This window comes from Synchiropus splendidus, chromosome 3, assembly GCF_027744825.2.
Source record: "Synchiropus splendidus isolate RoL2022-P1 chromosome 3, RoL_Sspl_1.0, whole genome shotgun sequence".
Lineage (NCBI taxonomy): Eukaryota > Metazoa > Chordata > Actinopteri > Syngnathiformes > Callionymidae > Synchiropus > Synchiropus splendidus.
The window spans coordinates 5,172,270-5,235,308 of NC_071336.1; the positions used below are offsets into that span (position 1 = coordinate 5,172,270).

Consider the following 63,039-nt stretch of genomic DNA (forward strand, 5'->3'; position numbering starts at 1 on the left):
TTCTGAAAAGTGACACCAGCTCCTGCAATGCTGTTGCAGTGAATCTCCTGGACAAATCATTGGAAAAAACGCAGTGATTAAGCATGAATGGGTTTCTGCAAAATCTGTAAAGCAGCGTGTCTAAACTTTCCACTATGCAGAGGTAGTATTCAGTCTAACATGACAACAGCTGCTTGTCTGACCAGTCAACTCAATCCATTCAGCCTTCATTGTGGGGTCGTAAGGAAAGCCAAAAACCCTTCTGAATCATTCAGTAATTCATAAATGAAAGCTGGAGTTTACTCTGGGTTGCTTGGGTCAGACTAACATGATTGGACCGCCAGACATCAGGATAACAGTAACTGCGCAGAGTGACTGTTCTTCAAATATGTGCAAAACCCTCTAATGGCACATCACAAATTGGTTTATCAACCCGAGGCTCTAGTACTTGCTGAAAAAAAACAGTCGAGACGTCCTGCAGAGGCAGTGCCGCCTTGCCTATTATTTGTTTTTAAAAGTGTGAACAATCTTGCCTGGCCATACTTATCAGAGCTGCTTCAGCCTCACTGCCCGATCTGATCCCTCAGATCAGCTGACCACTTGCCTCTGGCTGTCCCTAAACAAGGCTTAAAATGTGCTCTACAAATAAAAGTTTGATTTATTGATAATAGCACGTGTATTGCTTTGTCCTCCCATGAGAGCACAGGCAAGAAAGTGGCCTGCCGGGTAGCATTCTTCGAGGGCTTCGCCCATATTGGTATAATCGAGGTAGTGTAAAGTCTAGCACACTTTTCAAAGGCTGCTCTGAGCCCAACTTAGCCAGCCGTTCACTCCCCTCCGTCTTCCCTTACTTGAGCTGCAGGAAAAATAGAAGCCGTGTGTATCCACTGCGTGGCCATGGATTACTCCACCTTAATGTGTTAATTTTGGCAGCCTTTTAATAAAGGTGATGAGCCTTTCCAGGACACACAGATCATGACTGGCAACTTAGTTATGTACATCTTGTTTTCAGTCCCTTTTGCCTTCAAACCGCTTCATTTCTTTGTGACATGGACTCAGTGAGGAGGAGTTGGAAACATGCTGGTACATATTAAAATGATGGCATGACACAGTAGCTGCAGATTTATAAGCTGCTCGTGTGTAATGACAATCATTTTAGCACATTCAAAGCGTTTCTTAGATGTAATGTTGAGCACAGTGAGGTAAAAATTGAGTTGTCATTTTACATAGATCAGTTTTCATCCTCCAAAAATCAACTGCATCTGGCTTAAAATGTTGTGCTACCTCTTTCACGTTCTGAGAATGGATTTGAGTTGAGTCGGGTGTCACATTTCTATTATAGTTTCCAACAACAGATGACATCACACAGTTGATGTTGCTTCTCCACTTCACCAATAGTGACATGCAGGTGACAGAGAATGTGGTCTTTATTTTGTCGTGACCCCATGAATCACTGTTCCTATTTGTATACACTGTAATGTAAGAGGAAGTACAAACGCAATGTATAATTCATATTTCCTGTAAGCTGTTTTTGCAAATAATGTGTTTTAGATTTGCTTTTCCCTTCAATGAACATGATCTTAATTTCTCTTTGCCATGAACAGATGGGGTCTCAGGGTCGATCACATTGACAATACCCAGCCCTTGCAAGTCCCAGGGGCGTAATGACTACATTTTCCACTGATGCCTGCTTGGCTAAGCAGTTTTAATACACAAATCAATTTTGCATTACCCCCTCTGGCTGTGAGCGCTCATAGTGTGAGGGGCATGAAAAATTTATCGCACTTAGCATGTAGATTGTAGCCTGGTGAATCTTAAACCTGCACAGGCCCAGGAAAAGAGATCCCATGATGGGATGGCTGTTTGGCTTTCTCGAGTGTGTTTGTCAATGAACAGCCAGGTTAGGGTTAGGGAGGAAGACAAATTCAACATATGGATAGGAAGAGGAGAAGGCGAGAGGATTCCCCTGAAGAAAACGTCCACTTGTGGCTCTATGTCGGGCTGTTACACGGTACTTGTTTTTGCCACAGCGATTTCATGCCGCCATTTGCTGTTTCATACCAACTGGTGACTTGCAGAAAGAAATCGTAACCATCGTAATAAGCTTTCAGTATGAAATGAAGCTATCATGGGGGAGAATGAGGAAATTTCACACTTTGGAAATTTGATTTTGCAAGGCAGTGTGTCAATGTCCTTGAGTGGGGGCACACCGCAGGTCTTTTTTATTTCCTACTTTGGCGGCAAAGTATGTGCTGGATTACCAACTGAGCAGCCAAGAGATGTTGTGATCTATCAAGATTGTGAGTTTATTGGTTCATTTAATGATATGATATGAATTATTCTCAAATTTGATAACAAAATAGGAAAATATATGGCTCTTGTTGTTCTTGTTGTTATGGCTCTTGTTGTTCTTGTTGTTGTCTATGTTGTGTATGTGTTTCACAGTTTATGATGTCCCAATTTATGAATTTTCAAGGTTGTAATGGAACATAGAAAATGATGCATTTGTTGACATTATCCAAGAGGAAATATTGCATTGCATGCTCTTTATATTTTCAAGTCAATACGATATAGAAATACCAAATTTCAAAATACCAAAAGCAACGTGAAATTAAAAAAAAAAAAATAATAATAATAATAGTTTTCATCATCACTATAATTTTACTTTTATTCTATATTAAATTTAAGCATAAATATAATTACATATATATTCAAATACCTTTAAAGCAACCTCTATATCAGTAGCAGCTGTGACATGATCTATTGTGTTCTGTTTTTTTGTTTTTCCACTTCCTGTTTTCTGCTTTTATTTTTCAGAGGTTGGAGTGAACGGCTCAGCCGGAACATTTAAAATGGACAAGCGACCCTGAACGCATTAGCAAGTGATTGCATCTTCTGACTTTGTAACGGCCATTTATTCCTCCATGACATTGATCAGCTTCGATTCTGAACTGTGAACTCTCTTGGCGTTGCCAGAGCTTTTCATTTAGTATGTCAATGGTCTCCAACCTTTTTATCACCGCAGACTGGTCTTCAAGAGAAAACAAAACGCGAGCTACAAAAACTCTCACACAAAACACAAAGGCCAATAGAAAAGGGCAGAAAATAAAGAAGGAAGAAACCAGGGACGCAGCAGAAAAGGCACACACGATCATAAGATCAAAGATCAAAAAACGCTATAGAAGTCTCCAGGGGATCTTTACCGGTGGATGGGGAGCAACCATCTGGCAACAGAGACTGCAACCAACGTGTTGAAATCAGCTGAGCTGGATTAGCGGATGGGTTCCAGCTGCACTGCTGTTAAGGTGAATGGAACACATTAAAAGGAAACAACATACAAGAAAACAGGAAATAACGAAATGTAAGCACACGGAAACCGAACACAACAGCCGAATGACTCATTTTGCGAGCTTGTGGACTACATTTTGGCTCTCAAATGACTGAGGCTTAACCAAGAGAATCCTGTCATTTTTAAAAATAAAAGGCTTTTCAAAATAAAAGATCATTCAAACTCAGATAATACATAAAATGGAAATTATTAATTATTTCTTGTGCTGCCTGGTACCAATTGATCCACGGACCGTGACCCATTTCCTACCCGGGGGTTGAGGACCACTGGAGTAAGTGAGTAAGTTTCTTTTTGTTTAGTCCCGTTGATCTGCTCACCACCCTGCTGTATCAACTTCCTGTGTTAGACAAGTATCTCATTGATCAAATCAGATGAGCCTTTCATGCGCATTGCGTCCTCTCTGAGCATCATAATGTGGTCCTGTACAAATCAGGGGCACATGAGGACACTTTTTCAAGTAGTAAGTTGAAAGTGTGTGAGTAACTGTGTAAGAAGTCCAGCCACAGGATTTTAACTTGTGTGTTTTTTCCAATGTCCTGGATGGACTTTGTCCAATTGAACACCTCAGTACGTGTCTGTTGATGATTAGAAATATTTACGTTAGAAAGTGTGCATTTACTCTGCCCATCTATTTCCGGGGAGCTGAACTCTAGTTCTCCCCAGCCACACCCACTCCGCTGTGATTGATCAGGAGGAAGCCTTCAGCTTGCCTCTGTTCACAGATGCCGGCAGGAACACCTCCGGAACTTTGCTGCACAGGTACCCCTGCTTTCCACTGAAAGTAGCAGCGCCGCTCTTATGTTGACGTAGGTGTTAACCTCTTCCTCACAAGGCCCATTGTGACAGAGCCGTCTACTTCCTCTTCTTCCTCCGATTGCAATGTCGCAGTTGTCCTTCCAGACCTAACCAGACCATGTAAACTGGTGCTGTGGTTGGTGACTGTTTTCCTCGTTTCTTTTAGATGATGCTTGTCCCATGCTTCTTCGTGAGTAGTAGCATCCCGTTTACTGTATTTCTGTCTTCTTGCAACCGTTCTTTCACAATCTCAATCTGACATGTTTCACACTTCCCTTTCCACCCACACTCCTCTGTCTGTAAGAAACGTTTCTATTAGTAATATAAGCAATTCAAGCATTAATGATGATGTTCATGCAATAAGTACAGAATTATATATATATATATATATATATATATATATATATATATATATATATATATATATATATATATATATATATAAATCAAACAAAATGAATTAAGCCCCCCCCTTCATTCATCATGATCAAGGGTAGCTCTACTTGGATTGGGACCTGCATGTACTGTCCAGCCACATCTCTACCTTCAAATGCCTTGATGGTGAGTCGGATGATTAAACCCCTAATACGTGGAATAATGCAGAATCCACACAATACTAAGCACAGAATTTTTGTCTGTATTTCCACTTTGTAGATAGGGCCTGACCATCCTCCCATCAATCGTGGGCTAAATTAGCCGTTTCCTCGATACTGTTAATTTTGTCGCCGATTTTTCAATTTAGTCTTCGTCTTTTGCCACAGTTAATTCTTAGGGTAAGTCAATGTTGGCCAAAAAGACAGAACTGGACAACAAATAACGTTTGGGATCGTTTATCTATTAGATCCGAATAGGATTTTTTACATAATTACAAAAACATAAAGAAAATGAACCACACCAAAACAAACCGGTAGTGGTATTAAAGAGGACAATTCTACAAACGAAAACAACACAACACCACATTATACACGGAACAAATAAAATATGAACATATGGACCGCTAACCTACTTCTCTTTTGTTTGAACCGCTCTTAATCACACACGTGCCTGCTCCCGTTCACTCTGTTAAATGAAGACACACGACATAAACATGACGACACCAAACATTACAGGTAACATAGTTGAACACGCACGTAAACACTCAATTACACATAGCAAACATGAACAAAACAAAAACACCTTATCCAAATACCATATCCCCCATATACATGTGCATCACGCATCTGCACCCCGAAACTACTTCTAACTAAAAATGACCATCAATATTTAGTGAAACGCCTAAAATACAACAGAGTTCACACATATTAAACACTTACGTTTTCTTCTAATGCTGCAGGCTGCTCAGACTGACGTAATGACACGCACATAACACAGTGACATCTATAACTTTGTTAAAGTAACACTGACATGGGACGGTAACATTCAAATAACAACATAACATTTTCCAACTGGTTACATCAAGTTTAGCCATTCACATATCATTTTTTTGTCATGTTTTGTATTTAGTTAGTGTGCATGTGCCGACGGGCGTACTGCCTGTTACACTCGCCTTTGCTCGTTTTGTCATTGTTAGTCTCTCTGCACTATCAATCTTCACAACTTGTTCGTAGAGTTGTGCCCTGTCCGACGTGCTGGTGGAGAGAGTTCTTCTGTTTTTGTTCGCCATGAACGTCACACTTTAAGTAGACCCATGGCTGCGTTGTTTACACTCGGGTCTGCTGTTTGAACTGTGGTCAAACCTGATGTTCCGGAGGAGATCTGGACATGACATTGTGGAGGACTACAAATATATAGGGATAATCAAACTCAACTGGAAAAAGAACACCGATGCCCTCTAATGTTGACGTAGGTGTTAACCTCTTCCTCACAAGGCCTATTGTGACAGAGTCGTCTACTTCCTCTTCTTCCTCTGATTGCAATGTCGCAGTTGTCCTTCCAGACCTAACCAGACCATGTAAACTGGTCTGGAAGGGCCAAGGCTGCTGAGGTCCTTCAATATCTGCAGGACCTGCTCAGAATGCTCTATGAGTCTGTGGTTGCCAGTGCTATCCTCTATGCTGTGGTATGTTGGGGCAGCACGCTGAGAGCTGCGGACGCCAAAAGACTGAACAAACTGATCTGCAGGTTCGAAGATGTTGTGGGAGTGAGGCTGGACTCTCTGACTGAGGTGTCAGAGAGGAGAATGCTTCACAAAGTGAAGGACATCCTGGACTGTGTTACTGATCGCACCACAGAGTGCCACAGGAAATCTTTCCTACCTGTAGCCATCAAACTGTACAACTCCTCCCTCTGAGTGCCTCTTAGTCCCTTTTTTTTTGCGCTTAGTTGTTTATATTATGTTTTTATTTTAACATGTGAATACATGTAAAAAATCAAGTTCACCTACAACAGTCATGTTGAACTCAGTGCAATACACTTTTGCACATGGTGAATGTTCTGCAAGACATTTGACACTTCCCCTTGTTGCCAGTCTGTCAGCAGCCGTTAGACCATTGGACCTAATTCCCATGCTGTCATGCCTGTGACATTACAGAATTTGTGATTAATTAATCTCAAAGCACTTTTCATGTCTTGAAAATAGTTGCATAAGAATTTCAATGTCATAAGAATTTCAAGTACATTCAGAAGAGTGGGAATCCTGGCCATTGTGTAGCGAAAAACTTCCCTGAACAAAAGCATCAGTTTGCTTTTGTTCAGGGATTCCTCCATGTTTGTTGTTGTTGCTATCATCCTAGCTGCCATGTGTCTTGTGCATCAGTGTCATCAGTGGACCAGTGGACTCCTGCACTTACAAAGGTTCCCTGTTGTCTGGAGCGCAAACAGTTTAAATTAAATAAAAACAAAAAAAATGCTGAAATATTTTAACATGTTTTTTGTCATTAATCATAATTCATAGGTCCCACCACTAGTTTAAATGTATATTTCTCTGAAAAGAACCCACAACAGTCACGCAAGCAAGATGTCATTTTACATGTGATTCTGACAGTTGAAGTGAAACGCTCATTGTCACATTGTTATTATGCTTCCCTGTGTATTAGAATGGTCATGTTTAATCTCCTTCATATGACGATGGTGTCAACATGTCAATTTGGCTTATTGTTGAAGGTTTTTGCATTCATTCCCACCAGAGATCCGCTTCTTCTTTGTGGCTGTAATGTGTCTGTAGTTGCACACCAGCCATCTTTGGCGTGCTGAATAATTATTCTCACATTATGGACTCTCGGGAGACTGGGGTACTTATCTCTAAAAGGTGAAAAAAATGGATGCACCCCAAAAAAATGGTGCAGCTTTTGAATAACGACACCAGAATTAACATTTTGTGTTGATAATAATGGGCATACTAAGCAGAGCTCTGCACAAGTGTTCTAAGTGTCCTAGACTGTAGCAAAGAGTGAATGAAGCACTCTGTGAAGCTTTGATGCATATGAAAACAAATGCAGGGAACGCCTTAAAGCTTCACTGAGATTCATTTCACCATCCCCAGATTTTTCCTGTATACAATCATTGCCTTGATAATGACTAAGTAAAACCAACATACATTTTGAACAAACAATTGAAATCACTTTTGCTTAACACATCATAGTATTCATTTTGCAGTTTCAAATGTTACAGTTTTAAAGCAACAATGTCACAAGGAAGAGCTGAGAATATTAATTCATACACTACTCTACGCCGTACAAACATCCAGCGTGATGAACCCAAGATTTCAAATTTGGATTCATCAGTCCATCTTTCCAGTCTTCAGTAGTCCAATGGCAGTGTTTCTTGGCCCAGGCAACACTCTTTGTCTTATTCTGTCGTCTTAGCAATGGTTTTCTTCCTGCAACTCGTCCAGTCAAATCTTCGCTTCATCCCGCAGGATGTTTGTACAGCGGAGAGTAGGTGAAAGGATGCTTCCACAGTGTGTGGCTGTGAATGTCCAACATTGAGGAGGAAGTGTGATGGTCTGGGGTTGTTTTGCTGGATCCAGGGTTGGTGACTTGTTCAGAGTGGGAGGCACCCTGAACCAAAACGGCTGCCACAGCATCCTGCAGCGCCATGCAATACCTCATGCTCTGGTATGAGTCTAGTTGGCCAGGGGTTCATCTTACAGCAAGATAATGACCCAAAACATAAGTCCAAGCTATGCCAGAACTGTCTTGCGAAAAAAGAACAAGCTGGTAAATTTGAAAACATGGAGTGGCACAGTCTCCAGACTTAAACCCCATTGAGTTGGTTTGGGATGAAATGAACAGAAGAGTGAAATCAAAGCAACCCACAAGTCCCACACATTTATGGGAACTTCTGCAACGGACATGGGAAGAACTTTCTGAAGAATATTTGATTTCTACAGTAGAAAGAATGCCTCGTGTGTGTTCAGCTGTTATATCTGCCAAAGGTGGCTACTTTGATGAGTCAACAGTTTCTAATACATTTTGGTCTATAATTGATTCCATCATTTCTTTTTTGACTCCAATTGCTTATTTGTACTATGCTTTCACGTCTGAGTGCAATGAGACATTAAACGGCATAATTTTCAGTAAAAACCCTGGAAAAATTGGGGTGTTCTAAAACTTTTGACCGGTAATGTAGGTTTATGTTAGATGCCTCCCATTTTAGGCTCCTGGCTCCAAAATCACTGGTTGCTTTACTGATGTAGCAGGGAGATGGTTGCCATGACAATAGCAATGGCACTCCAATGGCATGGATGGAAGATGGCGGGTGTGTTGCACTTCATATGCAGGTGCAAGGCGAAGACAGGTGATACAGATGAGTGAATCAATTCCCAGTGATATCTGAAGCAGAGAGCATGCTGGGAGCAGATAAAGGAATTAACTGAGGTAGAGCTAAATACCATGCACCAGGTACAGGGAGCTAAGTGATGTGACTTAGGCTTGCTACCTATTGAAGAATGCAAGGTTTTAGAATGATTATGAGGAAAGAAAGGATTTCTTTTAATTGCACAAAATCCTTAGTCACAACGACGGTACATAAGTGACTCTAAAGGAGTGATGTTGTTTTCCACTTAGTTGGGTGCAGCGCACCAGCAGCTTTACTATTGGATGGCATTTCAATTGTCAGATCCAATTGTGCTGACTGCTGTACGGCTCAGCTATCTGATACTTTACTGCGGGTCAAAGACTTCCTCGGAGCATCTGCCAGATCTATACTAATATATTTATCTCTTACTTCAACCAGTGTGAGCATGGACTAAAATGTCCCATAAAACAAAATACTCTTCAGCCTGTCTGAACTGTTCTCCACCTTGGTCAGAGGTCAGGCCTGACTGAAAGTGACAACCACGTCAGCGAAAAACCAGAAACCTAGAAAGTAGTTTCGCAAAGAGATCAGACACTTGAATTGTTTCGGATCAGATATTGGTCTTTTGACAGGGTTCCCACAGCTTAAGGCCAGGTCAATTCTGGACCAACTCAACAATAAACAAAAAAAAAAAAAACACCATATCAATTTTATAGGGTTATGTTTATTGAGCCAATTGTCACTGAATTGTCATTGAATTTACACCTCACAAGGTGGTCCAAAGCAAACATCTCGATCAGTAGTTGCTCTGTACATTCTGAGCGACCACTTCCAGTGTTTTCTGGTGATTCGCAGGTGGGGATCATAGCAGTGAGCAGCTTGGACTTGAGGACCACTGGGATGATGGTGATCAGTGTGAACATTCCTGAAACAGGATCCTTGCATAACTACCAAGGCAGTGAGTGAGCAGCAAGGTATGATGAAGGCCTGTGCTAATATCCTCACAAATTGTATTGTTGCTCTGTCAGCAAACAGTGTGGCATGTTATGGGGGGTCTCTGATGTTGTTCTGATTCTGTCAAAGGATTTCTGACCTCAGATGTAAGTGTGACCCGGCTATCGTCAGTCTGCTCCAGGAGTGGTTATACGGTTGAGGAACAACTGTATAGGAGGCATTAACAAATTAACCTGCGGTTAACCAGTGACTAGGAGAGGCTGGATGGCAGCCAAGAAACATTGGTGACAGACAGTGGAGAGACAGAGACAGCTGACCTCCAGCAAAGGCTAGCTATGGGAGCATAAGGCTGGCATCCTTTTGGACAGTACTTGCTAGCAATAGCACAACAATGCTGGGGCACCTGGAGACCACAACACACATTACACACAGAGGCTCCGCAGAAGGGTGGAGGATGATACAATCCATCAATCCTTGAATCGTGTATCACAAGGGCAGTTTCATTGGCTGGAAATAGCAAAAATAAACATGATACATTCTCATGTCTACACCACATTGATTATCACCCATTGCCTAGGTCCATCACAACGTCATGTCTCTATAAAGCCACGGCCATCACCACGAAAAAAATGCTACATTTAAAAAAAGTTGCAGATGAGCTATACACACAGTGACACGTATCCAGTGTCTTCAAATGTTCAATCGTTTTGTTTTTTTTTGTTTTTTTTTTTAAGTATACATGGGGCTAGTTTAAAAAAGCATCAGCAGATGTGATTTTGAATTCCGAATATTTTCATCAGTAATTGTCGTTGAATTGCACATAATTCCTTGCGGTACTGTATAGTTAGTGTAATGATACACTTGTAAACCGGTGATCATTTCGCACCATCAGACAATAGAATCGTTGTACTCCGAAAGCAGCATCAAAAGTTTCGTCTGACTCTAAACCCATGCACTGTTTCCAGAGGTGTTTCCGGTACACCAAAGTGACAGTCATTTACCTAATGGCACCATAACCACAGCCACTTAAATACAATCACCTTAGTCTGCCCCACTGACATCACCAGTCTAGGATGGAAGCTGTAATGTCTGGCTGTTTTTTCCTGGAATTTATGTATCTTCTTTGTATGCAGACCATGAATCACCTTTCAATGAAATGATCCTCGTAACATTTTCAAAAGCATTTAAGTGAGTGACGGGTATAATTTTACACTTGAGCTGCATTTCTCTCTGTGCGACTGTATGAAAGGGGGAAAAAATTGCAAAGGAGAAAGAGAGAGATGTGAACGGCCCATCTATGAAAGCGCTATTAAATTGTCAGTTATGATGGATGTTCTGCCTGGTCTGCATTAACTGGTACATTAGGAGTCATTAATTCTTCAGGATGTGCACTGGAGATCAGAGCATCCCAGTGGATCTGAGTAAAGGAAGAAGGATATGATAACGGTGGGGTGAGCCAGTAAAAAAAAAAAGCGTCTGCATCGTGTAGGACAAATAGAATGCCTTCATTGTTCAGACAAGGGTAGATTCACCACTGGTTATACATCACGGTAGTCAAAGCCAATGCATTAAAATCACCACTAATATTTTTGAGATGCAGTCATACAGTATGGCCATCTGCTTCTCCACATGCACATTTGGAATGACCCTCCATCGCTCCTGTTGTCTGGAGATCAGGAAGCAGAGCAGTGGTGACGCGAGTGGGGAAAGGGGGACAGTCCATTGAATGTCAAGTTAAGTGTTTAAGTCATGCCATGCAGTTTGACAGAGCGGAAGTCATTTCCAGTTGCTGTCAATATGTACTCAGTTACCACTGGGCGACTAAAAATAAATCCAACTGTACCAAAGTACTATGACAGGATGTGAGTTATTTTCATCTCCACCTCAGCGATTAAGGGCTCTTATTTGTTCATTCTGTTTTTATACATTTATATTCAATTCTTTGACTTTCTGTAGAATAAAGCGAGCATAGCTGTCTGTATTTTAATTAACATTATTGTAGAACAACACACCAAGCCTGTATCAAACTTGTTGCAGGCAAATTGATGAATTGTTAAAACATGTAATGACACACTTGTAAAATGAATCGCAGTCAAAGACAAATGAGCATTACTTCTGTCTGCATTCACCCGCTGTTGTGTTCTATAGGACGTGTCTTTAGAGTCTCGCACCAGAAACACCATACCTCTGTAAACAGTGCATGGGTTTAAATGTCAAATGAAACTTTTGACACGGCTTTTGGCAGCACATCCTCACTCCTGTGGGGACAGAAATTGACATTGGGAAAGTTGCCTATGGCACCCTATACTGACGGAAAAGTGAAGGACTTCTGTGTTGCATGTTGACTCATTGGCAGCGTAACACGTGAAAAAAAAACATGGGTTTGGATTAGGGTAAGCCATGGGACACCGCTACCTTTTTCTGTGTTTACTAACATGTCAAACTGTTATTTAAACCAAAGTAAACGGCCGTGAGTTTTAGTCACGGTGACTCTCAGTACCATCACTATGGAGGAGCGACATGTACTGCAGATGGTTATAAGTAGCAACTGACATCCAGTGTAATTCAGTGAAGAGAGCTTCAGCACATCTCCCTGTCTCCCTGCGATGCTCCCCATGTGTGAAAAATGTGTATAGTCAGGCTGTTTTTGTTTTGGCCATCCTTTGACTGGCACAGAGAAAAAGTGAGATGGTCTTTTGAATGTCAGGTGTAGTTTTAAAGTCACAGCTACGCTTGATTTGATTTGTAGTTACAGTCGATCTGAACACCATGTCTGAGTATTTACTCAAGGAGAAATCTGCCACTGAAGGTTTCAACTCTGGACTCTCTTAAAACACGGCTGTACTGTACTGTGTGAATTGGTGTCGGTCCTAAACGCCTCAGGCTTTGCCAGGGGCAGGGCTCGGCACAGTGTTGTTTCACTGAAACTGGCGCAGCATTCATGTTCAAACCATAAGCAATAAAACAGGCCTGTAACAGGCTATATGTCCTTTCCATCTCCAACGTTCATTGTCATCTAATTAATTAATTAATATTTGATACAGTGATTTTAAATAAAGAGAGAGGATGAAAACAACCCAGCGAGCTTGTATGAATGCAGTCAAAGACTCACTTCCTCCTCAATCAAACATGAGCATCTGTTCATTGCAATGTTCTTTAGGGCATGTGCTGACAATGTTATGCTTTTAAGATGTTTGTGAGGATTCAGCGCCTCTGAAGTTGTTCTGAAAAATGTTCTTCTTGACAGTATCCAGTCCAGCATCAGTGGGAGAGTGAGGCATGATGCATGGAGACACGGCGAGCGGCAGATGCGACTCTCATGTTAGACGGGTTCCCGCTCTCATTCCTTGGCCTCGCTCTGTCTGTCTGGGCAGCACATCTTGTCCAGCATCGCTGCATGAGGGAGCGATGAGATCCTGCTCACTGCTATCAGTGAGCACAGTGGTGGACTTTGACTGGACTGACTGTCTGTTGTTGCACATTTGTGTTATTTTATTCACGTATGTTGCATTCTTTTTGTTATGATATTCATTTTTAACAGTGTTTTTATTGCTTTTATTGTGATTATGTTGTTGCTTGTCTTTCATGTTCAATGTTTGTCTCTAATGTTGTGTCATGCGGTCATAATGAACCCAAATTCCCCCATTGTGGGAAGAATAAAGGCAGTTTAATATGATCTAATCTAATCTGTAATGTTGGGTTGTCATAGTAAACAAATGTTGCATGGGGAAATTATAGGCCACTCTGGTGTTGATAACTTCTTCCCTTAAGTTACATTCAGAACTGATACAAAAAGTGTGTTCAATTTGCGATTAACAGTGAGTCAACCAAGGCTTTAACCAAAATTTTACTCAATTAATTGACTAATACACTATACACATATGCAGACTTCTGTTGGCAAATATTGGTCAAAACGCTGTCCAACATCTTCTGAAAAGGTGACCTTCTTTCAAGAGACCAGCAGTTGTTAACTGTCTTTAATTGAAGGTAAGTGGAACAGTAGGGGTTCATTTCACGCATCAATGTCCCATAGTCCTCCACCCAGATATATTCATCATGCTGGGACAGAAGGACAACACTCGTTCTGCTCCTTTCTACTTCCTGACTAAAGACACTTTGCTCTCTTCCCAGCTCTGCATGATTAATAATGAACAACAAATAGAAATAAGTATCAGAACATAAAAGCATGGAGATGTGATTTGCCGCCTGTGAGACTTATCTTGGATCTTCTTACCTTAAATGATGAGGGCAAACAGCATACAGTATTTGGCCATCATTTTCGAAAAACCTGAAACAGAAAACAGGCGAATAAGATTAAGCCTGAATAAGGGGACATACACAAACGCACATGCAGAATACCTATAACACGGAGAAACAGAAAAGGAGTTTTAACCAAAACACTTACACACGAAAAAACAAGTGATAAAGAAAAAACGTCAAGCACGCACCGAATTTAGATAATCAGGAGCACGAGAGAAACCAGTGTCGAAGGAGTTTACAATGAGGACGTGAAGCAACCATCTGGCGATGCGAGCTGGCATCAAGGTGTAGATAAGCAGGTTCAGCTGATTAGAGGATCACTGACGGCCGCGTCACTCAGGAAGCTGGAGGGAACACAGGAAAAGGAAAACACACACAAGAAAAACCAGAAGTACAAAAATAAAGGCACAAGAAATAAACGCACATAGCATGAGTGTCCAAAAGTAAAACTACATGCTGACATCATGAGGCAATGCATCTGTTTTACCCTTCACCATCAAAGTCAATTTATAACCACCTTTACTCGTAAACAATACCACTTTACTGGGATGTTCAGTCATGCTTGTGAGGTACCACCCAAAAGGAGAGTGCTGCATTTTCTCGAGTCAGCAGAAAGCCATATTGAAGTGAGCTGCACAGCTACTCAATTAAGGGCTGATGCAGTCCACCACGCAGCTGTCCCATACTAAATCTGAGCTAACACATTCCAGTTATTGTTTTTATCCTTCACGGTTCTTGCCTGATGATCGTTGTGGCTGACCCCGGGGGCGGAGAGTGCGCTGAACCTTCACTCAATTACTCCACTTGAATGCAGCCCACACATTTTCAACAGTGAGTTGAATTAAGAGGGGCTCTCCAAGCACTAAACCCTCCACTGAGCTGACTGACCTGTGGCACATTCCTCTTATCTCCCAAGGCCTTTCCGTAATACACATCGGACCTGACTAATTACTCTTAGAAACAAGTGGGGTGTGGGCGGTTTGTAATTGGCAAGTGTCAGCATCCAGTGAAAGATCAATCGTCTTGAGGGCATGTGAGTCTCAGCCTCTCCTTCACTCCGTTTCCAAAGCTGTCTGATTTATGCTGCTGCGCCTCCCTTCTGTTTTCAGCCAGCACTTGAGTAAGCACAGAGGCTTTCCTTTGAAGCACATCATGCCGATTTGATGGGTATAACATCGTACAGGACCTCACATGACAGTACAACAGAATCAAAGTGGTATCAAAAGAGGCAGTTTAAACTAGTATGTCAACAGTCAAGTGTGAATTCTATGAGTCACTTGCAACAGGTGACTTGAGATCATCTGCCAGTACTTTGTTGGATTACAATAACCCTTTAGATGTCAGTTTTGTTTTGTTTTTGTTTTCAAAATTCAATATTAATATCACTTTTTCAATAGGCTTTTGCTTGAAATAGCTATAGATGAAAGCATACTACAGTGAGAAAAATCATCTACATCGGGCTCTACATTCACGATTTTGCAATCATGATACTATACTGACATGTATTACTGGCGGTGATGAAGGTTTCGTTCTTTCTGGAAATTTGACAAAAATGCTGATGGTCTCATTCACAATCTAAGGGGACCCTCTTGTAATTCACAGATATAAATATTAACTGTGCTGAAAAAGAACTATTCTGAGACTACAGCTACTACCATGCCAAGATAGAAAGAGTTGATGTTTGTTATATTAGTGAAGGTGAAGTTAAGTCAATCCACACAGGTGAGAACAGGACTGGGCTGACACTTCAAAACTGTCGAAGAATTCTACAAGCACTTCTCCAGCTATGAACCTCTTGCTCTCCTCGAGTAAGTTCAACAGGTAAGTTTGACTTCCAGTCGTGGTCGGATTGTGAGGGACTCTTGCATGCCACTGGTGAGAAACTTATATTTCGTTCAGACTAATTTTTTGTCAGCGCTTTTCCCTTCTTTGCCCCTTTTAACGCTTACCCTTTTCACTTATTGTTAAAAAATAATAATAATAATAAACAAAAAATAAAAATCCAGTGGGTGTTCTGGGTCACTCCCAAAATGGAGTAATTTGTTCATTGTCCCATTTCACATATTTCATGAAAATTTCATCCAAATGCATGCATAACTATTCAAGTTATTTTGAACACAGACAAAGCAATGCTGCTGGAAACATAACCTCTCTGGCAGAGATAAAAAGCAAAGGTGATAGATGAGTTTCATTCATTTGTCTGGTGGGCTGATTAGAAATGTTCTTTTTCCCAATTCTAACTATTTTAAGAAGGCTCATCATGAAAGACGACAATTCCAGTTAAGAAGAGAGATAAAAGGCCAATTGAGGTCATGTTGACTTCTGAGTAAGATTTGAAATCTTAGGGGACTATTAAAGGTTTAGACAATACACATTTATACAATTTGCACAGAAGACACTCAGCTTTAGATTTTGTGGTTACAAATTCATTAACATTCACTAACTAATTCATCATCTTAAATCGTGGAATTGTAAGATAAATGTAAGGAAATTTAAACAAAATTTCACCAAACAGCTCTAAAGAAGAGAAAGCGAGTGTGATTGTCAGTTTTCAGAACTAGAGCCTACAAATTGGCCTTCCAGGCCGGCCGTGCAAATCTGGAAAACAAACTCGACCTCAGGCGTGCTGTAATGCTGCAGAGAGGAGGAGGTTATGCCGTACATCACCACTGGCATTTTTGACAGCCGCAAGCAACTAGTGGACCAGAATGTTTCCAATTAGTATTCAACAGTGGCAACATGGTAAGTAATTACATACTATCTTCAAGAAAGTATGTTCTCTGTCCATTAGGTCTTGCTGTGAATCCAGAGGTATTTCCTTTGTCCTCAAAATTCCTGCTTGTTGATTCCACATAAGACCCTCTGTGTTTGATTCCAACTTACTTTACTTGCAGTGACAAGGACTGTTAATGACGATTCTTGAGACCTGCTGCTGAAGAATGTGGAAAATGCTAGACATGTTTTCATGTTGCATGGCAACGGAAAGGCTGAGCTTTTTCTGCTCAGTCAGGATCACCATTCTTTGTGTAGCAGGCCACAGCATCAGTAGGACAGCGTGGAGTTCAACAAGTACATACGTTTATTCACACTCTGGTTTGTACCGAACAGACGAGTTAGAAAAAAAAAAGTTCCTCTTAATTAATTTTCAAACTTGACTCTTACAAATATTTGACTATGACTATAACAAATACATGCCACTCACAAAACCACGACAGTTGCAACGTGCATCTTAATGTGTAACATTTAGACATAATACAGTATTTTCAGTAAGTGTCGGTATAGGAGATGCATTTACAGCCTGGCAATAACTGAGAGCTACGAAAGGCTTTTCTTCTGATCCTAAAGTGGCGATGTTTCTACTCAACTTGTAAGTCAATTTTGTGTTCACTGCAGTGAAACAAACGTGTTTATGCTTGTTGTTTGTATATACTGTATGTGTAGTATATATGTTTGCAGTGAAACAGATGTACTGCGGTGCCAAAACAGGTGCTTAGTATACTTGGTGTATGGCGAAAATTGTTTTTCAATGAACAGATTGCCAGCGAAAATGACTTGCTCATGTTCTAGCACAGTTATGGATGTCTGCTGTTTATCGTTCTGCACTTTCGAAGCGTACAGTGAACATGTCCTCTGTTTCCGTGTGTTTCCTGGTTTCTTCTGTGATTTTACTATTTCTGTTCATTGTGTATTTGTCTCTCTGTTTACAGATATACGTTCGTTTGACTTTCCTGGTTCGGTGACCCTTTCTGTTTGGACTCTTACTCGTGCTTGTGGACTTCTCCCGGTTTGATGAATTTTGGACATCTTGACTTCGCTTTGTTTATCCCGGTTCAGTGACGATTTCTGTTGTGGTTTTTTTGTTAATGATTAAAATGTGAAAAACACTGTTTCTTCATTCTGAAGCGTGAAGTCAGAATAAAGTTTCATCACCTGGGTCCGTCGTATTGCAGCTCTCGTTGGATCCTGTCTCTCCTCACTGGCTGTATGACGGAGTTCGATTCCTGATGCTGAATGATTGATGTTTCTACAATCCATGTGCAAGTGTAAGCTTGACAGTGTTGTTTATATTGCCATCTGTGATTAGGTTTTTCGCTGATTCGCCAGTCTTTCCTCATAAAGACCCAGCTTCACAACAGCTTGCAATTACACTCATTTACCAGCAGTACCGCCAAAAGCATATATACTTAAACTACACATTGCCACTTTAACACCTAATGATTCAAAATTGCACCGAGTCCACTGTCCACTGATAATTTTTAACAGAGGTTTGTCAGAATGTTCTTCGTAACAGAGGTCATACATAAAGTTTGGGAAATGCTTTTCATGATCCAATCATTCCAACGCAATAGAAACCTCAACAAAAGATAAATTCCAGGAATGTGCCTAATATGTGCCTGAATTACTTCATATCTTTTAAATCTGATTGTTTTCAGCAACAAACAGAAATAAGTGTTTAACTATGATTTTTAAAAAATGTGTTTAAGATTTATTTTTTATTTGTTTTTCAGCCTTCAGTGCTGATGTCCAGACTATACAATACTTCAGACCACTCCATCAATAATTAACTGTCTGCTGGTAAAGTATGGGTGTGGGCACATTAAAATTTTTATGGCTCGTCCCACAGATGCACCGGCACCTCACTGTCCACTTTTGACTTCCCCCCTCCAGGCAGAAGAAATGTGATACGTAGAACTCTCTTTTTCCAATATTGTCAGAAATTATTTCCTCTGCATTTCCTTCCCTTGACATTCAATTTTATGTCCAATAAAAACTGTGTAAATTAAGAGGACGCACATTTTTTATTTCCTTATTTGTGGAGCACAATGTGTCATTTGCTTTTGGTCGGGGCAGCATGATGTAGGAAACATATTTTGTTCAATATGCAAATAAAGCCAAGATCCTCTCACAAAAATCAGTTATTGGGAAGCTCCATACTACTCATCTCGGTGAGTTCCTGCCACTTGCGTGCACACAGAATATTAAGGTCTGTAGCTCAGGTCGGCAGACCAAGTGGAGTGACAAACATCAGCGGCTCAAAGTTGAAGAGTGTCTTTGACGCACATAGCGGGGCCGCAGACAGCGGTGGGAGAGCAGTAGGGACTTATTTGTTGGTCAGTATCCATTAACGTTGCCCTCAGTCAGAGCAATTCATTCTGGTTACTACAGTTTGTTTTAAACAATGAATGAAGCGATGAAGCGGATCGTCCCAATTAAAAAGAAATTTTTAAAAAATGTAAAAAATGAAAATGTTTTTGTGACACACAGAGTGTTTTACAAACCTTATGCTGTACTCAGCAGCCATTAAGCGTTCCTTCTGTTCAGTCTTCTATCGCATGATGCCAACGAAGTAGCAATAAATAAGGAGCTATTCTTCTGTACTTGATTAGGCACAAGAAAATATGCTTTGTGTTCTTACAGAAAACAGTGACACTGAGCACGGCTACATGACGGCTGTGAAAACTTTCAATAGATTGCCAGCTCACTTTCCATGCCCATGATTGATTCAAAGTTAGCAGCTAAGGAAGGACCTGAAACAAGGTGGAGAAGGTTCAGCTATGTGACTAGTGGCAAATTGAATCCAGGAATCATGGAATGCTTTGTTGGTAAATAGCTACTAGGAAACATAAGTAACTAAAGGAGGAGGTCTCATGACGGCAAAACTGATAAACCAACAAAAAGACAGACCAAGGTCACAACCTGCAGATGTGTAGATGTGTCTTCAGCCAGCTTTACTTTTAACCCTTCTTTTGATCGTTATTTCTCAAATGAAAATTTGAAGGCGTGATTTGTTTACAGGTTTAAAGGGACGCCATTGCTTCCATGCATATATCGATCGAACAGTCTCCTCAATTTTATTCAGAAACAGCTCTCGCTACCAGTCATCTTCAGGTGTTCTTCATCTACTGTCTGGAACCAGTTCAAAGTGCCAACCCTCGTCAAAATGAACTAAAATTATAGCTAAATTGTGAATTGTTTACGTCTTTATATATCTCATCAAGACGCATTTGGAGAGGATTGAAAATCTATTTATTTTGACGTCAGCCAGGTGCGGAATGTCAAGTCTGTGGCTTCACTTGTGACTAGTGCGATGGTGGTAGTGGGCCAATCGTGTTAGCTTTCCAAACTTGATGCGCTTTTTTTACATAGTGTCTTTTAGTGAGTTTTTATTTTGTTGAGGAGAATGTTCAGATCAGGTTGCAGATTAGAAATAATAACATAGAAGCGTGAGAGTTTGAGGAGTTTATGCTGCAAGCAGCTTGTTATAGGGACTAAAGAAGAGGTGCCTCAAAAATGACACACATCCAGCCCATTTATTGGCGTCATTGATGTTTTCAAGGGGTTCTAGGAAACTGAAGAGAGATGAATGCAGTTGAAGTGACAGGGTTTTATTAAAGAGTCATCCAGGCCTTGATCCACTAACTGAGCCGATGATGTGAACACTTGAGGGTGAATGCATCATGAAGTCAAGCGTTAGTAAAGCAATGTTTCGTCTAGACACGCATCTCAGCTGCTTCAACTTCTCGTGTTTAAGGTGAAGGGAGAGACTGGTCCAACACTGAATAATTTACAGTTGTTTATCTACGCCACGGTTGTCATGTGGCCAATATTGCATCATTAAAAATTCAGGAAACACATAAAAAAATATGTCTGTCTTTTATAGTTATTGTTATGTATGTAACACACAATTGGTGTATTCCTACATTGGGCAATATATATGATATATACCATAATCAATATCTACAGTACTGAATCTACCGTGGCATCTTTCAAAAGCTCACTTGACCTTCAGCTTTCACCCGGTGGCATTTTAATGAGTTAGGATTGTTACTGACTGCAAAATGAAAACATGTCAGTCCAAAAGTGAAAACTGGGACTTGCTGTCGTTGGTCAGATTTTGAAGATAGATAGATTACATCTTCACAATTTTGAATGCAGCCAGTTTTATTCTCCAATCTGATTTCAAAACACTGGTAACAGGTTTTGATGTAAAAACTGATGCTCCAATCATTCTGTTCTTCTGGACATAGAGTGCAGAGCCTCTTTTCAAATAAAGACTCAGAAGCATGGAATGCAATTTAAAGCACATTTTATGTCACTTTTGTCATTAATATAATGTAAGTACACAACGATGACTACTGGAATAAACCTCCTAAAATGAGTCTTCAGTAACAATAGTGCTTCAGCATCAACAGCATCAGATTGCAAGCTGACTGTATGTATTGTTATAGATTATGACACCTGCTAAAAGTGATCTCAAAATTAGGCAGTGTATGAATATTAAGCAGCTTTCACTATAAAACCTGTCAAATCCATAAAGAGATTGAGCTTTTCATTCTGTTATGCCAGAATGTTGCATTAACTCAGTATCGGTGTGAGTCAGTATAGCTCCTACACACATCAGTATGTCCCTGCAACAATTGGAACTTAATCTCTTGTTAAAAAACGGCAGAACAGCTGCCAGGGAGTGGTTTGGAGGCAGTGGGGGAAGTAGAATGTGTTGGCTCCTGGTCATCCGCATGATGCTCTCGAGAGTTTTATGCAAATCCATCTAGCATCTCAAGCCCATCTTTTATCTGAACATGAACTGGCTAGGGTCCAGCTATACTAGCTTCGATTGTTGAAAAAGTTCAGCGTTATTGACGGAAAGATGTGAAGGCACTCTGGACATCTGGTGCATATGGGGCTGCTTGGCAGTCAGCATTCAATGCTGACTATGCAGTCTAGAGAACACAAACATTAGTGTGGTGATATAAAATGAAATGTGTTTTAAAAGACCTGTCCACCTGTTCATGGTCACATCAACGGCAGTTTCCAGTCAGGTTCTGTATGATTGACACCTTTTTTCCCCACAAGGTCATGACTACACACACCCATAAGTCTGACTATGACCTTATCTGTCTTCTCCGTCAGCCCCATCACCTGCCAGTAAAAACCTGGCCATGATTTGTGAGAGGGACCGGCTGTTTTTGAACAAATAGGAGCTGTGTGTGTGTCTATATATATATATATATATATAAAAAGAGACGCACACACACACGGGATGTGTTTGTTTTGGATTTAGAAAAACATGCAACGTAGTTGGTGTCCATATTTATTTATTTACGTTTAGTAAATAAATATCCACGCAGCTTCAGGTTGAAAGTCTTCCTAAACTAAATGAAAATTGATGTAGTAATTTCAGATAGTTTGACAAGACAAAAGACGATAATGACGTTCCAGGCAGAAGACACCATCCAAAAGCTCTCTTGTATTTCATCAACCACTGGGGGGCCTCTCAAGGACCATGGAATGCAGTAACCGGGTTGTTCTCTTGGCCATGTGGTGGCACAGATTCCCTCAACTTGCTCCTCTCGAGTGATTCTTGGAGAGTTTTTAGAGACTCTTGACAGGACATTGCCAGGATATTCCTGACCTGCTTTGCCCACTTTTTGTGTGAATCCTTTTACCTACTTACATTCAGTTCTATTTCAATCATTTGTTTGGAAAAGTTTTCAGATAGAGACATTGTGATTGTTAATGTAGGTTACAAAACATGTGAAGTGCAGCTCAGATGGACCCCTTGAATGAATGATGAGTCATCGAAGCGTTATGTTAGCGGGTTACCTTATGTAGAACTTCAGCTTTGCGTGAGTCTCTCAAGCATTTCCCCCACCCTCTGTGTCATCCGTCTGTAGCAATGAAAGGCAGCGTTCACCGAGACAGACTTCTGCCTGCATGCTGTATTTAAACTTTTTTCCTCTGTTTTTCTCCCTAAACACCAGAGCTGTCGACTTCTACTGGTTTGATTCCTAAGTGCTCCCCAGTGTTGGCAGTTGCTGCCAAGACAGAGAATAAAGCAAGGGAGTGTGGAGTTTGTTGAAAAGCATGGTGCAACTTGAGGATCTTTTTCCAATGATAGAGCGATTGTTCGGAATTCTGTGGGCATTCAAAAGAGGTTTAAAACTGTAATACAATGCAAGACACAAAATATGTTAATGTAAATAATATGTTAATCTAAACATTTTTTTTTTTTTTGGCGGATGTCCTCCATCTAAGATGAAAGAGGAAGTGGGTTCAAGAAAGGGCACTTTTCTCATACAGGAATATAGTCCTGACTGGACTTTTTTTGGCGATTGACATTCTGCAGTGGCACCATCGAGAGCATCCTGACCTGCTCCATCACTGTGTGGTTCGGCTACCGCTGTCTCCTGCCGGAAGGCTCTGCAGTGCATCGTGCGAGGAGCTGACAAGATTGTTGGTGTCCCCCTTCCATCCCTTCTGAACACCTACCACTTCCGACTCACCCGCAGAGCCATCCAGATAGCAAGTGACCCCACCCACCCATCCCACAGTCTCTTCAGAGACTGAGAAGTCAGAGTCAATACGGGCACGCTCAGACAGCTTCTTCCATCAAGCGGTCAGGCGACTCAACTCCCTGCTGTGCGCACACTCACACCTGCTACCCCAACTGACTCTCTGTCTAATCTCCTGATCCGCACATGCACAAGTCACTTTCTCTTCTCCAGACTGGTACAATCCGTAATCGCCTTTGCAACTATCGCAATTCTGTGTTCTGTGAGTTGTTTAGTTATTTATTCTCTTAATAGTAATTGAATGCACATCTTATTTTATTTTATTTTTGTATACTCTCAACTGTGTGCTGGGAGGACTGCAATTTCATTAATACTGGATGTCTTGCATTTAGTATTCATGACTTTGACTTTGATATTATGAACATATTAAATAATTAGATTAACAAGCTCTTCAGGTCATGGAAGTTCACATTTCTGAAATGAACAGTTTTCAGAAGTAAAGTTGAACCAACTTTTTCGGCTTGTCTTTATAACATGACGGATTACGCTGCGATTTCATTTAAATAACATCTGTTCTGTGTACAGTATATGTTATCGTCTTGCTGTCTCAGTCATCCTAGTTGCTGTAATTCTGGAGTGCTGCTGTATTAAAAAAAAGGAGTAATGATCTTCCTGTTGTCTTCTACCTTTCCATCACCTTTGCTTTCCCCTCAGGGTCAGACACTGATTGAACTGAACTGTGAACTCAACTCTGAGATATTTGTAGCTCAGTACTCATGTGAAATTCTTCAAATGCTGTGAGTCACATGAGGATCTTTAAGCATGGATGCTCTTTTAGCGACAGATGATCTCCGTTGAGACATGTGAGCCATTCAAGATCCAATCGTCTCCTCTCACTATTGTGCGTCTTGCAAAACATGCCGCACACTTGAACTGCCTCCCTTCCTGCACAGTCAGCTGCTTCAAAGAGACATCTGACTCATAATAGACCTCATTAGAGTTGAATTGAATGAGCTCGGCGCTGGCCTGACTTGGCTTCACTTTTGCTGCTTCCTGCTCCGTGTGTATGTTCCATTAGAGAGTTAAAGATGAATTGCCAAATATCATTGGCTTAAGGCATTGACTAATAACATGGAGAGTTGCTGGTGGATGCAGATGATTAATGTCGTGAGATTGGTCCCGTTAGACAGCTATTGATTTTCATTTGCTTCCCATTGCCTGTGTTCCTCTCCTCCATAGCTTGCGTCAAGCCAAGCTCGAAACACTTTGTGGCTTCAAATGCAGAACTTTTTGAATGAAGACGAATTTCATTCACGAGCAGATGGTTGCAGAAAAAAATTAAAAATAATGAAACATGATATTTGTTGACATTTTGATAGTTGATATTTGTGCAACATCTTGTACCATTGTACTAGTAACAAACCAACCCATCCTCACTTCCATGGCGTATTACTGTATATTGGCATTGGGAACTTTTGCGTCCTAAACTGATAACAAAGGCACCTTCTGTTGCTTGGTGACTCATAAGGCTTTGATTTGAAGCGCATGTCCCTCCTTCATTTCCTGATGCCAGACAGTGTGTCGCGTAAAAGCGAAAAGATCGAAGTTGGTGTAAGGTAAGCCATGGGTTGGTGCTCATTTCGCTCGACATGTAAGAATGTGTTAATTGAAGTTCTCAAATAGAACAATGTAGTCTCACTGAAAAACATGCATAAACAACGTTTGTCCAGTGCGCAGAACGTAGCCATTTGACAGAAACACCTCAAAAACTGTCACCGAGGTACATTTTATTTCTCAATAGCTTTCTGAAGGGCAAGTCTTTGGTCACGTGACTGGTGACAGGTTTCTCTCCTCACAATACTGGTATTTCATTGAGACCAAAGAAAGAATCTGGATCAAAACTAAAAATATATATACATGTCATATACATATACAAGAAAATATGAAAACAAAGACTACATTTGTTACTAGAAATGCAATTGAAACTCTAGAAAAGCTTTGAAATTGTTTTAAGATCTTGCAATTTTGAGCAAAAAAAAACGATGTCTGCCATGTTTCATGTTCAGACAGTAGATAAACAGTCACATGACCAAAGGCACCCCCTTCAGAAAGCTATTGTGAAAATAATGTGCCTAGGTGATGGTTTTTGAGGAGTTTCCGTCAAATGGCTACGTTCTGCGTAGTATTGCACGTTTTTCACTGAGACTGGGTTGAATGGAAGGGTCACTATTTGGCTTCAGCACAGGACATAAAAGTCCAATTCTGTAAAATTCTGTAAACTCCTCCATCTCCAGCCTTAAGTTCCACTTTGGAACCATTGAACCTCTCAGCTTTGGTTGCTGTCAGGCAGATAATACTCACCTGCCAAATCAACATGCATTTGGTGCATGTCTTCATCTACCCACCTGACATCACCCTCTCGCTCACATCACCTGTCTCCTTATACTCCGTCCTCGCGTCCTTTCTTTGCCCCATGTCACTCACAAGCGAGGATGGAACGTAGCTATCCATCCAAACACACAGACAAATCCAAAATTCTTACATCTGAGTGTACTCTCACCTCCCAAACAGTAAACTATGATTTCAAATTGTGGTTTGAATGGATGTATCTTCAATGCTTTCATTGTCTGTGTTCAGGTACGTTCACGCCGCCACCGAGCGACAAGACATTTACATACAAAGTCAATGTCTGTCTTCATGTCGTGAGTGACACAAATTGTCCATTTTGTCATTTCTACCAGCACTTAAATAGCAAGAATCTTGTCCGGAGGGAAAGTTTGGCACAATGATGGCGTTCCTGGTGAGTTGAGGTCTCTAAATCAAGTCATATTTGTCTAAACACAGTGTCCACCTTGTTTACAGGGTGAATGCACTGCTGCGACTGTGGAAATTACATGTGTATGTCGACAGGAAAAAGAAAGTTTCTGACTTAATTTAGTTCAGATGAGACGTCCTAGAAAAGTGGAAGGGGCTGTTTATATGAGGGGAGGAAGGTGACCGAGGAGCAGAGTGGTCAGTGGCATCTACTGTAGTGCCATGAAGTGACCGTTCTTCGCCCTCGTCTTCTCTCTTGTAGAGCCCTTCATCTCCAAGGGAGACGTCAGGGAACATGACTGGAGATGCAGCCACAGCAAGAGAAGAATCATGAGGTAGGTTTGTACGTTAGGTCATTCTAAAGGCTGGCTAAATATTTAAAAGTATATACAGTAGCTGTCTGTATCGCTTCAGAGAAAGTACAGTAATGTAAGCACGCAATGTTGTCATTAATGTGAGGTGGAGGTTGGAACCATTCATGATGTTGGTGATGCAGAAGAGGAGGATGGACCTTCCTCCTGCTTCACCTGGTGCTGCTGCAGCTCCTGCACCTGCCTCTTGAGGTTAACACTTTTGTCCTTATACAGATGATTATTACTACTGCCTATCAATTTTCATTATGTAAAGGACACCAAAGGAAGAGACCAATGGAGGGAGGGATCCCCGGATGCTCAAGCAACTCCCAGCTCAGAAGATGAGATAGTTTTCAAGGTCCTGGTTCCTTTAACGCAGAAATTGTCAACACAAATAAAAGAGCACATACATTTAAAATGTTCAAGTTATTTTACCAAGCAAAACAACAGCTGATTGAAATTTTATTTTCTTTGTATCAGTATCATTAAAGGAACTGGACGCCGCGCCACATCCTCCCCCTCTTGACCCTCATCCCTCCAGGGTCAATCCTTCAAAACACACCTACGTAGTTCACTTCAGGTCAGATTATGATTCAGGGTGTATTGAATTAGTATAAATGATTTCATGATTTTATTTTTGCAAATAAAAAGTTTGACAATGAACATTTGTTTTTTCATAATTGTCCGACTGGTTTGTGGTTTTGTGGTGATTTTGCGATTCCGTTTTTGTAAATGTGCTTTTTGCTTTGTGGTTGTGCTTTTCTTTTGTGTTTGTCATTTGTCCTTTGGGGCCTCTGCATATAGGACATCAAGAGCATGTACTCAAAAGCTTGTCAAATAGCTAAAGGTGCTTGATGACACATCCACTACCTTTTCAGTGCCCTGTGTTTCTGTCCTCTTTTTTTGTCCGAAGAATATGAGGACTGAATTCAACTAACTCTGAATGCATAGCGGTTGAACCCTGTGTGTGTGTCAGGCCTGCAATGCATTTTTGATGCACTCATCACAGTTGTTAAGTCTAACAAGAATACAAAGAAATTGTATTGCATAAAAACTGAAACACTGTCACACATAGGATTCATCACCAGTGGGAAACACAGAATTCTTGAATGCCTTTGCATTCCATGCCTAACGTGGGATTAATCCTGTTGGGATCCACATAAGCACTCTGTTTGCTGTGAAAGCTCATGAAAGCCATGTCAGGGAGTGCTTTCTCAGATTCAGTTGTGCTTTCAAAATTCCAAGATTGTGAAACTTGGAAACAGAGAATTTACCAAGCAGGTAAAGTAGGTGTGATATAGGCCGACGTTCAGGTAACTCTCTGTGCTGTTGTGTTGAATGATGCCCATTTCTCATTCGAGCCGCACCTTTTCAACTCACTGAAACAAGCTCCGACGGCTTCTTTCAATGACATCACTTAAGCAGCTACAGGTGACGTAAGTTGTGTTGTGGGATTGAGCTGAATGACTGAGCAGTCTCATGGGCCCATGTTAATCTAGCAGCCTACAACCACGTGCGGACATTAGCTGCATCAGCATCCTGGAAAAGTACTGAAGATGATGTTGAGTTGGTACAACTTATTGATCAGCTGTTGGTCCTGGGCAAAGCAACGTGGAGAATGGGGATCGTACAGCTAGATCATAAGGTGTTTTAAAAATAGATTGACAGATAGGTTGACATCTCAGCCTTAATACTGTCTTGACCTAACTGAGGACTGGTCCGGAGCAATTGTGGAGCTCCCAGATGGCTAAGAGAACTGGTTGGAATCTGGAAAGTTGGTTTGCCGCAGGACCCAACCGTGACGTCATCATTTGTATTCTCCCTTGAGAAGCATGTCGAGGAAGCACTTCAAATGAAATTAAATATATGCTTTGTTCGCTCCCATCAGCAAAACAAATCACCTGTACACACACACTTGTTTCATCAAATGTCACTGAATGCCTGAAAACTCATAGTCCCAGCAAAGCAACAAACACTTTCAGAGTGTCGGAGCAATTAGTCATTTTGTCGGTTTGTCATTGACTTCTGACTGAGTGACACATTTTAGGGTGTCCCGCTTCAGTTCTGCTTGAAACGGTATGAAGGCTGTTTCAATAGAAAGCACATCGGTGACAAACCAGAGCAGCACCAGAAGGTGTCTTTCTGAAAGGGCCCACAGAGTTTCACTCTTCGGGTTTTGTGATGTGTAAATATGCAGATATTCACAGTCAAACAAACCGACAGCATTTTTCAGTCTCAAGAAGCTACTGTCGGGACAATCCGGCACCTCCTTTTGAGTTCAGCATGGTTTCACAATCCTCTGTTGGGACAATGTGAAATCCTAGCCGTTTTGGTTGAGGGTTATCTTGTGACTTCTGCAGGCCTTCAGACAGCTGCATGCTGTCATAGATAAGTGATGTAACCAGCGAAATATCTGCAACATCCTGAATACCTGAGCGACTCAATCTCTAGGTTTGGCTGTTCTCGGGTTCTCCATAGTCAGGGCCATTAAAATAAACATTGTTGCCCATCGTTGACCTTTCTCAGACGGCAGTAATTAATTCATAAAATTTAAATTCAAATATTGAATTCAATTATGCATTCACACTGAGCTTGACCACATTCAAGAGGCTGTTATATAATGTGACTATCATGCTCCTTTTTAGAATGTTCCAGTAGCCCAACTGTGAAATGAGAATAAATGTCGGGTTTGTCCTCCATGGATGTGTTGCATTCACTGCACAACGACTCCCTCCGTAATAATAGATGAGATAAACACTCAATTCATCTCACTTGCTTCCACTAATTTCTACAAATATTTCTCTGGCTGGAAGCAAATTAACTTCTGTGATGCACAAATGCAACGCCGCACAGATGAATGATACCCCACGATGTAAACCCAAATAGAATCCAACCCGTTTCTCTTTACTTAGAGCCATTAGGGTGACTGTGCCATTATGTGAGCAAAGTGCTGAATAATGAATCGTTCGTTCACTTGTTTATTTGCCCTGAAGTTTATCCTTCCATCTATGCTGCCTAATGAAATCCCTGCTTTAATTTCAACTAGCTTTTCATGAACACTCCGCAACCTCTGGATTGAATGAATACCAAATAAATTGCAATTACACAACCCTTTTGAAAGCAAGGCCGGGAACTCCTTTTCCAAGTACCGTTGATAGTCACTGTTGAGCATGTCTGCACTTTTGTCACAAACAAAAGACCTTTGTGTCATAGTGGTAATGAAGTCAAATGAAGAAAACATGGCCTGTTACTGAAATCTTCATGTGCTCTAATAGTTACAAAAGTATTTTTTCTTCTTCTTACTTTCATGTTCAAGATTAGATTTATTTATTCATATATTTGGGTTTGTCTTTCCCTTGTAATGAATCAGCTTCTGCAATTGACTACAATGAAGTGTATGGTGGCTTATTGATCATTGTTTCAATGGAGATGAATGTGGCATCTACAAATTGTACCCAATGACCCACCAGTCTGCTGCTAGTCCAACTGTCTTCCCGATACCTTGGTTCATTTCCTTTTACTCTCCCAGTCTTTTGCAACAGTTTGGACGACGCAACATTCAAAACAATGTCAATCAGTGAGAGGTAATGTCCTTCTATACATTGTACATAAACGTAATCCTATGAAGTTACATCTTCAAGGGATCGATATCTTTTGATATATAGCCCCTGGCTGACTGTTAGTTACAGTGGAGCAAGGCTGCTCCCCTCTCTTCTCAAAATGTGGATACATAACAATCCATGAATCAGGGGCAGAGCCATCGTTTTCCATTCTTTCGTCCATTCTGTTTCCTGTCCGCTCTCCTCCTGCGCTTCAAACGGATTAACAACCTTTATCCATCAATCCTTTCCAGTCAGTCTGGACTATTCAGATCATCCAATAATTGGTGAAAATGAGGCAACCTGGTGGTCCACTAACATCTGAACGCTAACCAGAGGAAAGTTGATTTCTAGAAAACAGACATTGAAATGTCCTGGATTTTAAAATGTGTAGATTCCAAGATTCCATGGCATATTTTTTCCTGACATTTGAAACCTCGCTGGATTGCACTGCGCGTAGATGTCCTCAGATCAAGATAAAATAAATAGTTACAGATTATATTCGCATTCATAGCGTTAACGGCAAAATTTTCATTGAGCAGGCCATCGTATTGATGAATGTGACAAATGAACATCCAACAGCTGCCCTGATCAGTGACATTAGAATCAGCAATGTGTTTAAATATTGATATTTAAAACATAATGATGGGTCCTATGCTTATGGTCACTTTGGATTATTTGTATTTGAAAAAAATACATATACAATTACAGGAGGGTGACCTGACAACATAAAAGTCAGATAAAAATGAATACATGACAAGTTGGGTAGATAATAATATGTGCAAGTTATTGCGGGGAAAAAAATTCCCGTTGGTGTTTGAAAAGAGCCCATGATGTGACTCTTACTAATTTTATTTATTTTTATTTGTCTTGATCTGTTGTGGATATGACACAAAACAAATCCTAATATTGGGAAAATAATAGTTTAAAAAATAAATTTATATGAAATAGCTCATCCCTCTGAATTAAACAAGACAGCACATGGACTTGTCTTTTTTAATGGACATTGCTGGTTTAAAATTACAGATAAATGAGAAAGTGTAACTGTATAGGTGATTTATACTGACATGGCTGATTCCTTGTGGTGAAATGCAGTAACTAGAAGAAGTACATACTTGCTAGAAAAGGAGTTGTTGAAGGCAGTTTGTAAGCTAGGTTGGGTCCTGGTTTGTTCAACATTTAATGAAGTAAAGGTTCTGTTTAAAATTAGATTTTCATTTGTATTTCTTCATTTAAGTGAAAGTTTAAAGGTTTACTTATGAGTTGTGAACGTTCCATGAGGCTTCATGGAAAGGTCCTCTTTTTCAGAGATCAGTAGGTGGGGCTCTCAGTTTGAAAATAATATGAGGTTTAATACTTGTTTTGAACCTGAAAATGATGACACTGATTCATAAAGCCTCAGCAGTCCATCACGACACACAGTCATTGACACTTGATCAATTTCCAAACACCACATTCCCTCGCTAAACATGTTTGTGGCCTGAACTTACAGTGCAGGAAAAGATTTTTAACTGTTGATTCACAGTGGCCAAAGCAGGGAGTGCCCAGAATCAGCTTCTCGGAGCAAGTGCGCTGTCTTTATGGAACAGCACCCAATCCAGAAAATACAAATGTCTCATAAGAAACACTATTGACATTTCCATCCTTCAGCAAGAATCTATCTAATGCTTGTCTGATGGAAAGACAGCCTGTGCGCATGAATCAGGCCAACGGGAGAACACTTGGGGTCAGGAGCACTCACCCTTGACATTTGATGGGGGGTGGAACCCACTGGATCAGTCACACAGATTGTCCATGAGAGAGAGGATGAGAGGATCCACATGGAGGAGTGCCACAGAATATTTATGACTTTCAGGAGATAGGTGCAACACAGTAGATCAGCAATTTCCAGCCAGCAGATCCAGTTGTCCTGGTCTGGCTCACAGGCATGTGATTCAGGCACGTGGTAGCTAACCAGGAAAGCTGTGATTCTAGAATGATTCAAAACAAAAAGTAGAATAAAATTAAATAATTATTACTTTTGATTCACCACACCTACCCCCCTCATCCTGGGAATCATAAAAAAAGCACAGGCAATGAAGACTTGGAGTATATATGCAACTTATGTTTGAAATGTATTGTACATGTGCATCAGCATAATGGCAGTCAATTTGGTTGGAAAACAGCATCCTGTTTTAACTCTCATTAATCTTCATTTATGCCTTGATATATCTTTAACCTTTTAATGTTTGCTGCCATTTATGAAATGAGCTGTTTAGTACTGGATGTTCAGTTGTGCTGTCCATCATGTCAGTCTAAAAATAAAACAGAAATCAATGTGTGCCCTCATCCTTGGAACGCCAAGTCAATCACCGGTAAAACACACATTCTCGTGCACAGTGAAGATGCGCTTAACCACTTATTCAAAGTAAAGCGTCAGCAAACAAGGGCTCATAAGACAGTGGGGAAAGAGCAACTCAGCCATTGTATGTAATCACATCACTTAGTTAGCCTCGTGGTTTCCGTATGTCTTATAAAGATGAAGATGTAAGGAAAACACCCCCGTACAAGGTGAACAAATCTGTATATTTTGTAATGAATTGTCTAACCATGTTCACATGTAGAGACGCATGCAAACACTGCTCAGTTAAGTCTTGTCATTCTGCTGATGCTGTTGTCCCAAACTACATGAGTTGAGGTGAGATTTGAATTGTTGAGGAATGTCTCATCCAATCCAAGTGGTGGCGCCTTCACCTCATTTCTCACTTGCGAGTCATGCTGGGTCAAACCTGTCAGAAGCAGCACCGAATGAGCAGACACAACCTTTATGCTGAAGAACAGAAGTGACAAAGAATTAGCGCATCAGCACCATGATCGGTAGAAACAGTGCCACAGGTTAGCAGATAATAGTCAAGAACCACGTTTGAGAAGAGAAGAGTTTGAGAGAGAAAGTTAGATGCATTGTGTTGCTCAATTGTTTTGGATTGCAACAAAAGAATAGATGAGAAGTCATTCCCACTTTTTTTCATGTTTCCCTTGTATGACTAAAACAATGCTAGCTTCATGCTATTGATGTTGTTTCCTGAAACCAAAGTGCAACGTACAAAGGCGATTGTGGCCCAAATCTACATTTCATCATTATGGCAGTCAACATCAGTGCTGGTGACATATTAGTGTTTTTGCGTAAATATAACAATTATTTATCATACCATGCCATGAGGAGTGATGGGTAGCTGAGGCTTCATGACACAGTATTGAAGGGTTGATGAGGTTTCATGAAATGATGTCCTGATTTTCCACCAGATGGCACTGTCTGCTGTAAACAGCCAAGTCGAAGCCTCACATCATTTCTAGACCAAGAGCGCCATCTGGTGACATCAGAAAATGATGACACTGTTTCATCAACCCCTGCTAAATTGGCCTTTGCACTTTTGACAGTCGAGCAGCGTAGTACTGGTCGGTGTATCAGACCAACAAAAGGGAAAGTCATTTTGGAACAAGGATGAAGTAAAATGATTACTATAATAAAACATGGGAGGGTGTGATTTGCAGCACTGCTACTGAAACAAGCAGATTCTCCTCCACAGCAGTAGGAGGCAGCACTGCAACAAGCCACTGCATGCAAGAAGCTCATCATGGGTGTGGACGGAAATGTTTTTGCCATGCTAACAAACTTAAGAGAACCTCCTTCTCTCTGCATTTTTGCTTTTGAGCCTCAGTGTTGCGTTTCCCTCACTCTGGATGAAGCATGCTGACAACAACATGGAGCTGCGACAGCTGCCCGACTCTGGTAAGGCCTTTCCATTTTTGATGTGACACCTCAGTATTGTGATTTTTAACATGCGGATGTTCAGGACCCTGAAAGATTCATTTTCTTTGCTTTGCGTTTTGAAAGTCACATCAGATCTTAATCTGACAAATGGTGTCTCCTTCATGTGACTATGGGTTGCTCTGGCTGTTTCAGCCACCTAGCAAGTGTGAGACTGAGAGTCAGGAAGTGCTTGAAAAGTTTTCGCTCAACTTTTGGATATGTTTAGGAGAACACAATTGACAAACGTTGTCTTCAAACGGCTTTATGTTCTCCACCGATTTTTAAAATGCATAACCTAACCCTCAGCTTTTAAGGCAGTACTAAGTCACCTGTTGCCAGGGACTTGCAGACACTTGTACACGCCCCTGAAGATTTTTGAAGCTGCACATTAACACTTTCAACTAGGATTCTAGAATGTTGTTAAGAGGAAAAAAATGTTTTAATTCAATATGCCAGGTCATTCAAAATTGTACTTTAACCAACTGTTTCAGTAGATTATATTAAATCTTTTTTAGGATAATTTACACGCCTTTCATATTCACTTTTCATCACGGAATTTCATTCCCAAATTTAAATCAGTAAGATTCCATGAGGTTTACATTACGTTAATTTACCATTCCTGAAAATAACTGAGTGACTTTTGAATATTTGAGTCAAAATTTGATGGTCCATGTTCACGTTTCAGAGTAACTGAATGAGCAAAGCAGCAGCTGTCCCCTCCACCAGAATCATGAAGCATCTGCATTTGTCACCTTATCTAAATGAATGAAGTGTTATGCTTGGGAGTTTCTTGTCTTGACACTTGACAAATGGCGAGACGAGACTGTTCCCTTGAGACACGGCTCCAACAGTGCACCTCAAGTGCACTGTTTTCTAATTACTAATGGTTGAACTACATCTATTGAGGTTACCATCACATCATAAAATCAATGACATCATAATCATATCAATCGCTCAAGTGCAGTACTGCATCAGCATGGAATAAATAGATGCAAAATATGCTGTAGACTCAATATTAATTCGGTCAGTGTTTGAGATGCCCTGATTCATTAACAATTTAGCATCACAATATTGTCACGCATGCTCTGCACTGGACTTTGACTCTGTGGACCCTGGTTTTGTTGTGTCTATGTATTATTAGTAGTATTTAATTATTGAAATAATGGATCAATATCAGCACATAAATTCTTTTTTTTTTTTCTTTAATTTTATTATTTTTGTTTTAAGCAAAGCACATTGAACGATTTGAGAGCCATAAATGATGTTGTGTAAGACTGTATGCATGCCTGATTGGCCATAACAGGCAGACATGATCTGACTGATAAAGATAATGTATGCAGGATGACAATTTCTGGCCACTCTCTATAGATATGTCGTCTTGCAGTGTGTTTTGTGTGACGCTGATCCATGTTCTTCACAACGTCTGCATTTAATATGACCAGCACGTTTCACCTCAGCGGCCAGGCCGTTTATTTGTGCTCATTCACGATGCTTTCCACAGCTATAAATGAGCCAAGGGATTTCATATTAACGCCCACCTTTGTCTCCAGTCTGCAGGTCAGAGTGTGGCGGGCTGGTGCAGGCAGACGTTGGGCTGCGGTTCGCTGTCTATGGTGCTGAAACCCTGCGCACTGACGCCTCTGCACCAAAAGCAGCCTCGGCTTTTAGGTATGTCTAACAGACGGATGACGACCGCCGCGGGGTTTGACTGGGATTGAGTGTTCAATTTCAGAACGGAGGAACGATTGAAAGCGGTGCGCAGGCGACAGATGTGAGGTTTATCTCGACGAGATTTGGACCTCAAATGCCATATTAAGAGCCACGAAATCCTGCTGGCCATGAGTGACTGCGGCGAGGACGAATGGCATCCTGCGATTTATTTTGGAGACGCGTTTGAGACCAACGAGGACCTCGCGAGAGCCAATGGGATGGGAGGGCTCGCGTGCGCATAAGCGCTGGATGGAGCATCCGTGGGTATACTTCCGCGTCCAATCTTCATGTGTAGGTTGAATGGATGAAACGGAGGCAGCGGAGAGGTATAAGCATGCTGTGATACGGCCCTATATATATTCACCGACAAGGACTATCTTCCTTTTTAAAGAGCACCTCCTCCTCCTCGCGCTGGTTTCCACTCAGTGATGTCGCCTGTTTGCGTGGCGCACCTGTGAAGCGATACAGGCACAAGCCGGCTTTCTTTTTTCATGATTTGATTCCTTTTTCTTTCTTCTGTTCCGTTTCCCCTTTTTTTGTTTTGTACTTCAGTGCATTTGCTGAAAGGAAATCATTTGTGTTTTCATTTAATAAATGTTTAATTTCTCCTCATTTTACCTGGTTTGTGTTTGGCTTTTCTGTTTACAAGTTTGAAGTGAGACAGCAGTATTTTGCAGCAGGTGTGATTTCAGAGATTGTTTTTGCCCAAAGGACGACTCTGACTATCATTTATAGAAACGGTAAGCGACGACTTCAAGCCTTTCACAATGCTTTTTCAACCATTACAGATTGCGCAGCAGAACTAGTATCTTCAGCCTGTCTTGCATGTAAAGGCGATTTGAGTGTGACCGTGATGCGTTCATGTTCCAGCTGCGGATTGCGGCGCACGCGTTTACTCCACTCGCAGCATGTGCCGGGCATCTCCGAACATGTGCTCTGCCCAGCCACGGTGTTTTGCTGCGTTTGTAAGAAAAATGGTGCTGTAACCCGCGGTGTCATCTTTTACAATTCTACTACATTGTTTATATTCCCGCTATACTGGTGCGCAGATCGGTGTCTGAAATGCTGCCTGCATTTAATCCTGCATTCGGATGACATGCTAGTTATGTATGATGGCTTCCAAAGGTTTGCTTGTTAATATTTTATTCCATTTTTATTCCGTGGGATCACCGGTCTGTTTGTGAACGCATGTCGACAGATGTGGTTTCGCAATAATAACGGGTGAGTCGGCGTAGTGTCATAGTGGTCTGCTCTGTCACTTGACAAAAATAATGGTCCACATCCGACAGACGTTCAGGACGCTCTCGCAGTGGTGTGCGTGGGTGGGTTGCCTCCCACTCCACCAAAACATGCAGGTTAATTGGCTGGTTAAATTGGCCGCAGGTGTGGGCACTGCTGCGGATGTTTGCGTGTGTGGCGCTCCTGCGATTGAGGGAACCATGACTGCGTGTTTTCCCCCTGTTTCGGTGGATGTAGCGTGGACGGCGGGGCCACTATCCCCGTGTGTTTGTGAGTACCGGCGGCAGGGTGGCCCCTGGATTGTGCGCGCTTCTTCTCGGCCCTTCGCTGACCACCTGCATCAAATTAAGGAGTCAGCAGGATGACCAGTGAGCTGCTCGCTGATTGGCTGACGTCGTCATTAGTTTATTTAGGGTGGCGGCGTTACCGACACCGCCCCCAATTCTTCCGCTCCCGAACTGCTAACCAAAAGTTTGTCCGTGCACCTTTCACTTCAATAAATAACCGCGGCGTCGAATCAACATCTCGAGGTAAGAGCCCAGTTTCACAAGACTGTACATTCATGAGCTGTTCATACACTCACACTCGTGTGTACAAATATATATCTATGTTGCGTGCACAAGGTGTGGGTACCTCACCCAGGCGCTAAGGGGAGCCCCTCAGCCTGAGGCTCAACACCGGCGGTGGCAGCGACCACACGCCACCGCCGCACATGTGTGCAGGCAAATAGTCACGACTCATGTCGTCCGACGCAGTGGTGTGTGATGTGGGCTGAAAGAAGTGGACACAGTCGAAGTGGCTCAACTGTGCGGTACAACGTAAATTCGCTTGGTGGGTCCAATACGCTCCCGAAACACGCGTGCTCCGTTCCAGACGCAGTCGCAGCTGCGCCCCAACACCTGTGTGAGAGGAGCTCATCAGCATGAGCGGCTCCTCAGCCGCGCTGTACACCGCTCTAATTGATCCGGAAACCTCGTCTGTTGAAGTTGGTCTTTAGCATCATATAATTGCGAACTGAGAAGAAGAAGCCGTTTGGAGCCTGATTAAATAGTTCCAAGATCCAAGCAGTTGACTGCTTCAAAGCCTCGACTGATGATCTGGATTCATGTCACAGTGTCACAAATGTAACTTTCAATTTGCTCCTCTAAACATTGGCACAACTAGCTCTACATGTATTAGTCTGGTTATATATATATATATATATATATATATATACATACATACATACAGTGTGCACGCGTCCCACATGAGCACTGGCACAGGAGCTTTACTTTTGATAAATCATGCACCATGATTGGTGCCTTATCACTACTCCATTTAAAAGTGTTTGCTTACTTTAGTGAGCTTGGCAAGTTTTGTGCACAAGTTTTCAAATCTTACCACTGTTCTGTAGTTCAAAAACAGCTCTGAAATGACTGACAGCTTTAGTAATTTGTTCCCCTTTTGAGTTTTAGCCGAATTTCTTTGTAGCGTTTAGTGTGAACACATAATGAAATGAATACATGTGAATAATATTTCTAGGCTGTTGGTTCTCCTGAGATGGATGCAAGAGGGTTGTCACTATTACTAAGCCTCCACGTTCTAAATTACGACTCACAGTGACTAAAATGCAGAGCGGTGAGTGAACGTCAAATTGGTGCGTGAGCTGTTGTCAGATAAAGGTAGTGTACATTTGTCCTCAGCAAAAAAAAAAAAAAACAATTTCGTCCTTTGTTCTCTTGATCATCTACCATTACTCCATCCCCCCCTTCTCCCTCTTTCCCCCTCCTCTTACTGTGCAAAGTAGATCCTGTCTCAGCATTGGCTGGAGCGTGCGTGCAGCATGCAGTGTCCTTGAACCCGTCATTGATTCACTGCTACAGCTCAGATGAATATCCACATCTGCTTTCCGTGCCATGTAATGGAGGGCTCTAAACAAGTGTTGTCGTGATGTCATGGGCATTTCGTTGTTTTATGATGCCACTGGATCGAATTCATACAGAGACCTACGTTCAACTGTTGTTCATTTCAACGTCCTTTGTGTGCAATTTATATTACAAGTGCACTGGCAAATGCTTTTTGCAGTTGTTGACCAAAAGCATAGTGATCGAGTCAGCGTAGTTTAAGTGAGGTTAACGCGATGTAAATATTCATATCCCCCCACTTAATGTGATTGGCTTTCCAGCACTAGTAGTCTATTTTCTATCTATGCTGTTCCTAAATAACTACTCTCAATATGAGTCAGTTCTTTGACCTATATATGAAAGGTAATATGTATATGTCTCTTTTACCTTTACCTGTGATGTGTTCCAGGTATCTTGAGAGACTAAACTCAAGGAAAGATGGTTGGTTGCCAGCTTTGAATTTGTTATAAACTGGTAAAAATAAACTAAAACCTTTGAATTGTCTTTGAATTGTATGGATTTATTATGTTTAAATGAATAGCAATCTTATATAAGCTTTACATATGCCAGTAAACTAACACAGTACCACCCTGACATTGAAGTCTTCTCAAATTGATAGATGAAACTCATGAATCTGCCTGTTGTAAGACAACACTGTCACATATTTCTCAATTTATTTACCTGTACAGCGTGTAATCTCTGAAACTCGCACTGCAATGGTCCGCCACCCCCTCGTTTCTCTCCTCTCACGTACAAACTGCCACGTGGGTCATTGGTCATTTGAAACAGCTCAAAACGTTCACTTCAAAGAGCTGGCTCTTCCACTTTGTCTACTTGACGTTCCATTGTCTGCATAGGGGTGTCATTAGTTGACCGTGATAGCACACAACAATAGTGGAGGTGAGAGGAGAAAGAATTGACACATTAATTCGTGTCGTGGAAATAAATTTTTTTTTTAGTTGATTTCACAAGTTCCCTGGTGGGTGGGCGCTGTGCCCCTATGGAGCGTTGTGGGGGGAAAAAACTGCAGTGGCTACTGACTTTCACTGGTTTTAAATATGAACTTTTGGAGAGATGAAAATGTCAGAAAAAATAACTAATACAGTTGATTATGCCTCGCTATATCTGTCCTCCTTTCAGAGTTTCTAATCGTATGAAGTGATTTTCCTGTGCTCGGGAAAAGGCAGCTTGTGATTGACACACTTTGTCTTCTTGCAGAAGAATACATTTTCGGCAATTGCATACCTTCTGTTTTTGCTTTCATAACTTGGCAAATGATTAATTTTACTGCCACTGCCATGGTGGTAATTGTTTCAGCGTTTGAGGACAAGACATTCTATGCTGACGCCATGTTGTCTTACAACTAGTGACGAATGTTTTGGTATGCTTTCAACACCTATATTTAATTTGATTTTTTTTTTTTTTTTGCCATCAGCCATGTAAAATGTGTGTGCTTTGACACTTTTAAATGGAGGACAGACTGAACCATACAACTGGTCTGTCACAGTTGCTTAACTTTTGTTTTCTGGAAGTAACTGTATATCGGTAAAAGACCAGGTAATTACGAGATTGTGCGGCTGGTGGAATTATGACAGTAATGTGGAAACAAAGAAATTCCAAATAAGGACCACGTGGGCCTTTGTTTAGTTTCTGATGAAAGCACAGGCCAAGGCACAGAGGGAACAAGATGCTCCACTCCAATTTCCTCACAGAAGGCGAGGCTGCTGCTGGCACGCACTCTCGTTGAAAGTCTTGACTGATTTTATTTTGGGGAGAATAGAATGTTTAGCCAAGCTTTCGCTTCCAAGTATTTATCTAATGAAATATTTCTGCCTTATGGCTCAAGCTCCTGTGGGACAATGGCCAATGTTTAGGCTTTGTACACAGAACAAAAGGTGAGTAAATGGGAAGTGGAAAATTACTTCAATGACAAATGTCCTAGCAATTCCTTTTTTTTCTTATGTACTTGCTTAAATCATGTCAGTGAAAACTTTCTGAAAATATATTATTTAAAAGGGAATCCTGCAAATGGTTTTTGTGCAAGTCATTTCGTGTTCAAATGTTTTCATTAGCTTTTACACACCTGAACTGTATTTGACATTTACGTTGGAGTCCCCCGTCTTCTCGCCGACAGTAACTTTTAGCACTTGAAACATTTGGAAACGTTTAAATATATTGTGCTATTGTACTTTTAAATCATTTGCATCCAAGTTCCTTCATGTACTGCTCCATAAGTTGTCATTGTTATTATATTTTAGTTGTTTGGACAAGAGGATCAGTTAAGCAATTGTAAGTGTGATGTCAGCAGTTTGGTCTTGTGAGTGTTAACTTCATATGAGATGCTTCTCTGTTAATGCGGCTTGGGGCAAATTCATGTTCACGTAATACTGTGTGCAGGCGACGGATGGAAATTTCGATTGATCTCAATTATTGCAGTATTGTTGCTATGCGGTCAAATGAATAGGTTGCTTTTAGAGTAAAAGAAATCATCTTCAGCGTGGTGTTATGAACACCTTATGTAAATAATTCACACTTCATTTTACCTGCTAAACTTAGGCACTGATGACACTATCAAATGTAAACTATTTGGCCTGTAGATGTCTGCATTTGAAATGCCTGCTGCATGTCATGTGTCACGGTTGAGGATGAAGAAGTGGCTCTGATGCTGCATGTCCACTGTATGAAGAAAAAAAAAAAAAACGGATTGTTTTCATTAGTGCATCAGATCCCTTGACTTGACCTCATAAGATGGATACTTTAAAGCTTTATATCTATAAGATGACTTTGATAAATGGTGTAAAATTAATTTCTTGGAGGACGTCAACACTTCTGCGTCATTTCTGCGCCACACTTCTCCTGATTCAGTAAATGCAATATTCTGAATATTTATCCCCCAAGTCTGGCACGCACGACGTACATGGTGGAAACGCATCATGCTGCTTGCTTGATCATCATCATCAACACTATCTGTAGGTGGTTGGTTTAGTGTTTTAGCTTGTTACGACCTAAACTGTGCCATGTACTTTGTGTATTATTGGTCATTGATCACTGTGAATCATTTACTATACTATAATTGAATTACTTAAATATCAAATGTATATTGGTCCGTTCTAACTCAGAATGCATGCAGATTAAATGTTAAATGCTGTAAACACAGATACCAGCGTGTTGACATCAAGTGCACATGACACTCTCACCCTTTATTCAACCAGTAATAAAGTCAAAATGACTCTTGATTGGAGACAAATTGCAATGAGGAAGCCAGCAGAAACAAATCATCTCCATTCCGAGGCAAAAAGATGCATCACTGAGTACTTGGCGATGTGAGGTTATCAAGCATTGGCAGTGCATCTCTAGTACGGGCAGCAAGGATTGCTACCAGATTGCCATGTCAAGTATTTTATGTACGATATGATTTATGATATGTGGCTGATAATCCAAAAAATACTGTTGTATGTAGTGTGGTGTGGCGTTGTGATCCAAAGACACTCTGGACTTGCTCCTAAGAGATACTTGCATGGGACCAATTGCTATTAAGTCAAGTCTGGCATTGTTGTGTGTACGGGAATTCAAGCTTCAGTTTGCACTTTTGCAAATGTGAGATGTTAAGCCACAGTAAGAAATCTTGTTTTGCCAGACCTTCATGGTAACATGCAATGAAAATGTGTTGGGAGCGGAGTGTTGACACTGAATAACCATGGCATGTCTGTTTAGGTTGATTGTAGATGTAAACTACTAAAATAGTTTACTGTGTTTTTTCTCTCTCTCTCTCTCTCACTGTTTTGACTGCTAATGCTTGTGGAAGACAATATGTCACAAAATGGTTAGTCATAAGATTTAAGGTTTCATGGTGCTTCTCGCAATAAAGGTGATGTCACCAAATTTGAACAGATTCTCTATGGTACAGTTTTAAGATGAAATTTCTCCTATCTTGGTGCTACAGTGAGGGAAGTGGTGCATTTATTGCTGAGTGATGACTGTTCAAACAAGGAATGATTGGTTCTGTACTGTAAAACGTATGAAATTGCCTTTTCCTATCAAGATGGCTGTAACTCATTGACGTATGTCAAATAACTAAATTTTCACCCGAAGGTACTTGAAGGTACTTCGAACATAGTTAGAAATGTTTTGTTCACATTTTCGGACCTCTGCCTGGGAAGTAAGCAATTTGTGCTTTCACGACTTCCCTTGCTGCTCGAGGGCTGTGATGCCACATTTCTCAGCTGTAATACAGTACACACCAGTGTGAAGAAGTTTTTCAGATAATGCCGTGATGCACATATAGTGTCAAAGAGGTTTCAAATGTATTTGCCTTCATCTTGTTGGAACATCGCCATGCCCAGTTCTTGATCACTCATCTGCATCAGTTAATGTTCATTAGATATGCTCAACAATGAACCTGATCCTTTGGGCGATTGCTGCACAAGTCAATCACGTTGACCAGAGAACTGTCACTTTATTGTGGGCATTGTGGCCTCTAGAACCTTATGCATCTTTGTAAGCCTCTTCTCACCAGCATGAAAGACATGGAGGATACCTTCAAAGTGTTGGTAGACACTTTACCATAGACAGAAAGTTGATTTATTGCAGTGAGTCGAGTGTATGTTTCATGAAGTCATGTCTAGTTATTATCTGGAGAACTATTTGTGTGACCAGATATTGTTTTTATCTCTTTCAAAAATGTGACGGCAGGGCTTTACTATGTCAAATCCAAACGTACCTCCAGTACCCCACAGAAATCTTGGCCCATAAAATACACTTATTCAGTAAGTTATTCGGTTGGATTGCTGTCAATGCTGCTGCTTCTTCTTTCCCTTTCGGCGTCTCCCTTCAGGAGTCGGCACAGCGGATCATCTTCCTCCAGCTCATCCTGTTCTCTGCTTCCTCTTCTCTCAAACCTGCAAACCTCATGTCCTCCTTCACCACCTCCATAAATCTCCTCTTTGGTCTTCCTCTCCACCTTCTGCCGGGTACTTCCAACCTCAACATCTTCCTACCAAACTGGCGATGTCTCCTCTGTAGATGTCCAAACCATCTCAATCTTGCCTCTCTGACTTTGTCTCCTAAACACCTGACATGTGCTGTCCCTCTGATTATACTGGTTCCTGATCATATCCATTCTGCTCACTCCCAGAGAGAACCTCAGCATCTTCGTCTCTGCTACCTCCAGCTCTTCCTCCTGTCTTTTCCTCAGTGTCACTGTTTCCAAACCATACAACATTGCTGGCCTGACCACTGTTTTGTACACTTTCGCTTTCAACCTTTTTGACACCCTTTTGTCACACATCACACCTGACACTCTTCTCCAATTATTCCATCCTGTCTGCACCCGCTTCTTCACGTCTTTCTCATACTCTCCATTGTCCTGGACAGTTGAGCCCAAGTACTTAAAATCCCCCACCTTCTTTATCTCTGCATCCTGTAACTTCACCTGTCCACTTGGGTCCCTCTCATTCACACACACGTATTCCGTCTTACTGCGGCTAACCTTCATTCCTCTCCTTTCTAAGGCAAACCTCCACCTCTCTAGCTTATCTTCCACTTGCTCCCTGCTCTCACCACAGATCACAATGTCATCTGCAAATATCATCGTCCAAGGGGCTTCTTGTCTAACCTCATCTGTCAACCTGTCCATCACCATCGCAAAGAGGAAGGGGCTCAGAGCTGAGCCTTGGTGCAGTCCCACCTCCACCTTGAACTCCTCTGTTACACCTGCAGCACACCTCACCACCACCTTACACCTAGCATACATGTCCTGCACCATTCGAACATACTTCTCTGCCACTCCAGACAATACCACAACTCTTCTCTTGGCACTCTGTCGTATGCTTTCTCCAGATCCACAAAGACACAACGGAGCTCCTTCTCACCTTCTCTGTACTTCTCCATGAACATCCTCAAAGAAAAAACACTGCTTCTGTGGTGCTCTTTTGTGGGAGCAGGACGAAGGGCCAAGCAGCTACATGCATATGCATTCTTAATCGTTATGCACAGTTTAGTTGCCATTCATGTAACATTAGAAATTCAAATTGCAAAAAAAAAAAAAAAACTGTAAATTTTAAAGTGCCGTTGTTGAGGCTCATTTTAACTTGTAAGGATGCCAAAATGCATCATGTCTGGTACAATGTTTATTATTATACTTGGTAGTGGTATTACTTTCTCCAACTACAACTGTTTCTTTTACAAATTAACAGATAACGCACTTTATTTCGTCAAGGCTTGGCTTATTTCTGGTGCATAGATTGTACGTCCAACAACAATTAATCACACTTCAAACCTTTGACATCACCTTGAATTGAATTTATCTTATACAGAAATGTGTGCTTTTAGGGTCTTTCTTGTTGATGAACTAGTCAAATCCGTACATTTTATTATTGTACACAATGTGTTTTATGAAGCCCCCTGTAATTATGAATTGAATGAATTGAATTGGATTGAATGGTATTCATTGTCTGCTGATCAGTGAACGTGAGGTACTGAATTATTTCTCTGCAAATTAATATGCTTTTTTTTTCCTGACGATCTGTCTGCACATCCGTTATTCCCATGACAAACATTTGATCCCTTCCTGTTATTGTATTTATTATTATTATTTTTTTAATCTAACACAAAGTACTTTTGTCTACATTTCCAGACGGCAGCTCCAAACTATCATGGCAGTCAGACTGTGCGATGTGGCTTCTCTTCTTAGAAGTGGTTCGTGGGCACCTGAGCCTTGGACTGGGGTCTGTGGCATCTCTTTTAAATTCCTTGGCCACAGGGCCGGGTTCTGTAATTTCTAAGAGCAAACCATTGAAGTTTCATGCTGTATTCCTGCTATGTACAGACCAAGGGGGCTTTTTGGCACTCTTAAGTAGTTAATGTTTTTCGTGTACTGGTATTATCCAATCCTGTCACTGTCTAGTTCAAATGTCATCAATGTGTAATGTCTTAGCTTTACAATGGATGACTCTTCATGGGCTAATGTTGCCAATTGCGCAGTTTTAGGGGTCCATAGGGAAAACTTTTTGCTTTTCCTAAAGAAAATGTCTTCATCATTTAGCATGTCAGTACAGTTTTAATTTAGTACCTGTATGAACTGCAATAAGTCACAGTATTTTTATTATTCATAGTTTCAATTTTCAAATACACTGCATCTCACAGTGCAAAGAGGGTACCTTGTTGAATTTACCATATTTATTCATGACTGCATTTTAATGTGTCCACTTTTGTTTCCTTTTGCTTTGTCTCTAGCAGGTAATTGCTGCAATGGAAACACAGCTGTCCAACGGGCCTACATGCAACAACACGAGCAACGGCCCATCAACCATCTCAAACAACTGCTCTTCTCCTGTAGAGTCTGGCAGTATAGAAGACAGTAAAACTAACTTGATAGTCAACTATCTGCCTCAGAACATGACCCAAGAGGAACTGAAGAGTTTGTTTGGGAGTATTGGCGAAATTGAGTCCTGTAAATTAGTTCGGGACAAAATAACAGGTAAAAATGCCTATTCTCTCATCTGTCATACTGTATGAATCGTTTTGTTTGAGCCACTGTAGTATGCGTCGGATTTCTGACTGTGACTCATGTTGTCGACTGCTGTGCACTGCCTTTTACACTCGTCATCTTGCCCCATCCGCTTTTTGTGGAAGCATTGAACTTGATGTAACCTGTTCCTATCTTCATATACCTAGGTAGCACTATAATTTCCTTGGATTTTAACGGGACCAAATTCTAATTTGATGAATTAACTGGCATTCCTATAAAGTCATTCAAAATATTGTGTATACTTTGTAATTTGCTTTGCTTTCAAATAATGGTCACAAATAATTTGTCGTTACAGTGTTAACTTGCCTTCCTCATTGAATGATCATGATAGGTCACAAAAAGCTACGGCTTGTAGTAGGGATGCTCTGATCGATCGTGATCGATCTTTTGCTGCGTGATCGGTGAATGCACATCACAACACCTGATCACGTTTGACAACCGGCGCTCTGATGAAGCCCTGTCGGGGGAGTATATAGACAAAGACATTGTGTAGGATTGATGTAGTTACTATTTTCTTTATTTCCTCCATCTTTGCGTTGTCGGAGGTAATTCGATTTCCAGAAGAGCCTGTCAGTTTACCCTTTTAAAACCCTTCCCCCTTTTCTTTAATTGTTCTTTGCACACAGCTGTTTCACTGTTCGCTTTCACTTGTTTCTGTGGTCAGACTTTATCAGCTAACGGACCTGATTTCATAGACCGCTTGAGAATTAACTTGTTTTTTTCTTAACTTTGATAGATTTAAATCTGCTTGCCATTGCACATCATGCAGTATCATGGTAAATATAGCAGCTCCATGTAGACTTTTAAACTGCGACATTTCCACTAAGTTGGACTTAAAATGAGGTCTTAAATATTCAAAGCCTCAGGAAAGTTCTGTGATTCTAGTTTCTTTACAGCATAAAACATTTTTCCCTCAGACTGTGAATCTTTTGTCTCTCATTTGGCCCATTGGCAATGGATTTATGGCTGCCTATGTCTGAGTATTGGGACTACACTGGAAATTTACATAGACGTAGAAGGGGTTTTGTCTATCGCTTATACTCTTTAAAACAGCTTCTGGTTTATGTTGATGGTTTAATCGCTTTTCGCCCTTGTGACATGCTGAGTGTTTTAAACACTACATTGATACTTAGACTGTCATGGTTTGATCTTTTAAATATTGTTTGCTGTCATCATGGATATACAGTATACTGTATATATAATCCCCAAGATGTTTTCTTTCTCTGACCACACACTTCCCATCTTAACGGACCGCCATGGCATGAAACCTTTTTTTTCTCCTACTTGTGTCAATAAAAGCTATGAACATGTTTATATTTTATTTAAATAATGCTGGTTGCTTTTTTTCCCCCAAATTAATTTTATAAATAAATGAACACCAAGTAAGCATTAAACCGTTGTCTCCTCTGTGAGACAAATAATGGATTCTGTTGTGCTCTAACTTCACTAAAAATAAGCAGTATTCAAAGACAAATGCTGACATGAGAAAATGCAGTCCAAATTGGTGTAGAACATAAAGAAAAGGCAGTCATTTTTTTGAGTACAAGATTTCTGCTGTTGTGTTTTCTAACTGTACATGGATGTGTAAAATGCCCTTTATAAGGCGGTTATTGCATTTATCCATCTCTATATTGATTTGGTTTTGTGCAAGGCTTTTGATTTCAACCAAACTGAAGATATTTCATAAGTGATGCCTGAAAGGATGTAGCCCTGCTTGTAGAAAAGTACACAGGATAGGAAGGCAGCGTGCCTGCAGGCAGTCTGTTTTACATTTTGGTGTAACAATTGCTGCGATGCAAGGTGAAATGAAGTTTATGAACTTAATTTGATCGCAGCAGACGGCCCATGAGACTAAGGACTGATGATAGAAAGCCAAATAAAGCTGCAGTGTGTAGATAGGATTTGTGAGAGCACAGTCAAGCTAATTAACGATTCAAGTGTTTTATTTTTTTATAATACTGATGTCTCTTGTTGGGCTTCAATGTGAATACTAATCCAGTTGTTGCAGACAAGGTGGAAGTGGCCGTGTTTAACAAAGAAACGTTCCTTTGCTTTCTTTCTATGTTATGGATTGCTAAACATGGCAGTCATTCATTCAGGGTGTGTCTGAGTTAATGTACATTATCTAATACATAAACACCATAGTTTCTGGATTGATTAGCACCAAACAAAACTTCCAAGGGGTCCTATAATTATTGAATCATATCGAACATACAAACGACTGTCACATGCAAAATGCACAAAAGGTTGGCCAAAAACAAAACGCTGGTCATGAAGTTTGTTCCAGTTGTGCTTCATGCTCCTGTGACTGGTTAGCAAGTGGACTTGATCGTCTTGCACAGAGATTCAGTGTGGGAGGAGGAAATTGAACTGGCTCTGTGCACATACCAAGTGGGTGTCAATCTGTTGTAGCTTTTAGAGATGAACTGTGGCGGCAGGACAATGGAAGAAATCTTGGCATGGCACCAATAGGGGTGATCAATAGCCTGAATCAAGGTTGCTTTCTGTCGGTGTTAAAAAGATGCAGTCAGTAAACTTTCATTTGGAAATATTTGACCTTTTCACTCATTTCCATTTATCTATATGAAACACTATTGTTCTTTTGTGGTTGAAGGTCAAAGCCTGGGCTATGGATTTGTGAACTACGTGGATCCAAAGGATGCTGAAAAAGCCATCAATACTTTGAATGGCTTGAGACTTCAAACTAAAACCATTAAGGTAAGAAGATATATTTAATTCTTGAAGCAATTTCCCCACTGGACTGGAATGACTTGCTTGACAAACAGCGATAGGACTCTACTTAACTCAGACTTGAGGTTTGTTTTGGGCATGCATGCAATGACTTGACAAGTCACTGCTTTCTTTATGTGAAAAAATAAATTCTATTTTTCCCTCCTTCAAACCTTTTGGTATGTGCCAACCTGGCCACCTGTATGTGTGATCACGTCATGTGACACATCACCCACATGCTTCTAAAAAGAAAACAAAAGAAGGCTTACAATGTCTGTGGTGCAAAGCCATTTCAGACACTTCTAGTACTTCGCATGAAGCAAAATTAGATTTCACTTTCTTTTTAGCAGGCTTGTAGCTAGCATTTTGAGAGTGTCTGCCAATGTCCATCCACCTTGAAGTGTTTGGGGGGTTAAGGACGGACGCTTTGTGCAGTTACCACCAGGGAAAAAAAGCTGAAATACTCCTCAGGACATAATAATGATATTGTCCAGCATTTGACATGAAAGTGTGGCGTCCATTTTTGTATTCATGTGGGATGCCATTTGTTCTGTTATTGGCGGTTTACTTGAATGTACCACGGAGTTGTGTGCAGTGTCTGACCTAGTGAGTATACAACCAGTAGTGTGGTCTAAGTTTTGACTACTGAGACCCTTCCTTTTAAGAAATGTCACCATGGCTAAGCGACAGGGCTCATGAGTGAGAGAGCTTGATTGTCTGTTTACACTGTGTGGGGGATGCTATTATGAGTGTCTATGTGATCAACGCCGGCTTGGTTTTCAGCAACAGAACCTCACAGGAGCAGACTATCATGCTGCCTTCTGAGTCACAACAGCAGTGACAGCTGCTTGTCGGAGATGTTCTATAAACCCATGATGATATGGAAGGGAATAAGTGTGTTAAAACAATTGCTCAGGCTCTACCTGCAACTTTTGTCATTGAACATGCTCTGGAGAGACAGCAGAAAGAGTGCTCAAGCAAAGAAGTGTTATCAATGGAGTGACGTCTCTAAAAGGTCTCTCATGAAAATGACTGAAATGTGAAATCCCAGCTTACTATATCACAGTCTCCCTATGATGATCTTTGCTGATCCACAACTAGTTGAAGTTAGTTTTGAAGTTAAAATGATGGCTGTTGTTGATGTGCTGTATAATACAGTTTTGGGGAAAAAAGTTTGTGTTCTCATCTCAATGATTTGAACGCGATTCATATTTAATTTGTATTCAGTTTAGTTGAGAGCAGTCGTAAAACAGGATTTCCACGAGTCAAGAAAAACAGATTTCCCCAAAACATGACATTTAAAAAAAGGAATTTGGGGAAGAAAATGGGCAGATTTCGGTTTGTCTTTTTGATTGCAGAACTTGATCTTACAGACGATACAGTACATGACAACAGTTGAAACTGTGAAATTCCTAGACCTCCCATGTTTCTTTGTTTTGGGGAATTCTGTTATTTTTATTTTTTTTTACAGCTGCTATTAACCCTTAACTATTGTTGCTCATTATTTTTACTCTTTTGAATGTGATTATTATTACTCAGACTTTTAGCCAGGATTTTGAACGAGGGCGTCCAAAGCGCTACCCCAGGGCATAACCCCGCCCCAACCCATTCGCCTCCCGACACGCCAAATCATCGACTGACCAGTTGCTTTGAACACATATTTCTGAACAACTATTTGAAAAAAAAAATAAACATCTCAGTCAAATAATCCTTAACAGAGATGAACTCAGTAGCTGCTGCCACAATAACACTTTCAGGTACAGGGGTCTCCTGTGCAGCTGGTTGATGATTAATGATAAATTAGTGATTAATAATAAAAAACAAAACATTTTCATAATGAATATTTTCCTTACTACAAGCTGAGTGTCTCCAGTTTGGTTCATCTTCTTCAATATGTTTTTGCAAGATAAGCATACAGTTGTATCAGCTGTGCGTCTGTGATGGTTTTGTAAACATTCACACCTTTAAACATTAATTCATTCAAACACTATATATATATATATATATATATATATATATACATACGACTATATGTACTATATATGCATATACATATTGCTGCTAAGCTATTTTGCTCGCATGCAGCAAGTGCTGTGCCATCATTCACTTGCAGTGCAGTGGGGAACGGGCGGGAGCAAGCTTCCTTCCAAAATGATGCCAAAATAGTCCTCTGATTAAAAAGCTATGAGTTGGTTTTGTAAACGTTTGTTTAAAGTTTGGAACTTATCTGCGGTTTCCTCCTTCATCAGCGTCAGGCATCCCATCAATCACTGCACGCTTCCATGCGGCGAGTGTCGCGACTCGTGAGATGTGGATAACTGCCGGATTACGGGATCGCGATTAAACAAATATGCCGACTGCCATGGCCGAGCTACGTCGCAAAAGGGTCGAGAATCTGTGAGCATCTGTCATATTCGGCAAAAGTACCAGGCAGAAACATTCTTTTCATGAAAACCAGTGTGATGACACAATGAGGAGGGCATCATACAGACACTAATAATCATTAATAACTAATTACATTTTAATAACATTTATTGAAGTTCATGACAAGTTGCATGACTGTTTCATTGTCACGTTTAACATGTCAGATGTAGACATAGTCTCACAAACACAGTACAGGGTCTTCAAAACAACTATTCTTCCAATTTAGCTATTCAACAGTTGACTAAAGCATAAAGCAAAGTATATTTGGCGAACTATTTCTCATCTTCACGCTTAGTTCCCCCATTGTTATACGAGCACAATGATTACTCCATGAAACAATACAAGAGTGCTTATTTTCACAGGCCACATACGACAAAATACATAATGTAGCACACTTTTTTCTCATTCAAGCCTGAGGTTTTAATTCGGCCAGGTAATTGTCTTCAGGAGATGTTTTTCTCGCACCATAAGAAATGACAGCATAAAAGGCTTGAAACACCTAGCTTTCTGTTAGCATACAGACCACATCAAGTTTGAGACATTTTGACATTTTAGTTTTGAATTCATCCAGCTTCTCAAATTAACAGATGGGTTCACTTTAATGCATTATGATTCAGCTGGCAAATCAGCTGTGGCCAGCTGCTCGGTCTACATTTCAATTTAGAGTTTGTTAGCTGCAGGTTAGCTAGCTGCGGGCTGCAGCCTCAGGGCTAGGAAACATGGATCTAATGTTCATCTTGTCATGAGTAAAGTTTTGACAGCGGTGGCGTGGGACTGTCATACATAATGAGTAAGTCTCAGGGGTTGCTCCATTGAAATACCAAATGAAAGTTCAGCACTTCAAACCGATAGTCTCCTGCTTGATAAGGTGCAATTTATTGACTTGAATTGTCTTGCTTGAGACTGGCACATGTGACTCACTCCCACCTCTAGAGCATGGTGCCGAAAGGGAAAATAGGATGTCCTTGACAGAGGTTAAAATATGGTGCTTACTTTTTGAAAAGCCAGGTTTTAGGTCGACGATCCCTGGTAATCGGGTCACCAATAGCTGTGCCTTATGTAGAGCAGAAATCTCTCTGTTAGCGTTGTCCTCATGCAAGTTTTCCTTTCCAATAAAATATTAATATTGCAGCTTTGAGTGATGGCGATGTTGATCCGATATGAGCACAAATCATACATTTATTACTAATTTTATTAAGTAAAAGCAGTCTGATAAAGTTTTTTTTTTTTTTTTGGGGCTGATATCAGGCCAATAGCAATGTTGTATTGGGGGCGCTCCTAGTTTCTGGGGTTGGCTCTGCTTTTGCTCTGTGTATTTTTTTGGGTGATGGCTTCTGTCATTCATTAGGTTCTCACCTCGCTGTGATTGCGGCTGGAATGACATTTCATATGCTAGATTTGCAAATATTTGTGCGTGAATATTGGATACCTTTTGCGCAGGGGATTCATTTTAAAATTGGCGCTCAGAGGGGATGTGATTTTGAGCAAAGTGGTGTATGCATGTACACTGTGTGGATGAAGTGCCTTATGTGGCCAATATAATGCCTGGGCTGAGCTTCTCACTTCCATTGACTGAACAAAACTGATCTATTTCACTTGCTCTAGTTCTGAAAGAATAACGTGACTTTTTCTCTGTTTGGTAGGGGAGGCATAAATTTTAAATGTGTCATGGACACTATACTATACACATGCACAAATATTTGCCAGCCAGGTCGCTGAATTTAAACATGTCAAGAAAAGAAGGCCCAGCCAGTCCTGCTCTGCTACCGAACATAGTAGTTTTTACTACAGCAGTTACCTTCATTCTTTCTCTACTGTCCGTTTTTAGCACCAATGATGGGTTCTTAGGATGTGTCTTAAGAAATACGTTTTCTCTGGCTGACATTCTCATGTCAATGATCTCTGCTCATAGGTCTCCTATGCGCGACCAAGCTCCGCCTCCATCAGAGATGCAAATTTATACGTCAGTGGTTTGCCAAAAACAATGACTCAGAAAGAACTGGAACAACTCTTCTCTCAGTACGGACGCATAATTACCTCACGTATTTTGGTGGATCAGGTGACTGGTAAGTACGATCTCCCTTCCTTGTCATTTTCTTTGATTCTCCATATTTCACAGCAAGTTACTCCTCAACAGATGAAATCATCTCAAGTATTTCAAAGATGAGTACAACAACAGTTGTGCCAAAACTGCTGGTCCCACTAATAATTTTACCTTTATCTGTGCTATGTTTCCTTAAAATTGGGACGTACTTCTTTTACTGGCCCATTATTTAGATGTCTTGGGCATGGGTCATGTGTTTGTCTTGATCAATGTGTGTCTTGTTTATCATAAAACAAAGCGCCGCCATTTTTTTACTTTGACCCTCAGACATGCTATGCTACACACCACAGCACTTTAAATGACAGGACACAGGGCATATTGGGAGTGTAGCTTTGGTTTGTTGCAGTTTTGAAGATTTGGTTCGGTACAGCAAGGAGGACACACATGCAGGCTCATATCATCAATGACCATGCAACGTTGCATGTTTTCATCAGGCACTGCTCTTCATGAATCCCATTCGAATGGCACCAAACAAAAGTTTGCATCATCAACTTGCTGACTGCATGTTTGCTATTCATCCCTGAAAATGACTCGTCCTGGAATTCACCATCCACGAGTGATTTTCCTTAACCCATCAAAATCTTGTTTTTCTCTGTTTAGGTGTTAATGGTTACTTTTGTTTGGCTTTTCTCCAAGTAAATCTCATTTCCTTTAAGTGGTTTCTTACAGTTCGGTTGCAGACGATGACCGTCGCAGTAGTTTCCTCCCAATTTGTTTTTTTTTTTTGCTGTTTGTTTTCTGTTTCCAGGGCATGTTGCTATGAGGCTTCTGTCTTGTCCCTTCCACAGTCGACCAATATGCTTGCCTTGACCACCAACCATCCCATGTTGCTTGTACTTGGTCCAGATTGTAGACACAGCGGACAACTGTCATCTTTTGCAGTGTTGCATGATGATTTATCTCCTTGAGGAAGCTTGATAGTCCACTTCTTGATTTCAGTGGCTATCTCACGATCCATGTCAGTTTGCTTGGTGCAACAGCTTTCCGTGGTGTGATCACACCTTTTTGTCTGCAGACCAACATACTGATCAAATTTGATGCCGCTGTTAGTTTTGGGAGGAACATTTACAGGCTGATTCTATGTTTTCCTTGTGATTGAGTGATTCCATTTTCTTTCCCTGTGCTTGGGCTAACACCGTAACTGTTGCTGACTACCCTATTCTTTCATCATTTCCATTGATGTTTCTTAAAGTCAGATTTACCATTTGCGTTTTTCATTTTTTTTTTGTCATGCTTCATGTGCTCACCGTGAACACACCCAAGGCCGATTCATGTTGTCATTTTCTATGCCACACTGTTTACAGTTTTGTGAGGTGGCTGTATCATTTCAAATGTCACTCAACATTGATACAATTACCATGTTTCAAATTCACTGCAGTGCTGTTTTCAATGGAGTTTAGTCTGTCACTGGCATTGATAATTGTAGTCTCTTTTATGACATTTTGTTTTAACTGCTACTTATTCACCGTTTTCAATGTTTTTTTTTTTGTCCTCTGGACTGATTTTAATTTTCAGTATGTGTTTCAGTGTCATTGTCGAAGTATTTTGTTTCTAAATTTTGTGTTTTAAGGTGCAATAATATTCCAGAATCAGGCTAGTATTTGGAAGCGTAACTATGTGGATTTATCAGAGAAGTGAGGTGTAATCCCATTGAAAAATGACTTCAAAATGAGCTGGACTCGACTCGTCTTTGTATTTTGTACTTAGGTGTCTCCAGAGGGGTTGGTTTTATTCGTTTTGACCGGCGAGTGGAAGCTGAAGAAGCCATCAAGGGTCTGAACTGTCAGAAGCCACCTGGAGCCACAGAACCAATAACAGTCAAGTTTGCAAACAACCCAAGCCAGAAGACCAGCCAAGCACTGCTGTCACAGCTGTATCAGTCACCCAATCGAAGGTACCCAGGACCCCTCGCACAGCAGGCACAACGCTTCAGGTAATAGGGGCACACCAAAAAAAAAAAAAAAAAAAAAAACGAATTAGTGTTAATACTGCCAGTGGTGTTAAACCAATGACCCAAGGCTTTAAAATGTCATTGAATTGGTCTCACTGCAGTATTCTGAACATATTCTGTGTTGGAGCTCTTGAATACTCTGAACAGAATAATTCATCCCCATATTCACATTCTCAACTTTGTTGTGTTCCTCCTGTTGCTCGTCAAGTCATGCACCAGTCAATGTTGTCGTTACCGTGTGGAGATGAATGTGACTTTTCATATCAACAATGTTTTGATAGACGTTTTAAAGCTACTTTGCTGCCGAATTACTCTTTTATAGGAAAGAGGAAAATTGTCAGTCGAGGTGACAAGTCAACCATTGATCATCACGTTCTTGACCACGTTTATGTATAACCGTTGACATTGTTCTGTTTTTGTTTCAGGTTGGACAATCTGCTGAATATGGCTTATGGTGTAAAAAGGTAAATGGATTTGTCTTACTCCTTGCGTCCTGCTCCATTTTAATTGATCCCATGAGACTTGTAGTTCTAACACGAGGGATGTGAGGGAACCGTGTTTAACACTGTTGGCACATTGGAATGAAGATGATACAGCTTTGACTTGTATTCACTCGTCGATTCAAGTAAAATGTCACTTCATTGAGCCTTTATATTCTGGAGTTTATCCTTTGTCGCAAAAAGTCACAATTTTTTTTTTTTTTTTTTTTTAAATACGCATTACAACCGTAAAAAATTCAAAACCTTAGAAGGGGGACCAGCAACTGACATATTTCATTTTTTTTCCTCATCAAATACATCTACGTCAATGTTGAATATTTTGCAACTTTTACCAGAAATGCATAATCATATTGTGTGTTTCAAATTTCGATATTCTCTTCCGGTTTGTAGGCTAGACCCTGGTCGCTTGCTTCTGTTAAGTCATGACTTTGAATGTGTATACTCCATGAAAGCCTTTGACGGCGCTTGTCTAAATAGCACAATATTTTACACGCATGCTATTGCACAAAATTGCGTATTTTCAGCAGCCTACTGTCGCCTTGATCTGTTATGGACGGCTGTGGCCTGCTTCAAACTTGGTTGCGTCAGATGTCTTTTAGGATTTGCTAAGATGCCAGTTTGTCTGGGTTCAGGAGGTTTATAAAGCCTCCCCTGAGTGTGACTGTGGTCACGTCTTCTACGATACACGTCAGAGACGACAATAGACTTGTGATTTCTCTCTGTGCTGCTCGTTGGCTGTCGTCTACATTGCAAACTCTCGGTGGGCCCTTGATGCTGCAAGGACACCTGTCATGGTGGATGTTCCCCGAGAGGCTAACTGGAGCAGCTAATCTAACGTGACACCTGCTGCAATAATTCATTGGCTTTGTGCGCTTAAAATGTATTTCTACGTATTATAAAACTGCACAGAGCGAAGGCCATGCACTGGTCCTTGAAAATGGCATTTTTGTTTGCTCATGAAATGTTTTCTTTTTCAAACAAAGTGCTGTCTGTTCAGAGGCCACGAGACAGGACGGATCGCTTCATACCTTGTCGTCCTACTTAAGCAAATGTTTTCAAACATCACGTGTGTGCTTGGAATTGAAAGGATTGCTTCGCTGCAGTAAACAGAAACCGCTGTAGCATTTGGAGCATCGGACTTGCTATTGATGATTGTGGACAATTGTCAGACTGTTTTAGTCTCATTGCCTGGAGCGTGTTCTTCTAATCTGCGTTTCCTGCCCTGCCTTGGCTAACAATGTTGTGTTTGTGTTCACAGCAGGTTCTCCCCCATGGCAATAGATGGTGTGACAAGTTTGGCTGGCATCAACATCCCAGGACATGCAGGCACAGGATGGTGCATCTTTGTCTACAACCTTGCACCGGACGCAGACGAGAGCATCCTGTGGCAGATGTTTGGTCCGTTTGGTGCTGTCACAAACGTCAAGGTCATTCGTGACTTCAACACAAATAAGTGCAAAGGATTTGGTTTTGTGACCATGACTAACTATGACGAGGCAGCAGTGGCCATTGCCAGCTTGAATGGATACAGACTTGGAGACAGAGTACTGCAAGTCTCGTTCAAAACCAATAAAACACACAAAGCCTAAACACCTGCTGATTGTTTCTAGAAAATGGCCGAAAATATAAACCTAGTTGAAGTGTATCAAGTGCATCTTTTTACATTAGTAAACAACTTTGTTACTCGGTGTTCGAAAACAAACTCATACCCGGTGTCTTTGTTTTTTTTCATTTCCTCTCATTGAATTTATATGTGTTGAAAATGCAGGTTGAATGCCTGACCTCTTCTACGGTGGTCATTAGAAGTGCACCATCAAAGGTTAATCTGCATTAGTCCTTTGTTGCCCATATGCTTTGAAGTAGTAAGTCTAGTAAGTTATGTGGTGTAAAGAAGTTTGAAGCTGTGTGTCCTTATTTGCTGTTTGTGCTCTCTGCCTTCAGTGATTAGCGGGTATTTAGTTTGAACACTTACTGTACTTCTGTTCATTTCTGTATGTGCCTGTTACTGTGAAATGAGTTGGTTATTGGTTGGCTGCATAATGTTGATTATAGTAGACATATAAGACAAAAAAAAAACTTGTTAAAGCAGTACCTTGCCAAAGAGCTAAGAACCTCTTTGATGTGGGTTTAAAAAGCATCTATTTTTATAAAAAGAAATTTGGAGAAACTTTTTACTGGACCTGGAACAAAAAATATTTTGACTTGGATACTTTGAGAAATATCTTCATATGACACCCTGTGAGCTTTTGAACTTTACAAGAAAGTTTGCAGTGGTAGAAATTTCTGCAGAGATTTATGATGTGAAAGATAGCTTTTGAGATCTTTGTATCATCTTTAGAATATAGAATCAATAGCTGAGCTGATTTCATAGCAAAATTATCTGTGGTTCCGCTCCACTCCCCCATCACCCAAGTTGCTGTACAGGTAGCACCTTGGTCCCCGTTTAGATCTGGACAAAAAATGGCTACGTTTACTCCCAACAGTGCATGCAAACTCACAAAGGTAAAATGCCTACTGGTGAATGGGGGGAGGGAGAGGTGAAAATCAGTTCTTCCTTAAGGATTCCTGTCAGACTGAGCTGTGTTTTTTGATGTAACTTCCATATTTGAGGCTGAAAACGTCTTATTGGTCAGTAAAGTTTTCTACGTACTTTGTATGAATGGACGGCTGCTCAGCCAGCTGTGCCGAAGTGCATCGGAGAAGTGGTGAGAAGAGTAGAGCGGATAACTCGAAGCTTTGAGCTTTGTATATAAAGTACTTTTTTTGTTGAGTGTTTGGCGAAATACTTTTTGTTCACTTTGAACTTCATTGCAAAGTGTATTTTGCGTTTGATTTAATGAAGTATGCAAGATTTCTTCTTTTGGATATGAACAGCTTTAGTTTTCAACATTTTCTGTTGTCCTTGGACGAGCATTAAAGTGCATCATATTTGTTGGTTGTTGGTCTGTAGATAGTCTTGCTTCGTAAAAAAAAAAAAAAGTATTCAACTATAGACTTTTTTATATATACACATTATAGATATATATATTTATGTGGTATCAAATAAATATAAGCCACAGTTTTGAACTCTTTAATTTTACTTTGATACTCATTTATATATACATATAAAAATACACGTAATGCATATATCCTGTCTCTGAAATAGTTCAAAGTGTATATTGCTTCATTCACTTTTGGGAAGAGCTGTGAACAAGTAAATTGACAGCAAATTGGTTTTGACAAATATCATCTGGAACAAATGGAGGCTGCTGGGGCCTCACATGCAGCGAGCACTCACCTGCATCCTGCTTGTGACTCAAACCAATGACTTGTCATGCTTCCCCTTACGAGCAGTGTGCTATGCATTCTAGAATCCTCTTTCAAATGCTGTTCTTGTTTATCTGATCATTATTTGTGTTTCTTGTAAAGGTTACATTTTTGTCTAGCTGAGTTGTGATAACTTGCTGCTGTGGAAGAGGGGACATCTCTTGCATGCCAGACCACGAGCTTTAGATTCAAACTTTAAAGTAGACAATTCGGTCTGTAGGATTTGCCGTGATGGTCTGGCATGCAAAAGGTTTCCTCTCCCCGTCCTTTTTGTTGGATTCATTGTGAGAATGATAATTTAAAGATGTAAAGTCTGACTTGGTTCTCAGCCTTTTTGAAGAAGAATGTTTTTGTTGCGTATTTAATAGGATGTACATGATCTTTATTTGTGTTGGGATACTTTGGATATATATTTTTTTTCTTGTTAAGTACATCAATAAATAAGTTTGAAGGGCAAAACAGAATGGATCAGGTCTTTTTCCTGAGACGTGTGGCTGAAGTGAGGAGCCTTGTTGCATTGGCAAGTGACTCATCACAAAATACTTTAGTGATTACCTATGGGCATGTTAGTCTCACAGGAAAAACATATACACATGCAGTAATTTCCTTTGTCCGTTTTTAGTTCAGAATTTATAGAACACCACCACAATCACCAAGTTATGTATTTGCCACAAATTGAATTCACGTACAGGTGCATCTTCTTTCCACTTTCATTTCAAACATTTTTTTGGATAGAAAATGCGTTTGGAGGCAATTGATGATACTATTTACTCAGTTTTTTTTTTTGTTTGAATGGTGAAAAGGTGTTGTCTTGATTGGTTGAAACGAAGACCTGCACCCACTGTGGCCCTTTGTGAAACGGTTTGTCCACCCCTGGTCTAAAGGTTCAGGTGGGACTCAAGCTCAGTACCTTGATGGAAAAATGAAGAGCTCTATAGTTTCATGGTGGAACCTGCAAATGTTTCAATTTCATGTGTTACTTTCTGAAATGAGTAGTGACATCACTAAACTAAGCCTTAAGTTGATGGGACAGCTTTGTTATTACGCCAGTGGAAATGGATTTCCATCCACATTTGGCTGGGACGAACATGTTACACAACCCTCGTCATTATTCAGCTTCCCTGAAGGGCCTGTATGCTTTAATTCAGTGTACTGTATTTAAACACGGAGAGGAGAGATCTATTTCCCAGACACCTCCGAGGATAATTGCGCCGGAGTTCAGGTGCTGGCTCCATCGTTCTGTAACAAAGCAGCACAAAGAAACAGCTTTGATGGAGTATTGATTTTCTGTCTTTTTTTTTGGTCTTTCTCCCCCATTTCTCAAGCTCCACTTGAGGCTGACAGCTGAAAATGAAATGGCATTCTTTGAAGTGAGTTTCCTCACTGTGTAGCCACCTCACATGGCCCTGCTGTTGTTTTAGGGCTATTGCAACTAGACCAAAGCAAAGCAGCTGTTTGTAAAGACAACATTTTGAGAAGGTGCAGAAGAAATCATTTTTGGTGCGTGTGTCTTATGAATTCTCTCATGCTGCCAGATCAGCACATCCATATACTGTAGCAGCTGCTTCTGGTCCCTGTGTCTTTTTGAAGCAGAGGTGCATTATCTCCTAACACCGTCTCTAATTTTGAGCTCTTGATAGGTGACCCTGTGTTGATTTTTGCGCAATCGTGGAATTTGTGAGCTAAGCACTCACGTCACCAAACCTAAATGTCATTCAAATGCTGAGGAAGGACAGATTGCCCAAGGTGGATTTAAACCTTCCAGCTGAGTGGTTGCTTGTTGCACGAGTTGCATTTAAACCTTTAGTACTGAATGTCTTCTGTATTGAGGTTTTATTGCACATTATCCTATGTATTATTTCCTGGCATTATTACAAATACTGGTGCTTGGGATTCTCAGTTTTCAATTTTCTGCACACCTTTCAAGAAACAATTGTTCTAAATGCCATACAGGGTCATTCGATCTCAGAATCTCAAATGAATCATGAACGGGCTGTGTGGGTGCTGGATTTTGTTCCAACAAAACAAGCAGCACCAGACGCATGATTGGTTCAACTGTGTGCTCCTGGCCAGAGGAACAACCAGTCAACACATTTTCACTCCCAGAGCACCAAATAGCGATTGTCAAGTGACTTTTGCAAAAAGACGATGCAGAAGAAGACGGCATCTGGTTTTCAATTGTTCCACCTTCCGCGTCTCGGGTAGCGCATCATGCAAAAGAAAGTCGGAGGTTGGAGTTAATGTTGGCCCTGGGATGCCGTTCCACAAAAAGGCGTGCCACAACAGCTGATATGTACATACCAAGTGACACTATAAGTGAATAAGTGAAGGCAGAAGTGACTTGACCAGAATCACAAGCATGTGTTTGTACATGTTGAGGGATGCTTGACATGAGCACAAGTGGTGGGTTGTCAGGGCCGGCCAGTAGTTATGAGCTTGTGATTCTTCATGAAGCACTGTCCTCATCTACCGAGCCCACTAGATGGCACTACGTCTAAAATGTTTGGCATTAAACAGCTATTTCAACTTGAAAAGAACTCAGTGAGTGTAAACCTCTGCCAAGCAGTTAATAACGTGAAACACGTGGAAATGAATCCAACTACTAGTGATCCCATGTGACTGCCAACCGCCAGTTTCTAACCAGGTACCTGAGAACTTCCGCCTAACGCTCACACAACTGAGTTATTTTGGAGAACACACTACGTAAATCCAAAATTCCTTTGTCCAGACAGTGATTTGGATCATTCACAAGCTGAAGTCATTTGTACCACGTTGAATCCAAATCCTTTCATAACTATTCAAGAGTGTAAACGTGACTTTTTTTCTTTTTTTAATCCAAGTGCCACTTTCTAGGCTTTGAAAATGAGGCCATTGTTTCATCACGCCTCACCTGTCCACCACGACAACACCACAAAAACCCACAGTACTTTTACTTTGAAAAAAAATCTGCCAACAGAACAAGTGAAAAAACAACATATTTAAGACTGCATTGTCTTAGGAGAGGGCCCTCCATCTTGCTGAAATGTCACATGCCACAAGTGAATATACTTAAATCAAGTGGGAGGAGATATTTTGATGAAAAATAAGACTGAACAAACTGAATAACATTTGGGGTTTACACTGAAGATAGTGGAGGGTTGCCTCCCATTGTGGTCAATACTCTACATGCCTCTCTTGGGCATGATGCCTCTGATGTCTTTTCAGGTCGTGACTTGCTAACAGTGGTATAAGTCCCAAAATACAAACCTCCCCACTGACAGCCTTATTTGTGGGGTGAATTGAATGTGAGGAAATTTGGACTGGACATACATCAAATCCGACTGCGTTCCAAGTTGTAGTGAATCACACCAGATCCAGTCTTCGTCCGGAGCACAAATGTACGCAGCATCAGTTCAATAAGTATTGTGCTTCTACACTGCAAGAAAGTCAACGCACTTAAAGATGGCGAGGTTCCCAGGTAAAGGTGGCATGACAGGTCAGACTGACGTTTCTGACAAGCTTGATGGCTTCTTCACATTATTGCAACATTTTGATGTTGTTTTTGATTTTTGCCGTTATATAATCGGTGTCCTATTTACATTAAAGAACCAAATGCGGTGTTTATGCCCACATGTCTCCCCAGTGCTGGTTAGGACTGTAGCTGTGACTGGTGCTCTAGCAATGGAGGCACAGAGCTGTTAGATAACTGCAGAAAAAAGCTGTACCTCACCGCAATCTGGATTTAGTGTATTTTTTTTGTTA

General features: G+C 40.8%; 1 protein-coding gene and 1 long non-coding RNA gene across 8 annotated transcripts; both read left to right on the top strand.

The window, feature by feature from the left end:
- The first annotated feature begins 24,938 nt into the window (after positions 1-24,938).
- LOC128756192 (uncharacterized) lies at positions 24,939-27,126 on the top strand. 2 transcript variants are annotated; one of them, XR_008414205.1, is made up of 4 exons: positions 24,939-24,983; positions 26,109-26,167; positions 26,444-26,516; positions 26,641-27,126. It is a non-coding gene; the product is annotated as an uncharacterized LOC128756192 (long non-coding RNA). The 2 variants fall into 2 exon arrangements; XR_008414204.1 differs by having other exon boundaries at positions 24,962-24,983; positions 26,230-27,126.
- An 8,758-nt stretch (positions 27,127-35,884) lies between these two features.
- On the top strand, positions 35,885-60,645 carry elavl2 (ELAV like neuron-specific RNA binding protein 2). Of its 6 annotated transcripts, none has more exons than XM_053859384.1 (8): positions 35,885-36,373; positions 45,390-45,480; positions 45,989-46,232; positions 48,898-49,001; positions 53,350-53,503; positions 55,249-55,474; positions 55,918-55,956; positions 57,251-60,644. In XM_053859384.1, exons 2-8 carry the CDS (start codon positions 45,409-45,411, stop codon positions 57,579-57,581), a joined length of 1,170 nt encoding a protein of 389 aa, XP_053715359.1. In that variant the 5' UTR covers positions 35,885-36,373; positions 45,390-45,408; the 3' UTR covers positions 57,582-60,644. The 6 variants fall into 6 exon arrangements, with proteins under 6 accessions (XP_053715359.1, XP_053715363.1, XP_053715361.1 ...); XM_053859388.1 differs by having other exon boundaries at positions 55,249-55,435; XM_053859386.1 differs by having other exon boundaries at positions 45,992-46,232.
- The last annotated feature ends 2,394 nt before the right edge of the window (positions 60,646-63,039 follow it).

Coding starts and splice junctions, on each gene's coding strand:
- elavl2 (XM_053859384.1), top strand. CDS start 45,409: ATGGCAGTCAGACTGTGCGATGTGGCTTCTCTTCTTAGAAGTGGTTCG. Junction 45,481..45,988: donor CACCTGAGCCTTGGACTGGG/GTCTGTGGCATC, acceptor CTTTGTCTCTAG/CAGGTAATTGCTGCAATGGA. Junction 55,957..57,250: donor ATGGCTTATGGTGTAAAAAG/GTAAATGGATTT, acceptor TTGTGTTCACAG/CAGGTTCTCCCCCATGGCAA.